This window comes from Cyclopterus lumpus, chromosome 22 (assembly GCF_009769545.1).
Source record: "Cyclopterus lumpus isolate fCycLum1 chromosome 22, fCycLum1.pri, whole genome shotgun sequence".
Lineage (NCBI taxonomy): Eukaryota > Metazoa > Chordata > Actinopteri > Perciformes > Cyclopteridae > Cyclopterus > Cyclopterus lumpus.
The window spans coordinates 822,630-894,718 of NC_046987.1; the positions used below are offsets into that span (position 1 = coordinate 822,630).

A 72,089-nucleotide genomic window follows, 5' to 3' on the forward strand; every position below is an offset into this window, starting at 1 on the left:
TTGTATAGCCCAATATCACAAATTACAAATTTGCCTCAGAGGGCTTTACAAGTGTACATACTGATAAGACAACACACTGTCCATTATATGGAAATGCAGTGGTCGCTATCCTGGCGGTCGAGATCTACCAGGGTATTATTACTATTTTAAAGTATTTTGTAGTATTTTGTTTTTTTTCTCAGATTTTTGAATGATGAGCTTGTCATAATTCACATCCACAAAAGTAAATCAATTCGGACGCCAAATGATAACTATGATAAATGCTAACTTTTTTTGCATCAAAACACTGACAATCTGAATAACATTATTATAATTGTTGTTATAATTAAAAATACATGCGTTAGCCCTATGGTGAATGTGTTCAACTACAAATTGGTTTAGTTTTACGAAGATTATATTTGATTGTTTGATCCGTAAACATAAAGGCCGTATGCACAGGGAGCCCTGGCCGATGGCCGGACAGATATGATCTTTTCAACGATTATTAAATATCAAACATGAAGCCAGTTAAGCACTATTGCTCACACCACAAAGGCAGAAAGGACGCTCACTGGCCGCTTTTCAATAAATGCTTTTCTTAACAGCTAAAGCTTAGAAATTGTAAACTCGTATTTCTATTGTTGTATCAAACTTTATTGGATCATAAGGAGTGCGCGCGCACCGCTTCATCGGTCCCGTTCAGTGTGCGCGCATAGACTGACATGTCACAGGACCACTTGACACCTCGCGCTCACGGAGCAGCAGCGATGCTCCTCTGTGGGCTGGCGGAGTGACGCGCCAGTAGGATGAGATAAAGAGGCAGCGGCAGTCGAGAGCGAGGAACAGCGGAGCGGAGACGCGTCCCGACACCACACTGCACCCGCACCCGCCGTGCCCGCTCAGCTCAGCCTCCTCTCTGAGCTTCACATCGCGGAGGAACATGCTGCCGCTCCGTCCGGCTCATTCACCGTAAAGCTCCGCGGCTTCCACGACCTGAAGCTCCGGCAGGACCTCCGAGTGTAGAGGGAGAATTTAAAGAAGAGCTATTATTGGTAAGTCTTCCCTTTCTTTTTACAAAACCCATCACATATCAGTTTGCCTGAGTTTTATTAATTTAAAAATGGTGTCCACACTTTCATATTTATGTCTCTATACTTTAGACGTAAACAACAGTGAGCAGGAGTTTTAGATTCGCAGAGAGGGTTGGGCAACAGGTGTAGGAGGCCCGTCATTCACTTCTTTAAAGTAATAATCAATATCAGCACACTGGTTTTCTTTACATATCAATGATAACAAAAGTGATTAAAGGGACGGTAGTGCTTAAAAAACAAACTGTTTTAATGTGTTGTCACAGCTGTATTTAAATAGATTGACTTATAACAGATAAATAGTTTTTCCTCAGAATATGTACTGGTGTGTACATATTCTGAGGAATGTCTAAATGTCTGAATGTAAAACATTTATTACTTTCCAAATAGCCTCCAGCTTTGATAATCAACAGCAGATTATGAGCTTAATATAATAAAATCCCTCAACAGACCTCTGACTGACAAAACTGTAGTTTGAATTGTGATCCCTATGAGTCGCACATCTTCACAATCAGCACAGACTGAAGAAAAGAGGCTCTAGAAACACTGCACTCCCGTCCTGAGGACCGGGATCAGATAAGGGGTCGGTGAGGCAGGTGTGACGTGCCTTCTTTTAGAGATCTGGTCCTAGTGGAGGCAGGCGAGGGGCCACCCATGGATCAGACTATTCATGTTTTTATGCGACTCAAAGCTCATTTTACACATGTATTGGTGTAAGTACTCGTTGAGCATTGATGCCCCTTTCAGAGTTTTAAAAGCGGACTAATGTATTAAATGTGTAAGCAGCATGTTGATGTAGTTGACGTAGTGAACTTTTGCTAATGTTAACCGGATCACTTTAATGAAAGAATGTATTAGAGGTTTACACACTCTTTTAAATGATACACAATGCAGTAAAAATGACAATATATTCCTCTAAAATGTAGCGAAGTACAAAGTAACATAACATGGAAAAAAAGATTGATTCTTTATTAAATGTACGAAAGCATTGCACCACTGCTGTGGCTCATTGAACACTCCAGTTTATGCATTTATATTTTTTAACATGGCAGCTAAGGAACTTATCAAATTATCAAAGAACATTTAACCTGTTCCTGTAGTTCCAGAGATCTACTTGTGTTTTTAGAATAAAAGAAAATGAATAAGTTGATTTTTTTACCTTGGGAGGCAGCCTAGAGATATGTCACATCTCAAGAGAGCCTGTGAGCCTCTGTTCTTATCAACGTCATGTAGGGATCGTTTAGTGAACTTACTGCATAATGAAGTGATGAGGCTGTGACGCAAATTTAGTCAAAAGTCCATGTATTGCCCAACAAATGACTGGAATCTGCTCCTAAAACACCCACTCTGTTTATGTTTTCATTTAGCACAATAACTTCATCAGGGCACAAAAATATATATAAATCCCAAATAAAAAACTGAGGACGTGGCCTGTTTATAGGATGTGTTTTCGATGCTTCGGACTTGGTCAGTTCTTTAAGAAAAGAAAAGTTCACATACGTTGATCATTTGTGGAAGGAGAGGTGTGTACTCCACCCAGCCTGATCGCGTTTACATGGAGGTGTGAAGCAGCGTCTCCACAACGAGGCTCTCTGAGGTGCTGTATCTCACAGTCTTGACCAAAGCAGAGGGCCACATGGCTGTTGGGCTATAGAGGCCCCTGGTATGCAGACATCAAAGGGTTAAAGGTGAAGAGCCGCTCAGCAGCACAGCACTTATCTCCTCTAATGACCTCCTAAGTATAAGTCAATTACTTCTGCGTCATGATCAGAAAGGAACAGACCACAGGGGGCTGTTTGAGCTCCACTGCTCCTCATTACAACCACTTCACTGCAGCTTCCCCGGCCTCAGGTCTGAGGTCAAGGCATTTCTAATTTATTTACTACATTTATTCAATCTATCTCTGTAGAGAGCTGCAAAATGTAAACGCCCCCCTCTCTGTCTGTATTGTAACATTCTGAATCTGTCACCTAAACTGCAGGGCAACGTAATAACTTAAAGTATCTTAAAGCAATAAAACACTCACCTGGCTGACTTCAATACACTTTATTGTATTAGTTTAAATATTTGTTAATTCAATTCCATTTATTTTCTATAGCCCAAAATCACAAATTATCCTCAGAGGGCTTTACAATCTGTACACATACGACATCATCTGTCCAGGGACAGCGCTCTGCTCTACGACAAAGCTGCTGATGAAATAAGAAAGTTATTCTTAAATCCAGATTATCTTGAGAGAAACCAGGTTCTCTTCCACACACTGCCTTCCACTATTTCATAAATTAACTAGAGATTTATGATTAAAAATATTTATCATCAGCAAAATTGGTATTACAATTTCTAGGTATTTATATCTATATCATTTTAATTACTTATTACTTGAAATACTTATCAATAGGAAAACTGTTTTTCCCTGCGCAAGGTTTCCCTGAATAGTTCAAATAATAATAAAAGCATTCCATATTATCATTTGTCTCCTAAGTTCAGGACAATATGTTAACAGCTTTGGAAATTCTGCGAGTACATAGACAAGAAAATATATTTCATTAAAGTGACTTCGAAGTAAAATGACTAATTTGGAGAATTGGGCCTTGTCACAGGGTCATTATGATTAAGCAATATTTCTGAGTCACGTATACCCTGGGTTTTACTACAACTACCACAGTACCACATATTCTTTGACTATCTAATGATAATAATAATAACTTTATTTATATAGCACTTTTTAAAAACAAGTTACAAAGTGCTCTACAAAGAGATAAAAAGATAAATAAAATATCGTAATCCATAGAAAGAGTTCATACATAAATAATGACAAGCAAGAAGTGAATTACTGAAACACAGTAATAACAAGAAGATTATTAACTCTTCTTGTTATTACAAAAGAAAGCAATGAAAGCAATTCAGAAGAGAAATCAGAGCTCGTCCGCCTGATCTTCTCCTGCAGGTGTTTCTCGTGTTGTCTTAATCTTTCATAAGGCTTCATCTGAAAAAACACTCTAGTAGTGACCAGTTGTTGACAAAGTAAAAGCACTTAAAGTAAATCTATTACAAACACCAGAGTAAAAAAAGGATTTGATCAAATATATTAATATTATTATTAAGAGAACTAAAAGGTGGGGATTCTGTTGTGTATTATGTGCTTTGGATAATCAAATAAAAGTAGCTGTCATATACCTTTAAAGGAGGAAAAAGTGCCCTCTAAAATGTAGTGGAGTAAATGTATTTAGTAGTTTAAAACGGGAATGTAATGTAACTCATAACTGTATTTAAGTACAGTACAAGCATCATGTATTTTGCCCTGAAATTAAACTCGAGCCTCAAATTTGCACTTAAATGCAGCAGCTGAGTGTGGATCAATAACCAGGTGGCCTGTGTGACTCCTGTCCATCGCACACAGATACCTTATTGTCTATTGTTATTCCTGCTAATCAAACCTGATTTAACAGTTCACAGGTATTTCATTCAGACAAACCGCTCCGGGCAGGTTTCTGGATCCAGGAATGCTGCCAATTGTGTTGGGTTCACTTTTGCAGGCACACACCACTAACATACCGCCATTGTTTGACACCTAAAGCAAAGTTCACATTACACGACTGTCAAAGGCCTCAGCTAAACAACTTACTATCTTATGATCAGGAGTCTGTTAGTCGTGGTGGTTTTCACCCCCCCCGACTGAGTGGTGACAGGGACACTACGAGATCCTTCATCGGCGATCCCAGAAAACACGCGGGAAATGTCACGGGCGTAGCCATGCTTGCTGATGATGTCGTCAGCACACGGCTCACCTGACAGCCTGTTTCCACACGTCCTAACTGTTTCCACTATGTAGATGAGTCACTGCGTTATGTGTTATGTTTATTCAAGCAAACCTCTAGCACCCTCGGCACAACAACAACAACAACAACTTAAGTCTGTATTGCAAATGCAACCCAGAGCTCGGACAGGCCGGCTCCCGGTGCGGGGACCCCTCTGCAGGTTTTCCACTCAGCCTGTTTCTTACGCTCTCTCTAGTTCTAGCACCCTGACAAATCCAGATATTTAGCCCGATAGTTATCTGTAATGCGACTTTGAACAGTTCACACAAAGCACTGGAGCCAATGCAGATTGGTGCAATTCAAAACAAATGTAAAGGACTATACAGGAGATTAGGAGAGATGTCAAATAGTATATATATTTTCATCCAATCCACTAATTTTATACCAAATAAATACATAGATATAACTGCAGTGTTTAGAATATACTTAGTGAGGCATTATTTTGTATTTTCAGCATTTCAAGATGTAGGTTTTACCTTTTGGGTATACATAATGGAGGAGGTTGGGTTAGTTGCTGAGTGTGTAATGCCTCTAAATTTCATGCAGGTACTAGTAGTATACATCCTGTTATAGAGCTGCAACAAATGTTCGATTTGGTAAGTGAGAATTTAGCATCGGACTTGGACAAGGCTGATGTGTGCTTGCAACCAACAGCAAAGGCTGCATGCATAAGCTGTTCGTATCTTCAAGCTGGACTTGATGTGTGTGTTGTTGGTAGGTAGGGGTGGGAATTGGGTACAAACTTTTTTAAATAATTGAATTGTGACATTAAAAGTAATTGGTCTTTGCATGAATTCAATCAGAGCACAACATACATGTACAAATGATCATTTGTAGTTTTAGGGGTAGATGCATTCCAGAACTATTTCTTAACAAACACAGTCCAGTCCTTAAGCCACCTTGACTATAGCTCCATACTTTACACACAGAGATTGATATCCATCTTCTCATCTCAAGGAAACGAATGAGCATGTTTTCCAAATAATTTATTCTATTTAACAAACCTGTACTGATCTTCCTCTTAAAGAGTTGAAGCACTTAGTTTCCACAGCTGATCAAATATAATAACATGTGTGTGTGTGCATGTACCTGTGTGCGTGTGTATATGTGTGTATGTATGTGTGTGTGCCTGTATCTGTGTGCATGTGTGTGTGCGTGAGTGTTTTGCAGACCTCCTGGTCATCTTAATTGCTCTCTTCATTGAATTGACTTCAGAAAGTATGACAAATAATTCAATGTGACTTGGCTGAAAGTTTGCATCATTTCATCTGCTCATGTTTTCTGTCTCTATCAGAAGACCTGTTGGATTCCGTGTCGCAGCCATGGGCAGCAAGACTCTGCCAGCACCAGTCCCTCTCCACCCGTCCCTCCAGCTTGCTAACTACGCCCTCCTCCAGAGCTCCACAGGCCTCCAGCTGCCAGCAGATCATTTCCACAGTATCTACAGCTTCAGTGCCCTACACGCCATCCACCTCCACCAGTGGACACTCGGCTACCCACCTTTTTCCCTGCCCCGCTGCACCATCTCTAAACTGCCTGCCCAGTTCTCCTCCATGGCCTCCCTCCCCATGTTCCCTCACCTCCTGCAGTCCAAGCATGAATCAGCGGGACTGCTGCAGAGCTCCAAGAACAAGCCCCGCTTTGACTTTGCCAACCTGGCAGCTGCAGCCACTCAGGAGGATCATCTGAAGGCAGAAGACCTGAGCATGACGGGTGCCGCCGCCGCAGCAGCAGCACAGGCTTCAGCTCACCATCCGACAGCCAGCCTTGCATGCCTCCTGGATGTTACCAAACTCTCCTCACCGGAGCGCAAGTCCAGCAGAGGCCGACTGCCCTCAAAGACCAAGAAAGAATTTGTCTGCAAATTCTGTGGCCGCCATTTTACCAAATCCTACAACCTTTTGATCCACGAGAGGACACATACGGACGAGAGGCCATATACCTGTGATATCTGCCACAAGGCCTTCAGAAGACAGGACCATCTCCGGGACCACAGGTGAGAAACGTGCCCACTTCATGCAGCAGTGGTCTAGTTGTGGCAACCTTTCTCTCAAGCTCTATTCTTCAGTCTTCATACAACAACTTATTGGACATTGTACCCTTTTTATAATTACCCCCTCTAAATGTCACCGCTTCAAATTTAGGCAAAATCTGCAAATCTGTGTGTTAATTCTCCAGTTGGTCAGCTACTCAGTCTGGGTATACACCCTTTTGCCTTTAGACGTGTTCGTGACGATAACTAATCATATTGATGCATACCGAAGCCTTTAGCCTTTAGACTGAATGTACTGTATCTTACATGTTTGCCTCCTGTTCTACCTAACACAACTAACTAAGTGCTAAGTGTTGGTACTGAGTAATACTGTAAGAATCAGCTAAGACTTGATGTGCCGGTTCCATATACCGCTTAGTGCTGGCTCAAATCAGGCACTGAGCTTTGTTCATGAGGTCGACTAATTGATCTTTTAAAACATGTAACACTGTGTCTACACAGGGGCGTAGTGTGAGTAGTTTCAGTGCTCTATCTGGGTCCGCACAGGATGTGTTCAGGCACTGATTAGAGTGTAGTTCATCCAACTTTTGCCAGCACTCAGAACATAATATATAGTCACTACAGTTTCACACGTAAAACAGAAGGAAATGGACTTGAAGTGTAAAATAGTAGTACAAAATAGTTTATATTGTTAAATGCTAATTGTGAAAAGAATACAATGAATCTACCAAATAGACTTCAACAACTTGCATACCTAGATTGTCAAGAAAAAATTAATGATGTGTCATCAATCAAAATGGTGTTGTCAAGTAAGCTGACATTGAGGGTAATGACTTTGGATCAGGGTAATTTCCATTCGGCAGAGCAGGTTTTAAAAATATTATACATTGTATCTTGTCATTATGCATTTGCTCAAATATCATTAATTAACAATTAGATGATTTGACAAGATTTCTTCAAAGAAAGGCTGTGAAGTCCATGAAATGTTGTGACTGTAAAAGAGGACACAGGATGTTGAATGTTGTCAAATAACTGCACAGTCAAATGTTCTGTGGTGGCTTACTGCCGCTGAGCTAATAAGTTCGATACACATAGAAAAATAACAGACCCAAAATCAAATCAGTGACTCAATGCCTGATTCATTGTAATTAATTTACTTGGTGCTGACATTAGTGGAACACTGACATCATGTTACCATATGTGCAATTGTAGCTTTTTTATACTGACTTCAGGAAGTGTTTCCTACGATTTAAGAATGACCAAATTAAGAATTTGAATACAATTTGGCCCACAAAATTGTCACGATAGTCACACTGTAGTTCGTTCCTTTGAGTTCGTCTGGCATTGATGAAGGAGTCTGTGTTGAGCGATGATGCCAATTCGATGGGAATAGTTCTTACAGCTAAACATGTGAAAATAACACCAGTGTGTCGCAAATCTCCTTCCATGCTTCACTCTGATGGATTCAAAATAGTGGACATCGACACTGTGAAGGGAGTTTCATCAGGATAGAGTAAGCCTCATCAATTTCAAAGAAGTTTCTCTGTTGACTTAATGTAGCAACTACTATCAAAAGTAGACTGTTAACTGTGATGTGTTAAACAAATCCATCCAGAAGTCCAAATGTGTTGTATGCTGTTAGTTAAACAAAGAGTTACAAGCAATAACTGTAGTGGAATAGGACCTAAAGTAGGAACAGAAAGAAAATGGTAAATAAAGTGAAACCACACACCTGCATATTACCTGAAGTGATTGAAACCAAAAAGAACATGAGCAGCCTAAAGAAATATTAAGATAAATAACAAAGGCTAAATACACATTTTGGCAATGTTACTCTAAGATTTCAGGAAATGGTGGTGTCCCACTCGACTGTCTGACTGACACATAACCCTATTTGGGACTCTCTTTAGAGTTTAGAGTTGTGGCCTTTTAGATCAGGCATTACTCCCACCATTGTGTGGCTTCCTGTCCACACAAATGTTACTTCACTGCCTCCATTAAAGTGCAATTTACATCGGCTTTCCCAAGCTTTCCAGTAGGAAAATATTAACTCGCTGCTCTGTGTCCACCCTGCAGGTACATCCATTCCAAAGAAAAGCCCTTCAAATGTCAGGAGTGTGGGAAGGGCTTCTGTCAGTCCAGGACTCTGGCTGTCCACAAAACATTACACATGCAGGTCAAGGAACTGAAGCCAGCCAAGATCAAGTGATCACTCTGCCAGCAGGGAAGGGACGGGGACACTGGAAAAATATGACCAAAGACAACAGTCGGAGAACAACCAAAGACGTATTCATCTCAGCTGTTTCTGTGGGAATACTCATCAACCATTTCACCAGCCAGTTCTTAATGGAATAATGCAGAAACACTGTATGCCTTACTGGATAAGTGTATGCTTAGTTATCAAAGCTTGACTTTTCAATGGATGTGTAAAATGTGAAATGGAAAAAAAAACACGTGTGGCTGCTCAGTGAAATGATTTGCTCAGAAGCTTATAATCCCAAAACTTTTTTTTTTTTAAAGGGACACAACTGTTATGCAATTAATTTTTTTTATAACTATTGAGAATAATCAAGCCATGTTAATACATTTTTCTCCTTTTCAATATCACACCCTAATGTTATTTTTGTACAGATGCATTATATAAAAAATGTATTTTTGCACTTTAACCTGATAATTGATTATTTACATATATCACTGGATTTCTTAAACCTATTTTCAAAACAAATAATTTCAAAATAAAATATTTTACTGTAAGTGGTTGGCTGTTTATCTCAGATTGTCTGAGTGAAATGTTGCTATATGAGGTAAGAATTTAGGTAGGGTGGTATGTAAATCAGTGCAACACCCATTGTTTTCAGTTTATTTTCTACAGCCCAGAATCACAAATGACAATTTCTTTTACAATCTGTACACATACGATCAGGATCAGGAACAACTCCCCAAAAAACCTTTCACAGGGAAAAAACACTCAAAGCACTTTAACACCACATGACATCATTCACCCATTCATATACTGATGGGCAGTAACTAACATTCATACGCCGTAGTGTCTTGCCCAAGGACACATCAACATTCAAATAAATTCAATCACATTTTCAATTCAGACTTTAATGACGTACAAACAGGACCCTATTTTGATCAGCTCTTTTTTACACATGTTTTCTGATAGATAAAGCAGGAGAAGCTGTACACAATTCAGTTTATTTTGTATAGCCTAAAATCACAAATTACAAATTAGCCTCAGAGGGCTTTACAATCTGTACACATACGACATCCCTGTCCCAGGACCTCACATCGGATCAGGAAAAACTCCCCAAAAAAACAGAAAAGAGATTAAGAAATCAGATTAAAATAAATGCAGAGAGACAGTTTGCACGTTCTCCTCATGTCAGCGTGGGTTACCTCCGGGTTCTCCGACTTCCTCCCAAAGGCCAAAGACATGCAGGCTAACAACAGGTTAATTGGACTCTAATTGGACTCTTCGTGAATGTGAGCCCGAATGGTTGTCTTTCTCTATATGAGCACAAAATAAGAATGCAATTTACAGTGTATACACATGCAACACCATGTACTTTTTCTAAAAGCAAAAGGTGTACATGTTTCGGTATGCCCTGAGTAACATTTTATTAACCAACAACAAAAGAATAAAGCATTTCCAAGCACCATTTAATAACTTCTAGAAGTAGACCAAAACAGATGACTGTATGTGGCAGGGGCCAAATGACATGTCACAAGTAGGATCAACATTTCCATAGATTCTAGCTATCCTGACTTTGGTTGGATGTACACGGGGAAGTATTTCACACTGGATCAGCATGTGAGAGAGATGAGGCCTGACAAAGTGACAGATTTTTAGGTATCTGATGAAATTAGTATATTTTGTAGAGAGCTGTTGAAAATATGAAAATTAGAACAATTTATATGGCTGTGAATAAGAGCTACCGGTATTAGTGAGGCAGGTCTAGTTGAAGAAGCCAACACAGTCATCCACATATGACCAATTTCAACAAATATACTAATATACAAATACTAATATAGGGACTTTCTTGTTCCAAACTAATTCTGAGACGAAACTATCAATTTAATGAAAAAAAGAGTTGGGGTTCTGGTTAGACCCTTATTGGTAATAAATAACATTTTAGGAGAGAGTTAAAGATAGGGCTGTGCCAAACCTAAACTCCACCCGATCAAAGGCCTTTTCCGCATCATTCAAAATCAGGCCTTCTGCTGTATTTGAGGAGGATTATAACACATTGAGGAAACATCTTACATTAAAAAAGGCCTGCTTGTTTTAGATGAACCCCTTCTGATCCGCTGAGATGATATTGGGTTACGGTTAGGACCAAATCCAAAAACATAGACAATAATCTGGATAGAAGCTTTAGGTCTACTGACAGCAATAGTTTAATAATATCTAAATGGAAGCTTGGTGGACTTACAGACTAGGTTGTCGAAGTGAACAGCTTTGACTGATCTTTTTTAACTTGAGAGTGCACGTATATTCTGAAATGAGAGTAAAAATATAAATAAAAAGGTGTGTGTATGTGTGTGTGTATGCATGCAGGAAGAAGGCTGCTTGTCCAGGGGAAGTAGGAGAGCTGAGCGGATGGTTGGCCTGTTGCTCACCATTTCTCTCACAGCCAGGAACTCATCAGTCTGTCATTGGCTCCCTGAGAAGCCAGGGACACACACACGCAGCTGAAGATGGCAGGGGATGGTGTACGTGACATAAGGCTTGTTTCGATTTAAGCAGAAGGGACTTCTGCTCCATGGCCTTCTGTTCTCAGGCTGCTGGCAACATTACAGACCTTAACTATAGTACTGAGACAGTAGGGATCAAAGAGCACTGCTACCGGACACTGGTAGGACAAACATGTAGCTTTGTCTCAGCCTACAGACTCCCAAGGTTCCTGATGGGCACCAGTTGTAGCGACCGCCCTCCGACCGCCCTCCGCCGCGTGCCCTTCGGGTACCCAACTCGACACCCTCCATCACTGGAGGGTGGCGGGGGTCATGGTAAAGGTTGTTTGTGGATTATTTCTGTAGTTTTTTTTACACTAAACCATAATCCATTCTGTTTCAGTTTCCACTCTTCATTTACAGGTTTATGGTATTATGGTATGTCTTCTTTATTGTATTATTGTGTTAAAGAAAAAGCTATTTTTCATTATTCTGTCGCTTCAAAATGTTGCCAATTTAGTTCCCATCATGCTTTGAGCAATGTAAACAATGTTACTATGCATTATAACCAAGAAAGGATAGGTTCAAATTTTATAAAGTCTGTTTTAAGATCTGGCTAATCGAATCCATGGATGGAATTTCTGGACCCTACATGCAAACTATTGTTGTGATTTAAGTTCTACTATTGCAGTGCCCGTTTGGGGCATGGTCGTTTGGGACGTGGTTGTTTGGGGCATGTGGTTGTTTGGAATGGGGCCTTGCTTGGCCCTGGAATGCCGCTTGCAGTGGTCTCAAGAACCGCTCATCACTTGTTGACTCCAGGGAAGTCAACAAGTGAATAAGATGTTGGTTGTAATGTCAGTATATAGCATCCAGCAGCAAAAGTGGAGTGCAGTCAATTAACCGCAGCCTGCAAAGTCCCACTGCGAACAACATAATCTCTCAAATCAGATTCGGCATTCTCATCTAGAATCCAAAGATTTTGGCATCAGAAGCATTCTGCTTTCCATCTGTAGTCCAAGTAGTATTGACCAATAACAAAATCTTAGACTTTGGTTATATGTTGGTAAACAGTTCTAGTGGTGATCAAAAGGGGTGGAACTCATTGGCCAAAAGGAAATCTCAAATGTAGCTTTGGTTTGGTTTAAAATTAGCTTGTAAAATGGCTACCTGTAGAACAATCCGGTCATACACGTCGTCTCTCAACTCCAACTATTACATTATTAGTATATTATTAGTATATATTACTAATCGGACTGTAAACAATGAACAGGGCACAGAAAAGGGCGTCTTGGCCTTAATATCTGCTGGCAACACCAGACTCCCAGAAATATAGCCTTTTTTACCCCAGAGGCTTATCCATCATCAGATAGATAGCCAATGGGTTCCGACATTGCAAACAACATGCTCTTCTCCGCAGAGCCCTGAGGCACAGAGCACCATGGTTTGTGTATTCAAAGTGTATTAATATTAAACGTATCGCATGTCCTTGGGAAGTAGATTGTATTATCAGTTCTTGAGATATGTACGGAACAAAACACCGAAAAACAGGCAACGTTTCCTTGCTTTAGATTTAGTTATCAGAAATTACAAATGCTGGGTGGCTGAAGCCACAGTAGGTGAAACTGCAGTATATGATGTAAAGCACTTACTGCTCATTACGGCCATGATGTTACCTCCATGTCCTCTGGACCTAGGGGAAATGTCATTCACTGCTACTGTCCTAACTGAATGATTTAGGAAGGGCTGGCAGAGGGCATGAAGGGGGTATGGTGATGCTTCACTCAGTAGACCTTGCTCTGGACCACTGACACGTTTATGGTTTCCGACTGGCAGGGTGAGTCAGAGGGTGGCAGGATGGACGTACAGTGAACTGATCCCCCCAGACTTCCTCCATAGAGGAAGGAAAAGGGGAGGAAAAGCCCCCACTCCCTCCTTTCCAACAATTATAGAGTAGGATCAGAGCTAAACAGGAAGGTGAAAGCAAGTCTTGATGAAAATCACTTCCACGTGGTTGATGGCCTCTTCACCCTACAACAGGGTTACACAGACATAATGCCATAGAGAGGATGACGACAGCTACCACTGCTGAGGTCTATCAACATTGAATAGGTGATATTGATAATGATACAGCCTGCACCAACATTACGTGGGTCACATTGGTTGCAAAGGTCTTAGCATGTAACTGTTGTCCAGGTATCAGTGGGGATGGTAATGTCAGTTGTCCATTTGGCAGTCAGTCAACACACACAATGGAATTTTGTATGGATATTTTGGTCTTCCGACAATGCTTCCAAATATTTTGTAGCTCCTCCGATCTTTTAGCTCCATCAGGTCAAAACTTCTGAAATAAAACCTACATTTTAGTTTTACACAATATAATTACATTCATGACATTTGACCTCTGCATTAACCCATCCAAAGCATTAGGAGCAGTTCGACCACCAACCACTAAGTTATCTCCAAAACTAACACATACATGTTCTACATATATTACTCATTTCGGGAGGATCATTCTAAAAAAGTTTGGTGACCTCCCCCCCCCCCAACCTTTTCTCTAGTGCAGAGTCAGGCCAATGCTTCTCCTGATAGACAATTTGCTGGCAACATTCCATTTCGGACTACCAATGAGTCACCGTTAGAACAATATCTATATTATAAACAGGCCAATGGTCCCAGGTTCACTGTGTGTGTGGTCTGTAGTAATTTGATTATTAACAGATGTGTGCATATGTACCAAACTACTACTAAAATCTGAAATCGAAAGGGTTTTAAAAAGGTCTTATGTAAACATTACCGGTAGTATAATGAGTCACTGGACAAAGTCAAGTTTGTCCAGTGGGTGACCTTAGAGTAGAGGCCATATGGTCATTTAAATTGATTTATATTGTTTGATCGATGAATGTATGCAGCAGGTTCAGTGGCAAATAGATATCTTAACATCAGAGTTTCTGATATCCATCCATCCATCCATCCATCCATCCATTTTCAATACCGCTTATCCTCATTAGGGTCGCGGGGGCGCTGGAGCCTATCCCAGCTGACATAGGGCGAAGGCAGGGGACACCCTGGACAGGCCGCCAGTCCATCGAGGGCACATGTAGGGACATACAACCATTCACTCTCACATTCACACCTATGGGCAATTTAGAGATCAATTAACCTGCAGCATGTCTTTGGACTGTGGGAGGAAGCCGGAGAGCCCGGAGAGAACCCACGCTGCCACGGGGAGAACATGCAAACTCCACACAGAAGGACCGCTCCGACCGGGAATTGAACCCGCGGCCCTCTTGCTGTGAGGCGACAGTGCTAGCCACTACACCACCGTGCAGCCCAGTTTCTGATATATGTATGTAAATTGGATATTTGATATTTGAGAGTAATGTGCAATGGAGAGACGAGAATTCATCGATAAGGAGAGAGAGAAGAGGAGAGCAGCGTAGTGTATCCAAAACACTCCCCCTGCAGCCTATAAGCCTATAGCAGCATATCTAGCATAAACTATAAGCACTATTAAAGAGGAAAGTCTTAAATCTACTCTTCGGTGACTGTGTCTGCCCCCCGGACTGAAAGTGTAAACTGGTTCCATAAAATAGGAGCTTGATAACTGAAGGCTCTGGCTCCCATCCTACTTTTTAGGACTCTGGGAACCACAAGTAGCCCCGCATTTAGTGCGCGCAGCTCTCTAGTGGGGCAATATGGTACTAGAAGCTCCTTAAGATATGATGGTGCATCACCAATCAAGGCTTTGTAGGTGAGGAGAAGAATTTTAAATGCGATTCTTGATTTTACAGGGAGCCAGTGCAGAGCAGCTAATACAGGAGTAATGTGATCTACTTTCTTAGTTGTTGTGAGTACACGAGCTGCAGCATTCTGGATCAACTGGAGGGACTTAAGAGACTTATTAGAGCAGCCTGATTATAAGGAATTGCAGTAACCTTGTCTAGAAGTAACAGACACGTTACTGTTGCCATACCCTGCCCTTTCCCAGCAGTTTCAGTCCAAGCCTTGGCAGAAGCATCCAATGGCGTGGAATCGGACGACTCCGAGCCACAACCTGGGCCAAGTGAGGATGACGCTGATGGTCCTCGGCAAAGGCCGCCCCTTTTAAGCCCCATGGCACCAATTGGGTGCCGATTTACACATTATAGTTAGACTGTGTAAAACCTTACAATAAACATGAGCAAATATATTGATGTTATAGATCAAATTAAACGAGAACTTGGGCTACAAGAATCAGTACACAACTCAAACACCAACTGAAAGAATTATTAAAATATCATAATCAGCATTTTGTCAGGAGTCAGCCCAGCACGTTTCCGGGAACTAGCAACCCGTAGCTCGTTGCTATCAGAACAAGCCAGATAGCAAAAAGCAAGAGAACTCCACGTAGATTCTAAATATCTTTTCAGAATCCCTCTTTACCAAAGCATCACCGAGATATGAGCCAAAGAACACAGCAACATGAATCGATTTAGCGCTTATAGTCACACATGTTGCTTATCTTTAGCTTTTTATTTTTCTTAATAATAATAATAATAATAATAATAATAATGCATTCTATTTGTAAGGCACTCTTCATCCAAGAATCTCAGAGTGCCACAGAGCCAGTACATGGTTAAAACTAACAATAATAAAAAAAGGAAAAAAAGGAATAGTTCTTCTAATAATAACAAATACTGCTATATTTGGATGCATTGAACACCATAAGTATTATACAAGTGAAATATATGTTTGGTACATGAGAAAATTCAAATTGCCCAAATGCCCATTTCGCCTAATTTATCTGTACTAAATCCTCTCTAACTTTGTTCTGCTTTACTTTTTGAAATTCAAACTTTGCAGAGATACTGGTCCCATAGTGTGCTATGATCTCTGTGGTTTTTAACCTTTCCTTGCATCCTTCCGAGAGATAATCATCCTGAAAGAGCTTTTTTTTCTAGGCGAACCTGGAAATTAATCTTTGCTTACTCTTAACCAGTAACAAATATAATAAGAATTACACATCTGAACAAAAGCACACATGGTTTGCCTTTATTATAACACCACTATTATTCAAATAGCCTTTGTGGTTGCAGAGATACACCCTTTTTAGTTTGGGTATGTTATTTCGAGCAGAAACCTAGAAAATAGCTTGGGGTTTAAAAGGTTAAAGGTCAGTATGGAACAGCGCAGTTACAGGACCCCAGCCTGGTAAAAAGTCCAGGTCCTAGAGGGAACGTTGGTGGGAACCAGATTGTACAGACTGTAAAGCCCTCTGAGGAAAATTTGTAATTTGTGATATTGGGCTATACAAAATAAACTGAATTGAATTGAATTGAACCCAGGTGACTCCTTCCTACCCTAACTTTTCAGTGAAAAATGGCCTCTTGTATCAGGTTCCAAGAAGTAAGGAACAAATCATTGAGCAACTACTTGTGCCCCGACCTCACCGCCCCACAGTTCTGCAGTTTGCCCACACTCACTGCAGAGGTTCTTTTGGCCAAGAGTCTACAAAGAGGTAGAGAACTACTGCTGCAGTTGCCCGGATTGCCAGATCACCGTGCCAAAACCGACTTATCCCGTTGCCGATCATAGAAATCCCCTTTGAAATGGGGGGCATGGATATCGTGGGTCCACTGCCCAAGAGTGCCCGCGGACACCAATATATCTTGGTCATAGTAGTGTAACACCTAGACCATCTGGGTAGTTTTTGTTGACACTGTCTGTTTCTGTTGTGTTTTCTGTCACTCACCTTGTCTCTCGTTTTAGACTCCTCCCTCCCTGTGTGTCGCCCTCGTGTGTGATTGCAGGCCCCGCCTTCAATGTTTCCATCTGTGTCTCGTTCCCCTGAGTATTTAGTCTGTGTCTACTCTTTGTCCAGTGCCAGTTTGTCTCTTAACGTTCATGAGCTTACTAGCAATTTACCCCTGTGTGCCTTCCCGTGCTTTGACCTGTTTCTGTCCACCTCTGACCCTTTGCCTGCCGATTCGGATACTTCTGCCTGCCTGGCTGTCTGATTTCCCATGTACAGAAACCTTCAGGAGAGAACAGCGTTACAGAGTTACAACACATTCGATGAATATGAGTAGTAGGCATGGACCACGATCCAGATTTCCACCTTTCACAGGAAAAAAGGGAAGAAACCTTCAGGAGAGCAACAGAGGAGGATCCCTCTCCCCGGATGGACAGAAAAAAATGTAACTTGTACAGCATGAACAGCGTTACAGAGTTACAACAGATTCAATGACAATGACAAATGTATGAATAAAGGACCACGATCCAGACCTCCACAATCCATGAAACAGAAGGATTTTATAATGCTTTGCATGTCCTAACAGTACTTGAAATTGTCTTGAATGACTTATTGTATTATTGTTTCTGCATGGTAAGAGAGACATAACTTTGTAATTATAATCTTGTCTTTAATTGTAATCTTTTTTAGGTTGACTTTGTAACATCGGTTGTGCAGTTTTGGATGGGTTTGAGGTGAGAGGTCCAGGGGGAGGGAATAGCTATGTAGGAGACTGTCACCCCAAGTCTCTTGCTTGTAGTCAGGAGCTCTGCATCTGAGGACATGGTTTTGCAGTGTAAATGTTGGCCCAAAAGAAATGTGACACAAGAATCCTAACAAGAATCGGCAACTCTTAACGAGTGACCCACAAAAAAAGGACAATTTGTGTCGCTCAGCACAAAAACAAAAGACTGTATTTTGTGACTATTTCATAAACTGTCATGAGACGGTTGAAGGTGTTGAAAGCTGCATTGAGGTCGAGGACCTGAGTGTCCAGAGTCTTAGGAGAGGAGGAGGTTGTTTGTGACTTTGACAAAGGCTGTTTTTGTGCTGTGCTATATGTAAACTGGATTGTAATAATTCTTTGTTGGAGATGAAGTGAGGGGAGATTTGAGATGGGCCGGAAATTACTTTGAAGATGGTGACAGCAGCCAGTTTGAGCGTTTGGGGGAGTGAACCAGAGCTGAAGGAGTTGATGATGTGAGTGTGGAGATAGCTGAGAGAAAGTCCCTAGCAAGATTGGATGGGATCTAGAATACAAGAGGAACTTGTCATTCTGGACAGCATCATTGGGGACAGAGGGGGGAACTGAGACAGGGGCTGAATGTTAAACAGAGGTGGAGGAAGGTGGGTGGAAGAGCAGGTGGGGGAAGTGTCAGTACAAGAAAGGTTACAAGGAGGAGCGCTGACAACAAATTATCCATCAACACTAAAAATTCTAAACTTTGAATCTTGTACTTCACGAAGACCCACGGTGGCACAAAGCCCTACCCCCATTTGTACTCAGAGTGGAATGCACTGCAGAGGGTGGTGAAAACTGTCCAACACATCATTTGTTCTCCACCTCCTTCTATTGAAGTGGTGGCTGGAGAGGGCGCAGCATTCTCAGGAACACCTCTCACCCCCTTTTACTTTAGTGCAGGGTAACTTACCCTACCCTGCACTATACATACTGCAACAGCTGCAGGTTAATACTTCATATATCTTAGCATAATTATTCATAGCTCACTGTTCATATTGTATAAATGTAACATTTATATCCACCCCTTATTTATTCCATAAATTAAATACATTACTTTGCACTGAACTTCTTTTTTCTCTTTCTGTTAAGATATTAAACTGTACTTGTATGTGTCATGACAATATCATTTAATATAATATAATCTTTCAGGTTGGGGTCCAATGGAAATAGAGCTCCCACAGGCTAATGGATGTCATTGGGTCATAGTTATGCCATGCATTTATAAAAAAAGATGACGCTAAACAGCAGAGATCTCTTGAAGGAAGCCACTACAGTCCTGGATGACCTTTGTGTCAGTGGTAATGTTCAAGCACATACACACGTGAAACAAGAACCTATTAACAAACAGTATGTGTGGCTTATTTGCTCTGCCGCTTGTTTATTGACTCTGACTTTCCTCCTGTGCAGCCCTGAGCTCACATTCCCATCGAGCCGGGACTCATCCTGTGCTGCAAGGCCAAAGGAGCCTTGCCCAGGTCCTCTTTTCTACAGTAGTCTGAACATTCACTGATCCCCGGGCAGGAGAGCGATCAGGGTGAGTGGTTCATGCACCATACATGCTGTAAGGGTAAGATACATTCTGGAGGTGGCTGAAAGCTTCCTGCAGCCAGAGACACAGTGCTGTGAGGTATGACAGAGGATGAAGCAGAGTTCAGCAACAAGAGTCCCACATTGAATTGTTTTCTCTAAAAACCTTGGAGACATTTGAGATAAGTTTTCACCCCAAGATGCATCACCATGTCTTCCCCGTGCTTCCCCCTCGTCAGCTCAGCGAGCAGTGGCTACACGAGGAACTCCACGACCCGAGGAGGTGGTGGGTGGTGAACAGTGGAGGCGAAGTAAAACGCAGGAAAAGCATCCCCAGAATCCTTTGGTCGCTGCCAAAGTTAACATACACCAAGGGATTCGGTATCAAAGTTTCCAATATTTGGCTCCACAAACACAATAGCCACTACGAAAACACAAGCCGAGGAGTTCCCTGCTGGCTATTCAAATAGAAAACGTTTAATTATGAACATTTGGGAAATCAAACTGCTATGCCTGAGTACTTTGCACAAGGCTCCCTCCTATGTTTAAAAGCAAAGCTCAAAGTCTTTCAGCAACATGCAAACTCCACTCAGTTTCACCATTGTCATGCTGCTCCATAGGGCAGCGTTTCCTCATTTCAACTTCATTTATGTAGTCAAGATGAAGGCAAGCCTGTTGGAAGAGCCATTGAGTATGATAGTGGGGTTACAGGCAGAATAAAAGTAACATTGGTATGATTTTATTTGATTCATTATGTAATATGTAAATGGTAAAGTATGTTTTATCTTTCGCATCATCCACAAGGCTCCTGATTGCTGTTGCCTGAGGCTGGCTTGGCTAATCAGTGAAGTTTAAATGCTAAAGTGGAGTCAGTTGACAGGGGAACAGAAACATGCTCACGTACTATGGCAAACAGCACAGAATTGACAGTTTGTTGAACTGGTTGAATATTTATTTACATTTTGTCAGCTATTGGAAGTCGATTTGTTGGTGTACAATCTTTAATGTCTCTTCACTCACAAAACATTCAGTCTGATTATTTTCATCAGCTCTACGTCCTCAGCCAGTGTGTTACATGTTTCTGTTATGCCAGGTGCACCGTGTAACTGCTTTTCCTTTCTACTGACACTTAATGTATACACTGTATTAAGCACTGATTTGCTGTGACACAAAAAAGAAGGCCTTGCATATTTTTAGGCATCCCTGTAATGATTTAAGACAGGGTTAATAAATCGTATGGGTGGATATGGAATGTTAAGTATTTAGCATAAAAGGTCTCCACAAACGTAACAATCAATACATGTAACGATTAAAGTCCTTTTGTAACTCTGCTTAATTATTCTTTAGAGGAAGTCTTTCTGTATGCATTTTCTCCAGCAGCTCATGGCTGAGTGTGTAAATTGCACCTTGTATGTAACTTATACCACACAGGGCGATCTCTCTGAGGAAGCCAGGGTATTTGGTAACTTTTTATAAAAGGTACTTCAAGAATAATCCTCCAAACATATCGGTAAAAAAACATTTTGCTCCACGATGAAATTATTTTATACTCATTTCCCGGGTTGCTATTTTTATTAACTAATCCAAACAAAGAAATAAGAAAATCAGTCAATACACTAAGTGTACAATGTTATGCTTAACAGAGAAGTTACCCGATTTGGAAAACCCTGATTTATATTTATTTAAAATCTTTAGATTCTCTTTGTTTGTTTGTTTGTTTTCAGGTTCACAAACAAATTTCAGAAATTAAAACCCAAACTATCTTGCAAGGCAGTTCTAACATATTAAAACATTTTAAATAGAATTTGTTTTGTAAATTGGGTAAACTGAAATAATTGATGTAGCAAAGGTCCGTTGGACCAAACTACTTTAATCAAAACTTACCACTCTTATATGCAAGAGTTAAACAATTAGTCCTGTGATAAAAGCTCTCGTTCTTCTTTCGTCTTGAGCTCTTACCATCCTTTCTTACGCGTTCCTTTGATACAGCATATGTGCTTATGTCCGGGGGTGGCAATGTCATCCTGCCATGCAAACACCTCTTGCATAGCAGCCACAGGTGGCTTTTGCTGCCCTGCAGCTCCAAACCCTCTACAGCCAAACACAACAGCAGTCAGGCCCAAGAGGCCTATGTCAAATAGCCTGTGTAGTGAGTGCACAGAGGTCTGATGGATAATTTTCTTCTTTTCATCTGAAGCTCTTGGTGTTGTGAGTCCTACACAAGCACATTCCTTTCTCCTTGCAGCTGAACAATTCATTATCATTTTGATATTTGGATGTAGTGATGGTTTTCCATGAAAGACAATTAGTTATTACATTAACTTTGTTCAACCCTTTTCTGCTAAGAACATGTGTGACAGATGTGGTCTGGGGCAGTGGTTCTCAACTGGTCTGGCATCAGCTTGAATGACAAGCCCCAAAGATGATGCAGTTTTAACCTGAGATAGTAGAGAATATCACAGTATGCCAACACAAAAAATAGTTATGAATATTCCATTTTACAGTCAATTAAAAACCCCAAAGTGCATCTTAAGGACACAAGGTAATACAACAACAATTCAGTAAATTCAGCTTTAAAAAAAATACTCAACAGTGCTTTCATGCACAAACATGAAATGAAAAAAAACTCCAACAACTGAGAAGTAGTTTGCCTTTCAAGCCGTCGCGGGCCACAAAATGATGTGGCGGCCCGGATTCGGCTTTGAGTTTGACACCTGCGATCTATGGCCTCTACCGCAGAATATAAAAAAATCAGACTTTTAATTTACTATTCCCTACGTTCTGCCTCTTAAACGCAGACTGACCAATCATAGCGTATTAAGGCAGCTCTGACCAGAGTCCGAAAACTAGCCGGCTATGCTCCAAAGACTTTCTTCATTTTTCAGGCTGATTTTGTGTATTCACTGTAAGAACACTGAACAAACATTACTGGTTACAATTGACTTCAACTGAATGGGATCTCGTGATGGTAAACAAGAAATACACAATGTGGCTTGTTTTTTCCTTGACCCTGTGATCGGCACATCTTAGTGATGTCTGCACTTGTGCATATAAAATGTTCTTACCTTTCTGCATCTAATGGCTTTCTGTTGATTATAACTGACCTGCTTAAATGTTTATCATGGATAAAAGAGTACCATCTCAATGTATGCTAGCCAGTGGTGAATAATGGTCCAAACCATCTTGGACATGGGTAGAAGAAAAAATTTGGATCCCAGGTATCTTCAAAGCTTCATATGCAATCCAAAGTAATATAATGAGAACGGCTGGGATTGAGTAAATGTGTTTTGCCTCTTTGGTGGCTTTTTTCTAGATTCAACCACCATACTGAGGGTCATCATAGTGAAAATGGTACCAGTGTGTGAACCAACAATCGCGGCGCGTGCACAACGCAAGGCTCTGCGTCTCTCCAGACTTTGTAAGTTAGTATTTATATGCCTATTAGTCTCAAGTCTGTTCACACAGTACAGTCTTGCATTAACTTCATACAGCCGAAAAGAACTTCTGGATATTCGTCTCCGCAATTTGGACAATTATATCGGCAATCTCCAGCTCATTCCTGAGATCACCAAGACACTGGAGACTACCAATCCAGCTCCACTGGCTGGAAGGGCTCACAGGCAGCGCCGAGTTTGTAAACAGAGGCGGGGGAAGAGAGGAGGGCTAAGGGCTAGGCTAAGGCTAACTCTGTATCGGCTGTCGCTACCCAGCATCTTCCTCGCCAATGTACCCTCCCTGGCGAACAAAATGGATGAACTACTGCCAAATACGCACCACTCATTAAACGTGAGAAACCATCAGTGAGAGCAGTCAAAGTGTGACCAGAGGAAGCAGACTCTACACTACAGCACCTGTTTCAACACACGGACTGGAGTATGTTTGCCACCCAGGCCACCTTGGACTCCCACACGGACATTGACTCTTTTGCCTCCTCTGTTCTTGACTACATCAGTACCAACATTGATAGCGTCACCGCCGTCAGACACATCAAGACGTTCCTAAATCAGAAGCCATGGATAAGCAGTGAGGTCCACCTACTACTGAAGGCCCGCAACACCGCCTTCAGATCAGATGATCTGCAAGCTTACAGCTCATCCAGAGACAACTTGAAGAGGGGCATCAAGAGGGCCAAGCGCAGCCACAAGCTAAGGGTTGAGGAGTACTTCTACAACAACTCCGACCCTCGACGCATGTGGCAAGGCATCCAGGCCATTACGGATTACAAACCCTCCAACACCACCCACCCAACCGGCGACACCTCTCTTCCTGATGAGCTGAACAACTTCTATGCTCGCTTCAACAGGGATAATCACAACTGTGCTCCCTGCAGACCACCAGCCCCTCACACTCTCCTTCACAGATGTGTGGATTGATGAGTACTTGACAGTGGAATTTTCCATCAGTTTTATTAATTTACTAATGTGTTCCTGCACTGTATTGTACAGGGTTGAGTTGTTCCATACTTGTTGACTTGTACACTGAGCAAACAGCCCATATTCTGTGGCATATGAATATATCTCGATCTTGGGACTTTGATCTACAGTGTATCAGCCCCCACCCTCAGTCCCACCCCCCACCGGGCCAAACATAGAAATTCACTCCATCCACAACTTCCAATGAAGTGCAGTCAGTAAGATATGCTGAGCTCTTTTCATGTCCGCCTGAAAACACAGGGCAGCTCCGCCTCAGAGCATGAAAGGAAACTGAGTTGGATGACAGGATTTGTACGTAAAATTCACTTCAAATACCTCAAAACATTTAGATGTTGTGTTTACAGCTTGCGACTTTGACAGGCATGTAACATGACTATAGCTAGCTTCATGGAATATGATGATTTTCTTTAGGAGCCTGATGCCAACTTCAAACTTAGCCAAGTCAAAATGTCAGTGTGTGTGGAGATTAACACCCCCAACAAAGAAGTTCTTTACAGACATCAGTTCCCTAAAAATATAAATCAATAACTGTTTGTAAGTTATAGTTCTTAGTCAGAACTAACCACTGTAGTTTCACACGAAATACCACAATTTATCTCAACATAATCATATATATTCCTCTCATTCTAAACTAAACCAAATATAGATCCATTCATGAACAAAATTAAATAATATGTTTTCTTTTTAAAGAACACCAGTTCATTTTAAAGCTATGGTTGCCCACTAAAACATTTGAAAGTTATCTGTAGTTATGAAAAACACACACACCTACTGATGGATTCACACATAGCTGGTGCAACCCTGTGCTGAGAAAGTGTTTTTTAAGTGAGAGGTAGTTGAGGAAGGAGATAGTATCTTGGCACTGGAACTATTATTGCATGTCTGCAGGTGTTTGATATAGTAATTGGATTATTGCAGGAGCAAAAAGAGTAATGTCTTACCTTCACAGACTGTGAAGCTCCGTGGACAGACATGTTTGTTTCATACAAATGGGCGAGGAAATCATGATGATAAGCTTTATCTTTTCTACAATTCACCCACACAGCAGCTTCCATAACTCCATAAGAGTTTTTGTTTCTTTAAATATGACAGTTAGAAAGAAAAGCTCCAGCCCTGTGCCTCCAGAGTAGGAGTTTATCTAAAAGCAGAAGCAAAACAAAAGCAGCGCGGATGAGGGATTGCGATAGGGCCTCCTCAAGGTTTGATCCCTCTCCAAGAGCAACTTATGTACCCTTAGCCAAACAACCCCCCTCATGTTCTTGTATGTTCCTTACTCCTTCCACCCAGAGTGTCTATGAAATCAGCACTTTGTGGGGCTCTTTAGACAAAACAATTGTCATGGTGATGTTATAAAAGGCAATATGGCAGTGTAATGGTAATGTCAGCTTAGGTATGTTGAAAGAAGTCTATTTTGTTGCGATAGGAGAGGCTGAAAGTTATGTATTCTTTTTTATTTTACGGTTTTGTTGTTTTTAACTAACCAACGAACACTTAGGAAATCAATAAGGACCTACCCACCAGGCTTCGGAAAAAATACTGCAGTTTTCAGTTAGTAAATAGTTAGTTTTTATATGCAGGACATATTTTGTTCTTGAAAAACAGACTAAAATATATATATATATATATTGATGCTTGATCTGTAGTATGAAGTTATTTCTCAGTCCCACTGACTACCAAATGGTCTAAGTAGAGTAACAGACAATACTTCTACTCTACTTCTAAAAAACGATATTACAGAATGTGGTTTTAGACATTTATTCACAGTATCTACTATTTTGTTCATATATTCCACCACCTTTGTGAACCTAAGCCTTTGGTAAACCAATTTCAGGCACCAAAACAATTCATCCACATGAGTAAAGGTATGTTTTCACAAGAGATTTGAAGAAATGTACTAAATCAGACTTCAACTTTTTAGCTTTAAGGCCAAATTACCTCATTACCCTGTGCCTAAAGACAATGGTGCTTCATTATATGCTGAGATTGTTCTGAAATGTTTGATGTATAACACATGGGTATGTATCAAATGCAAGTTCCTTTAAAAAGGTGAATTTAAGAAATTATGTAAAATCGAGAAAAAGACCTTAGTGTAGCATCCCCGGCTGAATTATAGTCTGGAGTCTTTAACTGATGGTTCATAAGTGTTTATTGAACTCACCGTAAGAACTATGAAAAAACGGAAATAGCAGTTGGTTAGCTTGAGCTCTGACCAAAAATACAAAACGTAGCAATCTAAAACAATATTTTCTCAAAAGGTAACTTGAACAGGTATTACCTTGTGCCCATATCGGCCAGGTGCTAAAACTAACACATCCGTAACCTTCTTACTTGTTTTTACACCGTGAAAGACATCAAAAAGGGAACAAACTATTACAATATTTTACACTTTCAGAGGTCCTTTACACTTAGACCCCAGAGTAGGCTTTGTAGGTGAGGAGAATACCAGTAATTTTAAATGTTATTCTTGATTATACAGGGAGCCAGTGCAGAGAATTAATGTGATCTCTTTTTATTTTTTCACAATCATGGTCACTATGCGGGTGAGGCAGATGTCATATATTTCCTGCAGGGAGGGGAGTGGGGCACCAATGATCCTTTTCAGCTGTGTTCACTATGCGCTGCAGGGCTTTCCTGTTGAAGTCAGTGCAGCTTCCGCCCCACACAGTGATGCAGTTGGTCAGGATGCTCTCAATGGTGCCTCGGTAAAATGTGCACATGATGGGTGGGGTGTTCTTGCCTCTGGGCTTTCTTCGCCAGTGATGTTGTGTTGGTTGTCCACGAGAGGTCCTCACTGATGTGCACGCCCAGGAATTTGGTGCTGCTCACTCTCTATATCAGCACCATTGGGGCGACTGTAGCTCAGTGATGAGCAGGGTCGTCCTTCAAATAGAGGATCGGCAGTTCGATCCCCGGCTCCGCTAGTCCATGTCCATGTGTCCTTGGGCAAGATACTTAACCCCCACATTGCTCCTGTAGCTGTGCCTACGGTGTATGAATGTGTGTGAATGTTAGTTACTGCTGATGTGCAGGTGGAAACTTAGCTCCTCCCATCAGTGTGTGAATGCATGTAGTGTTAAAGCGCTTTGATTGGTCGGAAGACTAGAAAAGCGGTATACAAGTACAGGTCCATTTACTATTCAGTGTTGAGTGTGGCCTCTCCAGAAATCAACAACAATCGATTTGGTCTTGCAGATAGGGACATAAGGAGAGGGATTTTTTGCTGATGCCAGGGAGCAAGGAGTTACAGTAATCTAATCAACTTGTTTTGGTAAATGGATGGTAAATGGCCATGCACTTATATAATGCTCCTCTGGTACTCTGACTACTCAAAGTGTTAAACACTACATGTCAACATTGACCCAGACCATGGCAGCTGCCACCCACACATCAGTATCAGAGATTTTCCTTTAATAGAGAAAGGAAGATAATATCTCCATATAGCAGGACAACCCCACTATCCCTGCTATTTTGTCTGGGCTTATTTAAGACAAACAATGACCTGGTGGGCAAGTTTTGAGTAGGGGAGCATAATAATGTGGTGTCTGTCAAGATTATTTGAACATTAGGAGATCTAGATAATTTGAAAGAAAAAAACTATTGCATGAAACGATTTTTTAACAAGTGATCTTATTTTTAGAAGACCAATTGTTGGGACAGAGTTGACAGGTTTGCGAGGGATGTGATTACATTGGATGTAGGACTACCTGTATTTATGAATGTCTGCAACTTCCTCTTTGCACAGAGGTTTGTCTTACCACAAATGGTTGTTATCTTGTTCATTTGAGAATCATCAACACTGACAATGAGGTTTCTGCTGGATCGTCAGCATAGCCAGGTATTGTTTATAAAAAAGAAATGTGGTAGGACACAGCCTTTGAAGCCACTGATTAAAACTGAATTGACGGCTAAAACCTTTACACCCTTTTCTCAATGGTGGACTAGGCCCATTGGACAGCAGGTTTCTATTATCATGTTGGAGTTTAATTGATTCTCGATATCTTTCGAAGACTGGATGGGCAGTTGGGCAGAGCTAAATAATTGTTCAACCAAAGACACATCATGAGGAGTTGCAAGTAATGAACAATTAAGTCTCCCACCAGCAGAAACTTTGGATCTGAAAAATAGCATTGATACACAGCAAGATGTGGGGGCGAGTCCCTGACATTGATGCAGGAGGGTGTACATTTTTAGACAGAACCAGACAGGAATGCCAGGCCATTCGGGAAGGTGACAGCCGGGAGACAGACAGAGTCCACTTTATCCAGGCATTGAAGAATAGTGGAAGCCTCCATACCTCCAGGTATGGAGGTCTCGAAGGACTCGAGACCTGGAGATGATGACCTCCTTGGATTTTGAGGTGGAAAAGACTGGATATTGCGGGAAGCATGGGGCTAGCTGTGGGCTTCCTTCTCGGGGGTGATGTTTGAATATGCACAGGAGAGCATTACCTACCATTATCTGGTCCCCAAGTGGAGCAAAGAAGTTACACTGCATTACAATTATGCTATTAATAGTGGGTTACACAGACATATGTATGTCTGTGTATGTGTGGGTAAATATGTCAGTGAGTATATATTTATATATACTCTTCGGGTGAATCGATTTGTTTTATTTCGTTTAGTGAAACTTCATGTTTCCTTTGTGGGGTTTGATTGGTACAAAAAATACTCAAACAATAATAATTACTATTGCCAGACTTTGACTTATCCATGCACCCCAGCTTTAAATCAAACTGTTTATGTTTCACATGGGTCATGTGGTTTCTACATGCTAACTTGAGACTATTACCAGATTTGTATTCATTTATTGAAGTATAACATTTATGGAAGTAACATTTATGTTGAAAACAGACCATGTATGTCCTGAAGTGTAAGCTCCAGTCTTTTGTTTTGATTAATTAAGTGTTCATTCCTCAATGGAATCATTTTAGACATTTGAGACAAAGAAACCTGTTTTTAAGAAAGCCCTTCTGGTAAGGGGAAATAACAGATAGCATTTTAAGAGATTACAATTGCGGGGTCGTTTGAGTTGTAGGGCTTGTACATACTGTAGCGTCACGGGTTGTCCCTAGGGCAAGCTAGGGTGGGGCAGTGCACGAGAGGCTGGAAAAGAGACACACACAGATGTTTATAAAGTAAAAAGGGTGGGTTTATTCTTCCAGCACCAGCACCTCAGAGGGCTCCATTAAATCCAAACAATCAAAAAAAGGTCAGTCCATCAACTCAAAGCATCCCGGAGGAGAAATGGGTTCCGTTAACCAAAACTAAACAAAACACTGTCTCTCAAGTTCCCGTTACCAGGTCCACTTCGTGGTAACTGGTGTTTTCCTGCTCCACAGAGGCATCCACTCTTCCTCCGCTCTTCCAGCTCCTCTCCCCTGTTGTGCTCTCCCATCTGCCTTGTATCCAGTCTCGCAGCCCTGCCTCAATTAGGTGGCTTAAGCACCGACAGCTGTGTGAGTGGTGAGGCAGTCTAGGAGATGTAGTGCCGCCCATGGCGGCCATTTTGTGGTGTGGCCACTGATCCTGCCCCTCCACTACCTGTCCCCTGGTGATGCCACAATACGTATATTAAAACCATTTTAAATAAAAAAAGCATGTATGTTTCCAAGCACATGCCAGCAGCTTAGCTAATATTTCGTTGCAATGTTAAGCAATGAAATTGGGTGATAGAATCCACAGCAGAGGGGGTCTTTATTCCTTTTCAGTATTAATAAAAATGCGGTCCTGCGATCAGGCGGTGTCCAATACATGGGTGAACATGTTGATCAGGAGAGGGGCTATCTTAACCTAAACTTCCTGTAAAACTTGACAGGAAATCCATCTGGTCCAGGACTCTCGGAACACTGCATTGCAGCCATGGCTCGTAAAATCTCTTTGATTGGGATGGGCTCCTCAAATTGAAGCTTGAAAGCTGTGTCAAGCGTGCCATGGCCATGGCACCCTGCTGATGCGCCCCGACCCCACCTCCTCTCTACCTACTTCTGTTTCAAGGATTGTGGAGGTCTGGATCGTGGTCTATGCCTACTACGAATTATTCATACATTCTGTCATATTCATTGAATGTGTTTATGTAACTCTGTAACTCTGTTCATTTTGTACACATGACATCTATTGCTTCCGTCTATCCGGGGAGAGGGATCCTCCTCTGTTGCTCTCCTTAAGGTTTCTTCCCTTTTTTCCCTGTGAAAGGTTATTTTTGGGGAGTTTTTCCTGATCCGATGTGAGGTCCTGGGACAGGGATGTTGTATGTGTAGAGATTGTAAAGCCCTCTGAGGCTAATTTGTAATGTGTGATATTGGGCTATATAAAATAAACTGAATTTAATTGAACCTTCCAGCAAGAGCTGTTCTCCGATGTGAAAATAGTGAACGCTGGCGATAAAGGGTCATGGTGGGCTCTTATTTCTGTGTTTCTGTTGAGGAGACTTGTGGGTGCGGTCCAAAAGGGGCGCTTCATCCAGCTTCAGCATGTTCTGCAGAAGTTGAGAAATTAACTCAGGCAGGGGGGGGGGGGGGGGGGGCACCACCCACCAGGCAAATGTTGCGTTTTGACCTTCTCTCTAGGTCACAATTGTCAAACTCAAGGCCCGGGGGCCAAATCGTCCCGCACGTCATTTTATGTGGCCCGTGAGAGCTTGAAAGGCATACGATTGTCTTAAAATTAAAGTCTATGCTGTATTACAGTGTACAGTGACCATAAACTAGATCTCCCACAAAGTCGATTGTGTGACCCATGAAATTATAGGAGTGTTTCCTTATCGGCATTTAACTAAAGCGGTTTTCTAACATGTAATTGTTGAAAAAAAATCGATAAATAACTCCAACATGACCAGAAAGAGAAACATGTATACAGAGGGAAGGCAATTTAATGAAAGTGAACTGGGAAAGTGAATACATGTGCTTCAAAGAGAAAAAACGATGTCTTCTGTGTCATGTTGGTGATAAAAGAATACAATGGAGCCAAGTATGCTAAATTTAACTTCCTAGAAAAACAACAAAAACTGTCCAAGAATTAAAAGGCAGACTGCAATCACGGCAGAATTTATTTACAAAAACTACAGCCAAAAAGTATGCATGAGAGTATGCATGAAAGCTAGCTTCATTGTGGCTGAAGAAATCGCCCAATATTCCAAGTGTTTTTCAGAGGGGTCATGCTAAAGGTACAGTATGTGAGCAGGTGTGCCCGACCAGATACAGAATTTTAAAAATGTCAGTTGGGAGTCACATTTTTTTCATTTTTAGTTGCTCTCTAGCGCCCCCTCAAATTTTGACCGGCGACGCCCCGATTGACTTGAAATTTTTCACACATGTCCATATCCACCTGCTCTACAAAAAAAACTCTCAGACCCCTAAGGTCCGCCTACTTTCCGCCATTTCGAATTTTGTGAAAAACACAAAATGTACTTTCTTAACTACATGCTTGGTCCAAAAAAAAAAAAAAATGATATCAATCAAATCATTGAAGCCAGATGACTTAGAATATGTCAACCGTTTTTTTATATCTCATTGTGGTAAGGATCTATCGCCCAATGAATATCTTAGGGGCGTGTCTTGTTTTTCAATGCTCATATTGTCAAACTGGTGGGTCAGTGGGATAAACACCTGTCTTGGGTGTGGGAGTTGTGTGTTCAAATCCAGGCCAGGGCAAATTTTGTCATCACTTTTTTTTTTTTACCCTTAATTTACATGACGGGGTCTCGACTTCACGTAGAGACACGTGATGCATGAATTTGTTCACATTCTCAAAGCGCTCCTACTGGCCAAAACAAATAAGCCTAAAAATGCATCAGATTCACATGTAATTTACACAACATGGCCTACACTTCACGTAGAGACACGTGATGCATGTATTTGTTCACATTCTCAAAGTGCCACCCACTGGCTCAACTAGACTTGCTCGAATCTGCCCCAAACTTGTTGTGCTTATTACAAGTCACGGCCTGAGGATATCGACAAGCCTAATTTCAGTCATAGTCAAAGCACCACCCACTGGCTCAACTGGACTTGCTCTGATCTGCCCAAACTAGTCGTGGTTGTTACAAGTCGCGGCCTGAGGATATCGACAAGTTTATTTTCACTCGCGGTCGACGTGTCGCTTACTGGCGAAAGAATATCGGGGTTACGCGACAGACGGTAAAACAAATGACCGGCGGCCCCGCGTTCTGGGACGAGCGGGTCGCCGTCCCGCCGGCGCCCCCCGACCGGCGCGGGCGAGCGAGGAGCCGTTCATTGCTGCTCGCAGCTTTAATACACATTGTTGTTAAGCAGAATCCATGTTGCTGTTATTCGTGTTCTCCATCAGCCCAGTGTCTGTGTGTTTTTATTACGAACCAACGCCATCTGCAAATGTCCACATTCCCTTTTTCCAGTCTTGTTTGTAGTAGCAATTCAATTCAATGTATATCCCAAAATCACCTCGGAGGGCTTCACAATCTGTACACATATGACATCCCTGTCCCAGGACCTCACATCGGATTCAAAAAAACTGAAAAATAACCTTTCACTGGGAAAAAGGGAAGAAACCTTCAGGAGAGCAACAGAGGAAAATGCCATTGAATTGGAAATCTGCCTTTATTCTCCCAATGTTTAAAGGTGGAGACCCACCGATTTTAAATAACTATAGGCCAATATCTATTTCATCTGTACTTGCTAAAATCCTTGAAGCTATTGTGAGCAAACAACTGAAGGAGTTCTTATACACCAATGCCATTTTATCAACCAATCAGTCAGGCTTCAGGAAGAAACATAGCACTACTACAGCTGCACTGAAAGTGGTAAATGACATTATTGTTGGTCTTGACAAGAAGCAAAATTTTGCATCACTGTTTCTTGATCTGTCAAAAGCATTTGACACCGTTGATCATGATGTTTTAAGGCTGAGGCTCAGCTTAGGGTTCTTGGAACAAGCGGTCGCTTGGTTCACAAGCTACCTTAAGAATAGTTCTCAGTGCATCAGGTATGCGGGTCTATCCTCTGATATGGCAACAGTCTGTAAAGGTGTGCCACAAGGTTCCTTATTAGGTCCACTTTTATTTACTGTTTATATAAATAATCTGGACCAAAATGTGGTGGATGCTAACTGTCACTTTTATGCTGATATATTGCTGTGCGTCAACTCTTATGCAGGCAATTGATCTCTTGCAAAAAGCATTGTTGTTCAAAATACCCTATTTCAACGGAAACTTGAAGTATGGTGGACACAGCTTACCATGCTTCACTGCGGTTCATTACCAATTGTAAAGCTCTGACTCACCACTGTGAGTTATACTCGTGTAGGATGGCCTGCTTTGGCCACCCGTAGGCACTGTCATTGGTACACCTTCATTTATAAGGCAATCCTTGGTCTAATCCCAAAGTACCTGTGTGTCTTCATCATGAAGAAAAGTGTGGGACAATACTCTTTGCGTTCTCAGGACTTCCTGATGCTCACCGTTCCAAATACCAGAACGGAAATGGGAAAAATGGCTTTGGTGTACTCTGCACCCTCATCCTGGAATATGTTGCAGAATACTTTGAAACTCAAAGAACTGATACCATATAAAATGAAAGAAATGGAGGCAGTTTCCCAAAAATGGCACTGTCTCTTAACATTTAGTTTCTTTCAACTTGTCTTGTTCTGTGTTTTGTGTTTGTTGCCTGCCTTAGGTCACCCTCGAAAAATAGATTTTTAATCTCAATGGGATTCACCTGGTTAAATAAAGGTTTAAAAAAGAGGAGGATCCCTCTCCCCGGACAGAAGCAATAGAAGTCCAGTTCTTCAGCAGAGGAGAAAGCATTTTCTTGTCACCAGCAAAACCTGATCAGCACCATGCAGACTGCGGATAAATCCAGCACAGACCCGAATACCCTTCAGTTTCTATCTCATCTGCGTTCCCTGCAGCCGTCTCTTTGTGGCAGCGTTTTTGTGCGCTCCAAAGTCATTTCACTTAAAGACATGAATCAAATATAAGATAAAGACATTAATCAGCATGTAGCACCTGGAACGTCTTCTCCATTAGATACATATCGTCAGGCTGCTTTGTCAACAGTTTTAGGTCTTGTCCAAACTGTTACATTGTTTCATTCTCTTTCCCGTGTTCAACGGGAGAAATATTACCGTACATTCTGTTGTAGCAGCGGGCCTCAATTAACCTACCTCTACTAAAATTATAGATTTAAGGCTCATGTGACGCATGGATACTAGAGATACACACAGTCGAGACATATTTATTTCCTCTGTTTCCTAGGATATTAGAATATCCAGCCTTTGCAGTGTTACTAAAACTCCATGACCTCACAACCTACAATTGCACGTCCTGTACCATTAAAAATCTCTACAGGCTTACTGAGGTGAAACTTCATTTTCATGGTTGATTTACAGATGCTCTGGTCAGTAGTGACCTAGTAATTGCAGCACTTGTGGTCCTGTTTACTCATTCATGGTAAATTACAGATTATAATCACTTAACCTAAAGTTTCTGTCATGCTCCTTGTTATACCTCATCTCTTAGCAGTTTATGCCATCAATTATTCGTGATCTTGATGGTTCAGCATTTGCGAAGAAACAAATGGGTACAGGTTTACACACAAACATGTTTACTACTGCTCACACACTACACTGTAAGTCTGCCATCATTGCACTACCTCTATGATTTTTCTTTTCAAGAACTCTGACTTTTGTATGTCTTTTAAGCCTTGATCCAATGAATTGTATGACTCTGAAGAACGCTCTGACAGTGTCTTCTCTGAGAGATTAATGATGATGGACTTCGGTAATGGAGAAAATAGAGAATTTGAGAGATACTATATAGTACTGCCTACTTTACCAACTCTACACACTCTGTCGGCGTTATTGTTGGTTTAAAAAATAATAATGTTGTCAGACAAAGCCTCAGTATTAGAATAGTCTTATTTCACACAACGCCACGCTTTACGCACTGGTCTTCACACAATGCTATTGCTATAGTTTAATTACCCAACAGTGTTAGAATTAGTCATGTCCACAAACATGTTAAATGGGATGGCTCACTGAGAGCTGGGTTGTTTTTCATTACAAAGCTCTAAGAGTGTGTAGTGGTGACAGACAATTCCTCTTGAACAATGCCCAACATATTCACTCCTAAACCCTTCTGATCCTCTAACCACCGTTCCGCTGGGAAAAACACAAACATCAGCATTGTCTGTGATCAGGTCTTTCTTCAGGAATATTCTCGCACTGGAGGACGTTCCTATCTATTGCATTAATTGCATCTTGTATATGTTGCATGAATATTTGATAGTTTCTTGTGATATTTTGGTTGTGTGCAAACTGTATAAAGGCACTGTATTCCTGCACAAATGGAAGAACAGTATTCTTTGCATCAGCTCCAAATTAATTTGACAACACATGCACTGGCTCCTTGTAAACTCAAGAATCACATTTACAATTCTTCTCACCTACAAAGATGCTATGATATGGTGACGCACCGTCATATCTTAAGGTGCTTGTAGTACCATATTACCCCACTAGAGCTGCGCTCACTAAATGTGGGGCAATTTGTGGTTCCTAGAGTCCTAAAAAGTAGGATGGGAACCAGAGCCTTCGGTTATCAGTTAGCTTCTCTTCTATGGAACCAGCTTCCACTTTCAGTCTGGGGGGCAGGCACTGTCACCACATTTAAGAGTAGACTTAAAACTTTCCTCTTTGATAGCACTTATAGTTAGGGCTGGCTAGGGTTTGCCTGATATCCACTGCTGCTATTATTATTATTATTATTGTTGTGGTTGTCTCCATCTACTACTATTGTTTTCTGTGAGCCTATAAATACAGAATGGCTTGAAGACGACGTAATTGCCATTTAATTGCAAATTTAATTCCCAATTTTTATTATAATGTAGGAGCGCAGGAATGAACACAGTCGACAAGCTTCTCTTTTTGGCTGCGTACCTCTGTGGCCGTATATTCACACATTCACAAACATTTATTTCAAAACACTGACATCTCGTCACCCTTAACACCCAAATGCCATTGCCATAGTTACAATACCGCTCTTAAAAGGACACTGTTACTTATATTGTGTTCAGCGGTCTGCACTTTCTACAGCACCATATTATGGACCCAGGAAGAGGTAAACAATATGGCATTGCCAGTGGAACACACTCTACCCTCGAAATAATGTCTACTTGTGTGTGCAGTGTCCAATAGTCGCGGAAATGCAGGGCTACGTCAACCAGTGTCCCACCAGTATGTGTTTATATAGAATCCCAACTAGTATGAGTTATTTTAATACATACAATTCAATTCAGTTTATTTTGTATAGCCCAATATCACAAATTTGCCTCAGAGGGCTTTACAATCTGTACACATACATGACATCCCTGTCCCAGGACCTCACATCGGATCAGGAAAAACTCCCCCAAAATAACCTTTCACAGGGAAAAATGGTTAGAAACCTTCAGGAGAGCAACAGAGGAGGATCCCTCTCCCCAGATGGACAGAAGCAATAGATGTCATGTGTACAGACGAACAGAATTACAGAGTTACATAAACACATTACATGAATATGACAATGTATAAATGGACCTCCAATCCATGAAACAGAAGAAAGTAGAGAGGAGGTGGGGCGGGGCGATCAGCAGGGCCAACGCGGGAGGCCGGTTCACCAGGCATCAGACACAGCCAGGTCCAATGGACCCTATGAGACGTGAAGTCACAAAGACTCCGGGGAGGAAGCAGAGTTAATAAGGTGCAATGGAGTGATGTAAATTCATCCATAAGTAGAGAGAGAAGGGGAGATAGGTCCTCAGTGTATCCTAAAACATCCCACAGCAGCCTATAAGCCTATAGCAGTATATCTAGGGGCTTGACCAGGGCAAACCTGATTCAGCCCTAACTATAAGCACTATTAAAGAGGAAAGTCTTAAGTCTATTCTTAAATGAGGTGACTGTGTCTGCCTCCGGGACAGAAAGTGGAAGCAATTCAGTTTATTTTATATAGCCCAATATCACAAATTACTAATTTGCCTCCTAGTGCTTTACAATCTGTACACATACGACATCCCTGTCCCAGGACCTCACATCGGATCATGAAAAATTCCCTAAAAATAACCTTTCACAGGGAAAAAAGGGAGAAACCCTTCAGGAGAGCAACAGAGGAGGATCCCTCTCCCCGGATGGACAGATGCAATAGATGTCACATGTTCAGAATGAACAGCATAAGTTACATAAACACATTACATGAATATGACAATGTATGAATGGAACTCCAATCCATGAAACAGAAGGAGGTAGAGAGGGAAGTCTTAAGTCTATTCTTAAATGAGGTGACTGTGTCTGCCTCCCGGACTGAAAGTGGAAGCTGGTTCCATAAAAGAGGAGCTTGATAACTGAAGGCTCTTGCTCCCATCCTACTTTTTAGGACTCTAGGAACCACAAGTAGCCCCGCATTTAGTGAGCGCAGCTCTCTAGTGGGGCAATATGGTACTACAAGCTCCTTAAGATATGATGGTGCATCACCAATCAAGGCTTTGTAGGTGAGGAGAAGAATTTTAAATGTGATTCTTGATTTTACAGGGAGCCAGTGCAGAGCAGCTAATACAGGATCAATGTGATCTCTTTTCTTAGTTGTTGTGAGTATACAAGCTGCAGCATTCTGGATTAACTGGAGTGACTTAAGAGACTTATTAGAGCAGCCTGATAATAAGGAGTTGCAGTAATCTAGTCTGGAAGTAAAAAACGCGTGAACCAGCTTTTCTGCATCTTTTTGAGACAAGATGAAAAAATGCAGTCCTTGAGATTTGTTTTACGTGGGAGTTAAAGGACAAGTCCCGGTCAAAGATAATGCCGAGATTCTTTACAGTGGTGTTGGATACCAGGGCAATGCCATCTACAGAAACCACATCACCAGATAATTGATCTCTGAGGTGTTCAGGGCCGAGTAAAATAACTTCACTTTTTTTTAACATCAGGAAGTTGCAGGTCATACATGTTGTTATGTCTTCAAGACATGTTTGAATTTTAGCGAGCTGGTTGGTCTCCTCTGGTTTGATCGATAGATATAATTGAGTATCATCTATCATACACAGTGTCATAGCTTTAATGTGAAATATTAGAAGGCAGATGTGGGGTCCACTAGCTGGCGGTGTAAAGTGATTAATGGTGAGGTTTGTTTCTGACTGACAGCAGTGACTATATTCCTGACCCAGCTCCTGCTGAATCATTAGGATTTGCTGACATTGTGGTTTGCTGTGTGGCTTGGATGAAGGGCTCATTACATCTGTAATGCAAACTGGAGAAAGCCTCGAAACCCCCACAGAGGCTTCCTGAAATAACAATTTGCAAGCTTTACTGTATGTATCTGAAATTTACTATGGGTGTTTAAGGTCCCTAGAGGATACTTCTTACATTTTCAGTTTGGCAAATGACAAAGCGGTAACACAAGTTATAGCATAGGCCCATGGGAAGAATTGAAGAATTGAATAAAAAAATATTAAAGGTCCATGCCGTCATAATTACCATAGGCACTGGACACACACAACAGTATATATTATACCACATTTTGAATGTCTGGTTGTGGTTGTGTTTGGTAGTCGTGGCTTTTAACAGCAGCGATATTGGGAGAATTTGGTCCTAAAATTCTGATTCTGCCCGAACTTTAATACAGGCTGCATGTCTTTTCCACTTGTTGGTGACTGTGGCTCAGTGGTGAGCAGGGTCATCTTTCAATCTGAGGATCGGCGGTTTGATCCCCCGGCATGTCACTGTGACAAAATGAGCAGGGTCGTCTTTTAATCAGAGGATGGGCGGTTCGATCCCCGGCTTTGCTAGCCCATGTCAATGTGTCCTTGGGTTAGACACTTAACCCTCCCCCGTAGATAGAACAGACTATCGAGTCACATCACTCCAGGTGGTGCCTGAGGTGCAATGTGGCTTTCGTACAAACCGGAGCACAGTGGACATGATCTTCTATCTGCGACAACTCCAAGAAAAGTGCATCGAACAGAACCGACCTCTGTACATGGTCTTTGTCGACTTCACAAAGGCATTTGATACAGTGGGGAGGATCGGGCTGTGGCAGTTGCTGAGGAAATATGGATGCCCGGAGAAGTTCACAACCATGATAGAAGGACTACATACTGGAATGGTGGCCAATGTGAGAGATGGAGGGGAGGTCTCGGATGCCTTTGGTGTCAAGCAGGGATGCGTACTGGCTCCTACACTCTTCTCCATCTTCCTATCAGCGATGCTCGAAGAGGCTTTTAGAGACAGTGGGGATGGAGTATATATTCAATCACGCCAGAGTGCTGACCTCTTCAATGTCGCACACTTCAGAGCGAAAACTAAGACAACCAAGATACTGGTGAGAGAGCTACTCTTCGCAGACGACTGTGCACTGGTTGCTCACTCAGCAGAAGAGATGCAGAAGATTGTAGACGTGTTCGCCGCTGCATCGGTACAGTTTGGCCTAAAGATCAACATCAAAAAGACTGAATTGCTGTTCCAGTCGAACTCTGAAACATCCAGGCAGGAAGATATTATGGTCGTTGGCACCACTCTGAACTCTGTACAAGAATTCACGTACCTCGGCAGCACAATAGTAGGAGATGGCCGAATAGAAACTGAGATACAAAAGAGGATGTCAAAGGCTAGCATAATAATGTTAGTTACTCTAGCCACTGTCATCAATTTGTGAATGGTTGAATGATGTCACGTAGTGTTAAAGCACTTTGAGTGGTCGGAGGACTAGAAAAGCACTGTACAAGAACAGTCCATTTACCATTACATGTCTAAACTAAATCCATTGTTTAAGATTTAATTCATAAATGCCGTCGATTGGGGTTTGTGTATCAATATTCATTCAATGTGGGCTGTAAATCCTCACTAAACAGTAATTTTTAACTCACGTATCACAACAACCTCTGTTGTAGAGAAACAATGGGAAACTGCACAGATGTGTTCAGTGAACAATGCTGATAAGATTTTTGGAGCATTATGGCAGAGCATTCTTCAGAGTTTTGGGAACTAATAAGGAGAGGTGCATTTGAGTGGTCTTGGATAAGCCTGCATCTGTATTTAGCTTGAGTGTGTGCCATCTGTGCCTAATCTAAAAAATATTGAGAAGAGACTTTGGAGACAGTGAGAGAAATAATTAGTTGCTTATGAAAACAAGGACTTGCCAAATACCATATAACAAGAGCCCCTGCTAAATGGAGCGTCATAATGTAGGAATGTCCAACAGGAACCCTATCAGACCAAGGTTCCTTCACTTTTTCAGAGCCAGCCCACATCAGACTCATAAACAAACTATTTGGTGGATTTGGAGTTACAGCTCCTCATTTTTGGCAGCTGCTCCTGTTTTGCTTTATTTGCCTTGTAAACCAAAACACTTTAAACCCAATACACATTGCATTTCAAAGTTCTCTCTACATATTAAAATGCAGCAGGCAACTTATTATTAAACCACTACTGCTTTGTCATCAGAAGAACCCTACAGTGATTGTGTTAAATGAATTAAGAGGTATGGGTGAAGTGACACTAATGTGTATAGATATGAAGCTCAAGCAGAAGTGCAGTAAGGAAGACACTCTTTACACGCGAGGCTCTGCGTCTCCAGACTTTTCAAAATAGTAGTTATCTGCCTAATTGTCTTAAGCCTGTTCACGCAGTACAGTCTTGCATACACTTCATACAGCCGACAAGAACCTCTGGACATTCGTTGCCACAACTTGGACACTTATATTGTCAATCTCCAGCTCCGCCGGCTGGAAGGGCTCGCAGGCGTTGTCACGACCGTAAACAAAAGGTGGGGGAAGAGAGGAAGACCAAGCTAAAGCTAACTCCGCATCAGCTGTCTCTACCCAGCATTTTTCTCGCCAATGTGCAGTCTCTGGCAAACAAAATGGATAAGCTGCGGCTGTGGATCATCACTCAAGGATTAGGGACTGCAACATCATGATCTTCACAGAAACATGGCTCAGCAGTGGCGTTCCCGATAGCACCATTGAGCTAATGGAAAGCTACTAGCTCAGGCCAGGTAGGAGAGCAGACGACTCCATTAAGACCAGAGGCGAGGGACTGTGCATTAATATAAACAAAGCTTGGTGCACGGACAGTGCTCTAATCAAGAGTCACTGCTCTGCAAACCAGGAATATCTTATGGTTAAGTGTAGACCTTTTTATCTGCCAAGAGAGTTTACATCAGCTATTGTGACTGCAGCATATATCCCCCTGGATGTTCATGCTTGCAATGAAGGAACTGCATGCTGCCATTAGCAAACAACAGACCAAACACCGAATTCATTTCAATTCAGTTTATTTAGTATAACCCAAAATCACAAAATTGCCTCAGAGGGCTTTACAATCTGTACACATACATGACATCCCTGTCCCAGGACCTCACATCGGATCAGGAAAAACTCCCCCCCCCCCCAAAAAAAAATTGAAAAAAAAAAATTCACGGGGGATAAAGGGAATACACCTTAAGGAAAGCAACAGAGGAGGATCCTCTGAAAATGTGATTCTTAATTTTACAGAGAGCCAGTGCAAAGCAGCTAATACAGGAGTAATGTGATCTCTTTTCTTAGTTTTTGTGAGTACACGAGCTGCAGCATTCTGGATTAACTGGAGGGATTTAAGAGACTTATTAGAGCAAGCTGATAATAAGGAATTGCAGTAATTTAGTCTAGAAGTAGCCTAATAAATGTGTGAACCAGTTTTGCTGCATCTTTTTGAGACAAGATATGCCTGATTTTTTGAAATGTTAGGTAGATGAAAAAATGCAGTCCTTGAGATTTGCTTCACGTGGGGGTTAAAGGGCAAGTCCCGATCAAAGATAACGTCGAGATTCTTTACAGTGGTGTTGGATGTGTTGAGTTGTAGTGGATTTTATATACACTTGCATATGTAAATGAGAGTCTGTTTTAAATTAATACATAAAGATAAGATAATTAATGAGGGAGATTATGAGGAATATTCTGAAGAATGTGTATTAAGAAAACATGCGTATGATCACTGTATTATTAACGGTAATGTGGATTGTAAGATCTTTTATGGTTGTCCTAATAATAGGATGACTCAAGTATGAATGAAATGTATTGGTTCTGGTGACAGTAGGTTTCTCTAGAGAGATCGTTAAAACCAGCTGTTTCTGAGCGGAAGAAGCTTTTATTCTGAAGTGCCCGGAAAGCTGAAATATGAAACAGCTGACGACTTCTCAGGTGTGAACCTCAGGTCTTATTCGCTGGTCAGCGTAGCATGCTGTGTCTCTGAAATGTTTTTGCATGAATATGTGTTCAGGGCCGAGTTAACATCAGGAAGTTGCAGGTCATACATGTTTTTATGACATGCTTGAAGTTTAGCGAGCTGGTTGGTCTCTTCTGGTTTGATCGATAGATATAATTAAGTATCATCTGCATAACAATGAGAGTTTATAGAGTGTTTCCTGATAATATTGCCCAAAGGAAGCATATTTAAGTTAAATAAAATTGGTCCAAGCATTGGTCCAAGCACAGAACTTGTGGAACTCCGTGATTAACGTTGGTGGTCATCGAGGCTTCATCATTTACAAATTGAGATCGATCTGATAAATAGGATTTAAACCAGCTTAGTGTGGTACCTGAAATGCCAATCGACTGATCCAGTCTCTGTAATAGGATGTCATGATCAATGGTGTTGAACGCAGTACTAAGGTCTAATAATAACACTACGGAGATGAGTCCTAATGCAATTAGGAGGTAATTTGTAATGTTTACCAGTGCTGTCTCTGTGCTGTGGTGTTTTCTAAATCCTGACTGAAACTCCTCAAATAAACTATTCTGATGTAGAAATCACACAGCTTGTTTGTGAATACTTTCTTAAGGATCTTAGAGAGGAAGAGAAGGTTAGAGATCGGTCTGTAGTTAGCCAAGACCTCTGGATTAAGAGTGGGCTTTTTCAGGAGAGGTTTAATTACAGCTACTTTGAAGGAATGTGGTACATGCCCTGTTAGCAAAGACACATTAACAATATCCAACAGAGAGGTGCCAATTAAAGGCAAAATGTCTTAGACAGTAGACGGTTTAAAAGCAGAAAATATTGACAATTGGTCTAGGTTAATGGGCGAAAAGCCATCGAAATATACACCAGGGCGTTTCCAAGGCTGCTCCTCTTGATGACAGATCGGCATTGGTTGAGGGCAAGAGATCATCAATCTTGCCTCTAATAGTTAGAATCTTTTCATTAAAGAAGCTCATGAAGTCATTACTACTGAGGTCTATTGGAATACACAGCTCCACAGAGCTGTGACTCTCTGTCAACCCGGTTACAGTGCTAAAGAGAAACCTGGGGTTGTTCTTATTTTTCTATATTACTGATGAGTAATAGGCTGCTCTGACATTACGGAGGGCCTTCTTATATGTGATTTTTACAAATTGGTGGAACGCCATATGCTTTCAAGCTTTCGTGATGTTTGCTTTAGTTTGCGGGTCTGAGGGTTATACCAGGGAGCAAACCTCCTTTGCCTCACCGGCTTCTTCTTCAGAGGGCTATCGAGTCTAGTGTCATTCTCAGTGAGCCTGTAGCACTATTGACAAGATGATCAATCTGGGACGGACTAAAGTTAGGACAGGAGTCCTCTGTCACATTGAGACGTGGTATTGAATCAAATGCAGAAGGAATCGCTTCTTTAAATTTAGCTACAGCACTGTCAGTTAGACATCTGGTGTAGAAACTTTTGACTAACGGTGTATACTCCGGGAGTATAAACTCAAAAGTTATTAGGTAATGGTCTTACAGAAGAGGGTTCTGTGGGAAGACCTCCAAATGCTCAATGTCAATGCCATATGCAAGAACAAGGTCGAGGGTGTGGCCAAAGCAGTGAGTGGCTCTGACAGAAGCCAATCGAGTCCAACAATGAGATAAATGCAGCGCTAAGGCAATCATTATCAACATCCACATGAATATTAAAATCTCCTACAATAATAACCTTATCAGTTTTAAAGACTAAACTTGATATAAACTCTCAGATATAAACTCTGAATATGGACCTGGTGGCCGGTACAGTATAACAAATAGAATTGGCAGTAATGTTTTCCAGGTTGGATGTGAAAGACTAAGAACAAGGCTTTCAAATGAGTTGTAGTTTAGTTTAGGTTTAGGATTCATTAATAGGCTTGAGTCAAAGATGGCTGCTACTCCACCTCCTCGTCCGGTGCCTCGGGGAATGTGAGTATTAATATGACTTGGAGGAGTTGATTCATTTAGGCTGACATATTCTTCATGACTCAGCCATGTTTCATCCATCCATCCATCCATTTTCAATACCGCTTATCCTCATTAGGGTCGCGGGGGTGCTGGAGCCTATCCCAGCTGACATAGGGCGAAGGCAGGGGACACCCTGGACAGGCCGCCAGTCCATCGAGGGCACATGTAGGGACATACAACCATTCACTCTCACATTCACACCTAATTAACCTGCAGCATGTCTTTGGACTGTGGGAGGAAGCCGGAGAGCCCGGAGAGAACCCACGCTGCCACGGGGAGAACATGCAAACTCCACACAGAAGGACCGCTCCGACCGGGAATCGAACCCGCAGCCCTCTTGCTGTGAGGCGACAGTGCTAGCCACTACACCACCGTGCAGCCCCATGTTTCAGTAAGACAAAATAAATCAATGTGATTGTCTGATATTAAATAATTTACTAATACAGCTTTCGATGACAGAGATCTAATATTTAGGAGTCCATATTTAATTATCCTGTTTTGTTGCACTGCTAAAATAGTGGTGTTAACCTTTATGAGGTTATTTTCTATGACTCCTCTTCTGGTTACTTTTGATCTAATTAATTGAAGTGGCCGTGCACACAGAAAAAAAATGGTTCTTTAAAATGTGTTGTGGTTCTACGAAGAACCATCACCTACCGAAGAACCATTTTAACTATCGGAAGGTTCTACATACTTGTCATATGATTCTTTTCGATATTAAAGGGTTCTTCATTCAGTTATTGGACAGAGGGGGATGGTATCAATTAGGAAGAAAACCTACCTTGCCATGAGCTGGAGGTGTGGTAGTTCGCTGCATGCTTATATATTTGATTTATTTGTATATAATTATTATTTTTTATATAAAAAAAGAATATATATATATATATATATATGATACATTAAAAATATGATAATCCTGTATTAGTCCCACAGAGGGGAAATGTGCAGGATTACAGCAGCATAAAGTGCAGACAGAGCAAAATCAAAACAAATAAAAAACAGTATTATAAATGATAAAACAGTATGTGCCCAGAACATTCTAGGGGGAAAGCCCTAGATGACAACTCCAACACCAATCATGATCATGAAGTATGTGTCCACCGCGCCTACTTCCAACATTTGTGCGGGAGAGGGGGCGTGGCTTTACTCCGTACAAACGATTATCGTTTCCGCCATCCACCATGGAAGAAATAACTACTATTTCTGCTTTATACTGGAAACGAGCTAACTAATCAGAGAAGACTGGACTTTTTGACAGGGAGGTGCTTAAATAGAGTTGTGATTTTTATTGAATGATTTGTCATTTACAGGCCAGTTGGTGAATGTGGCTATACTCCTCCTGCCATCGATCTTCAAGGAAAATGCATCACAGTTGTTTACAAAAGATAAGGTTAGTCATTTGTGGGGGGCTCCTTTAATTTGTTTATTTAAAAAAGTCAAAAAATCCTGATTCTGGATTTTAATATATGAAATAAAATTTAAAAAAACATTTAAGTTCAATTTCAAATATATGACATTAATTCAATTAAGTCATTTAATATTGTCAACAAACTATAATTTTATGTGCAACTAATCAAAGCAGAAAGTTTTGATTTGTAAACATTATAAACTTACTGAATACAGCTTTAAATCTCAAATGTTTTGTTTCAGGAGCCACTAAGCATAACACCCACAATTGTCTTGAGCAGCAGCGATGGCAAGCCCTTGAGTCACAGCACAGAAGTCAGTGTGACAATGGATGGACATAAACTGCTGGTGGACAATGGAGAGGCAGATATTTCCTTGGCTATGGGTGTTGTGCTGGCCCTCTATCATGTCTATGATGTTGCATATCCTCGTCAGCTCATTTTTGGAGGCATTTATCCTAAAGCTGGACAAACGGGTACCTGTAGCTGTGCAGAAAGTGGCAAATGCGTTCAACTTTTCTTAAGATGGCACTATTGGTTCAGTTGCTGAAGTTGACATGCTTGTTTTGAGTAGTATTTAGATGGCATCTAAATGCAATGCTGCATTGTTATAGTAATTTTTACAATAAAGTGAAGTGCTTCTTCAAAGAACCAGAAATGGATTCTTTGTTCTTTGTGGAACCAAAAATGGTTATTTTATGACATCATTCTGAAGAACCATTTTTGGTTCCGGGTAGCACCTTCATTTTTCTGTGTGTGGGACAGACACAGTCTCTATAGAGTTGTGGGTGGGTAACTGTTCAAATGGAAGTGCAGAGAAGGGTGTAAGACTACAACTCTGCTTCTGCTTCCTGATCTGAACTCTTGGTTGTCATGGATTAAGTTCGTTAATTAACTTGGTCATATTTGCAAAAATGATACCCACTCCATCCAAAGTGGGATGAATGCCATCTCTCCTCATCAGATCAGGTTTTCCCCAGAAAGTCTGCCAGTTATCTACGAAGCCCACATTGTTTGCTGGGCACCACCTCGACAACCAGCGGTGGAATGATAACATGTCATCATTGATCAAATTGGGGAGAGGGCCAGAGAAAATTAAGGAGTCCGACCTCCGACCGCCGCAGTCGGGAGTCATTACCGCCGCCGTGTATTACAATCTTACTGTATTTACGTTTATCTTTAGCCAGCAGTTTTTAACAAGATTCGATGTCGCCCGTTCTGGCCCCCGCAGTGCATTTAACTGTGGTCCCAGGGTTCGCTAACTTCACGTTCCTATGGATCTGCCGATAACCAGAGTTGGTTTTTCTGCGGGTGTGTCGCTGAGTGGGGAAAAACAGTTAGAAACGTGAAGAGGTTGGTGGTGCTCAGTGGGATTCTGTTTAGACTTATTATTCCCTCGAAAAGTTACCCATCCTTTCGGCTAGGGAACAGCTAGCAGAAGCTACATCTGGTTGGCCCGCACTGGCTATGGGTGGCGGCAGGCTAACTAATGTAATTAATGTCTGAGCTTTGATGGTGCACAGCCGTGCATCTAACCCACTTAGAACTGCTTCCAACCTAGCAAATGAACTACACTTATTGCATGTACCGTTATCATTAAGGGAGGCAGAGGAATAGCTATACATGTGACACACTGAGCAAGAGTGAGCGTGAGAGGGAGCGGAAGAGAAGGAAGCCATCGCTAGCTGCTAAGCTGGCAACCGGAAGTGATGCAATATGCTTATCGGTAGAGAGAGATGATGCGTTAAGGCAGCCTTTATTGTTGCGGGTGACTTCAACCACTCTTTACTCCCCAAATTTTACCAACATGTCTACTCTTTTGCCTCCTCTGTTCTGGACTACACCGGTCTCAACACACGGACTGGAGTATCTTTGCCATTCAGGCCCGCTTGGACTCCCACACGGACATAGACTCTTTTGCCTCCTCTGTTCTGGACTACATCAGCACCAAAATCAATAGTGTTACCTTCCTCAAACACATTACAACGTTACCAAATCAGAAGCTGTGGATGAGCAGAGAGGTCCGCTTACTACTGACGGCACGCGACACCGCCTTCAGATCAGGTGATGCGCAAGCTTACAGCTCATCCAGAGACAACCTGAAGAGGGGCATCAAGAGAGCCAAGGAGATCCATTCGCTAAAGACTGAGGAATACTTTAACAACAACTCCAACCCTGATGCATGCGGCAAGGCATCCAGGCCATTACGGATTACAAACCCCCCAACCACCGAAACCTCCCTCCCTGATGAGCTGAACATCTTTTATGTTCGTTTTGACAGGGACAACCAGAAGGCCTGCTCTCTATACCTTAAACTTGGTCTTTACCTCATGAACATTTTATAAGCAGGGTTCATACACATTTTGACCAATGGATTTCCATGACTTTTTCATGACAAAAAATGTTGTGAAATCTCGGTGTATACATGAAAATGTAGTATTTAAACTAACAATGAGAATTCCAAAGCATACAGTATACCTTAAATTAAATAAAATGTATTCTTATAATCAAACTATCTATTTGGACTATAAATGGTGGTTCAGGCTTTCGTCAATCAGAATGACATCAGCCCTTTGCTTCAAGACTCTTTGAAGTGAGGAGCGAGCCCGACCCCGATAGCTTATGGCAAAAGCTATCGGGGAACATTCGTTGAAATAGCAGGCTGGCATCTTCGGATGATTTAAAAGAATAATACGAATTGGCAACGTTTAGTGCTCACATTACCTCCACAGTTAAGACACTTTTCTTCATCGGTTATCAACCCCTGCTTGTTACCGAAAAGAGAGACGTGCTGCTCGGAGTAGCAGTTGCCCTTGCTGTGGTGCGATAGCCGGTGATGGGGGTGCTGTAGCTTTGCTAGCTGTAGCTTTTCTAGCAGCAGTGCTCTGTCTGCTTCCGTTAGCATGGCTCGTTCATGCCGGCACTCCCATGTTTGAAATGTAAAATCTTTTGCCACCACACACACAACATTGTGTTCGTCTGGGTCTTTGTATGTTGTAACCCATGACATGTACTTTTCCATATGTAGCCAATCATGGTTAAATCTACACTTCCCTGGCATAGTGGATTATCCCGACCGCTTCCCTGAGCTACTGTTTTTTATGGACACCGAACTGAATTCAATTCAATTCAAATTCAAGAATGTCTTAAAGACATACAAACATGGATGACCTGCAACTTCCTGATGTTAAACTAAGACAAAACTGAAGTTATTTTACTCGGCCCTGAACACCTCAGAGATCAATTATCTGGTGATGTGGTTTCTGTAGATGGCATTTCCCTGGCATCCAACACCACTGTAAAGAATCTCGGCGTTATCTTTGACCGAGACTTGTCCTTTAACTCCCACGTTAAGCAAATCTCAAGGACTGCATTTTTTCATCTACGTAACATTTCAAAAATCATCTTGTCCTAAAAAGATGCAGAAAAGCTGGTTCACGCGTTTGTTACTTACAGACTAGATTACTGCAACTCCATATTATCAGGCTGCTCTAATAAGTCTCTTAAGTCCCTCCAGTTGATCCAGAATGGTGCAGCTCGTGTACTCACAACAACTAAGAAAAGAGATCACATTACTCCTGTATTAGCTGCACTGCACTGGCTCCCTGTAAAATCAAGAATCACATTTAAAATTCTTCTCCTCACCTACAAAGCCTTGATTGGTAATGCACCATCATATCTTAAGGAGCTTGTAGTACCATACCACTAGAGCGCTGCGCTCACTAAATGCGGGGCTACTTGTGGTTCCTAGAGTCCTAAAAAGTAGGATGGGAGCAAGAGCCTTCAGTTATCAAGCTCCTCTTTTATGGAACCAGCTTGCACTTTCAGTCCGGGAGGCAGACACAGTCATCTTATTTAAGAATAGACTTAAGACTTTCCTGTTTGATAGTGCTTATAGTTAGGGCTGAATCAGGTTTGCCCTGGTCGAGCCCCTTGATATGCTGCTATAGGCTTATAGGCTGCTGGGGGATGTTTTAGGATACAGTGAGCACCTATCTCCTCTTTTCTCTCTCCTTATGGATGAATTTATATCTCTCCGGAGTCGTTGTGACTTCACGTCTCATAGGGTCCATTGGACCTGGAGGTGTCTGATGCCTGGTGAACCGGCCTCCCGCGTTGGCCCTGCTGATGCGCCCCGCCCCGCCCCCCCCTCCTCTTTACCTCCTTCTGTTTCATGGATTGGAGTTCCATTCATACATTGTCATATTCATGTAATGTGTTTATGTAACTTTGTAATGCTGTTCATTCTGTACACATGACATCGATTGCATCTGTCCATCCGGGGAGAGGGATCCTCCTCTTTTTTCCCTGTAAAAAGGTTATTTTTGGGGAGTTTTTCCTGATTCGATGTGAGGCCCTGAGACAGGGATGTCGTATGTGTACAGATTGTAAAGCCCTCTGAGACAAATTTGTCATATATCCAATCATATACGATCGGATCATGAAAAACCTTTCACAGGAAAAAAAATTTCGGGAGAGCAACAGATGAGGATCCCTCTCTCCAGATGGACAGAAGGAATAGATGTCATGTGTACAGATGAACAGTGTTACAGAGTTACAACACATTCAATGAATATGACAGAAATGTATGAATAATTAGTAGTAGACATGGACCTCGAGGTCATCACAATGCAGCTCAATGAGCTCCAGCTGCAGCGGAGCATCATCAGGGTCCATAGAAAGGGGAGAAGAGAAAAGATGTCCTTTTCAATGGCTGCAAAATCCCAAAAGCGTTTGGTAAATTCTGCAGAAAGAGATGTGATAGCTGTTGCATACCTCTGCATTTGCGCACCAATGTTGTCCTGTGGAAAACTGTTAATGAGCTCTTTTAAAGCTGGGAAATGTGCGGTGTAGTGCGGTGCAGCTTGGTTCCAATGGCCTTGATGTGTGCATATAGCTGGCTCACCACTGTGTCTTGTCCTTGAAGATTAACATTCAGCGAATTCAGATGCTTCGTTATGTCAACCAAAAAAGCTAAATCTGCCAGCCATAAAGGATCTGACAGTTCTTGCATTGGTTGCCCCTTTTCATCCAAAATAGAATTGATTGCCTTTACCGTCGGTTTCATAACATTATGAAATTTAAAATGTTTTGCGCAGAGAGTCTGCTGGTGAATATATACAGTGGAGTTTAATAGCGTTACCTCTTTCTCCGCTAACTTTATTGCAGATCAGTGTGGACAATCCACTTCATTCACCAGTCATGGCAGGCGCACCATCGGTAGTAAAACCCACAAACTTTACTCCATGGTAGTTTCATATCATCAACAGCTGCACAAACAGCAACGAATAAATCCCTTCCTATTGTTTGGCCTTGGCTTTGGAGGTCAAGCAGCTCCTCTGTTACGTTAATGTTGTCACCAAATGAAAAGTCACTCCCCTGTCCCCCAATTGTGTCTGAATAAGTCCTCAATTCTCCGTGCCACAACTTTCCTCTATTTACTTGCACTAGCCATGGTAGAAATGTAATGTAATGTAATGTCAAAATGACCGGAGAAGGGTTTGTGGCAAGGTTGCACAGCCAGATGAGATTAGAGTGGTGCTGCAACCATGCGGTGAAAAAAGGAATTGTATTTTAAAGTTTTATGGTTTGTTTAACAGTGATAGCGGGCCATAAATATACATTATAAGACCGAAGATGCGGGCTGTATGAAATCTGATCGCAGGCCGTCATTTGCCTATGGGCAACTTTGATCTACACGGATGCAGGCCATCTATAGGTTTTGGGGGGTTACTGGCCTCTCTTTTTCAGTTGGATTCCATCAGTTGCCTGTATTAAGTGGGGTCATTAGCGTCATCTGAGGACGCCTTACACTCTATGGTAAGTCATGCATATAACTGTCCATTTCACATCTTAGCTTGAATTATTGGCGTGTCATAGTAATTTGAGGTATAGCTGTATCTCATTCAGACTAAGGTTCCTGATCCGCTAACTCAAAGCTCTCTCACCGGGATTGTGGATCAATTCTTAGTGCAAATGTGATCTGCCTTAATGAGAACTTTTCTCAGTTCCTGCTTTTACGTTACACCTGGCTTAAACGTGTTCTCCTAGCATGCTCTGGTTTTATGTTGCCTGGCTTAACATGAAGTTTCTATTTCCCTGGTTGATGTTCCCTGACTTAACGCAATAGTTTCTTGGTTTACGTTGCCTGGCTTAACGTGATATTGGTTGCCTGGCTTAACGTGATATAATGGCTTCCCCCCTCAGACCACAAGTGGACTGGAGACACCATCTGGAGGAACACTGGAACCCCATTCCCCATGCTTCTCGCTCCTTCGAAGACTTTCAGTCTTAATCCCAGCCTGTTTAGACGTTGAGAAACCCTGCCCTGTCCACCATTTGAATTTATTATTATTAATACATCCTTATTGTTACAAACTTTAACCCTGACTAGTGTGTGCTGCTTTTGGGTCCACGTTTTGTTTAACCAGAACACAACTATCACTACCCCGTGCTTATCCTGATTCAGGATGGAGTCCAATTGCCAAAGACGCTAGCATGGCTAGGTGATGCACTATATCCCCTTCGAATCATAACATTCCACTTGCGCAACTCCGACATACATTCATATTTGCATTACTGACAGTTATGATCCATGTCGTTTCTTTTATACCGTTTATCACTTTTACCCACCTGAAAGCACAGGAATACATTCAGATCCAGATTTCCACAATCCATGTAAATAGAAAGAGGTAGAGGAAGGGCATCAGCAGGGCCATGGCAGGAGGCAGGAGGCCGGCCCACCAAGCAGGAGACATCGCGAAAGAGGCCGGACCAATGAGGCCAGGCTTTTGAGGCAGGCGGCACAAAGAAGGACATTGGGAAGGAGGACAGGCCCAGACCACGGGCTGGTCCGGCCCAGACCATGGGCTGGATGCAGGGGCAAGGAGGCAGGAGCCAGGACCAATGGACCCTATGAGGCATGAAGTCACAAAGACTCCGGGGAAGAAGTAGAGACATACATTCGTCCATAAGGAGAGAGAGGAGCTCAGTTAGCATCACTGCATAAGCACATGGCTGATTCCTACGGTCTTATTTATGAATTATTTGCGTCTGTATGTTTTGAAATTCTGATTGTGACGAAATAACCCAGAATATGATTATGGTTCCTCTTGAACACTGTAATTAATTTATTAGGCTTTATGTTTCAGGTTAAACTTAAATTATATAACTATACAGTATATCAAACCCGACACTCATGAACAATCAGCCTCACGTGACTGAATGCAAAGGACATAATGTAAAAAGTTTTTCTGTCCATGTTTTTCTGTCTCCAAGACATGCTTGAAGTTTAGTGAGCTGGTTGGTTTCGTCTTACTTGTACATAGTGATTATTTTAACCCAAAAGACAATCACTCTCAAAAAAACTCAAACATTTGAGACAATTCTTGCTACAGAGCATTTTCTTACAAACTGATTTTACCTAAATGGAAGTATGGAATTTAAATGTGGGCAGGAATGGAAGTCAGTGGTGTTTTTCTCAACAGAATCCACAGTTGCAATTCCTATGTAGGCATTGATGATCATTTACACAACAAAGACATGTTCTTATGTTTCTCTATTGCAGTGCCAATGAGTCAACAATTTGTTGGTTTAATAAGGACTGGAGCTGCAGTCAGGTGTTGGGTGTTTGTGACAGTAAGAAGGAATGTTATGCATGGCAGAATCCTTAACAGCTTCCAGCTGCCAATTTTCTAACAATGCTTTCTTGTCACAGACATGCTTTTGGAAAACACCTCATTTTTTGGGCGCATTTTAGGATCACTTTCAGTTGCCTGAGTTGGACAATATGGCTTTTGTCTGTCTTTCTTTCTCTGTTTCTTCATCTCCCAGATACAGACAATAGATAATACAGACTGACAGGTATGGTGTATGTATGTCAGAGTTGTCAGTACCTTGCTGTAAATATCATTTGTAGAGCAAATATAAAGTGCTTTAGTAAGTGAACCATGTGGTAGTAATTATTACCAGAGTATAACAATGATGATTAAATACCTAATAATGATGTCAGTTGTAACATAGCATGTCCATGGTCAAAGTTGTTTGAGCCTGCTGGATGTCCAGCTCATAATTGAATCTTCATTTTGTTTGAAACAATTAGAACAACAGAATCCAGCCAGTGTGTTCTGGCAAAAGGTAATCTAAAAAAAAAAGAATCTGAGAAAGTGAAAAGTAATGAGGAAGTCATACATGTTACAGTAAAACAGTAGATAAGGAAACACAGGATGACTTGTGAAGAGATAGCTCCTTCCTGTCTGTACCAAGAAAACAACACCGCCCTTTCCATCTTATACAGTGTAATAAAAATTTGAAGCATACATTCCTCTGTTCCAGGCTTCATTCACACTTTGAAAACTAGTATTTTTCAAGTGATAATACATATTTAAAAGAAAATATTTTTAAGAAGTGTGACATTTTTTGTTATTCATCACCAGGAAAGTTTAGCAAATTATACAATTACGCCTCCTAATGCGGTTACCAAACAGTGGATGAATAGTTTTGAGCGTTACAATACCCACATTTGCTGTTCATTCTGTACACATGACATCTATTGCTTCTGTCCTCCTCTGTTGCTCTCCTGAAGGTGTCTTCCCTTTTTCCCCGTGAAAGTTTTTTTTCTATTTTTTGGGGAGTTTTTCCTGATCCAATGTGAGGTCCTGGGACAGGGATGTCGTATGTGTACAGTTTGTCAAGCTCTCTGAGGCTAATTTGTAATTTGTGATTTTGGTCTACACAAAATAAACTGAATTGAATTTACTTGATTCACTATCAAAATTTGACCAATTCAAGTTAGCACGGGGCTAAACCGTTGGGCTTTGTTTGGGCGTAGTTCCAGAGCCTTCTGCGGACACGCCCCAGTTTGTTGTTTCCCAAATTGGCGATATCTTTTATCATTTAAATTTGTCTGGGTGCTTAATAACAATTTGTTCTGTGGTGTGAACATTTCAGAAGACATTTATTTTTGCTATACTCAAATTTGAAGTTTACTTTCTATGTTCATCCATGCTGTGAGTGTGTCTTCAGAGATGACTAACCAGGTAAGGCCTCTGGTGTGAACAGCAGCTCTCCACGTTGTACGTGGGAGGACCCAACAAGTTCAGTCATGCATTTCCGTCAGAATAAGAAGCTGGATGAAAAACAGGTTCTTAACACTGCAGCGCTCTGTCATGGACACATACAGGTATTATTTTAAGACTTACCATGGACCAACTCCCCAAATTCCTTCTTTGCTCATATGTTTGTGTGTCCCTTGTCAGACAGTTGCACATTTGCAGGTAGTCAATTTTCTCTCATTCGGAGAGCCTGCAGCATTACCTCCTTGATCCCATATGCCACTTTCAGCTGCACAAGTATGCAGCAGGATACAGACTCTAACATATCGAATGCTTTAAAAAAAAAAAAATTCACTGGAATAAAGTAATGTAATTAAAAATACCAAAATTGTGCAATCCACATTTTCATTAATTTAAACCTGTAAAATATACTTACTATCAAAAATGTTATGTCACCAGATTGTGATTTGGTTTGTTTTCTTTTCAAATGAAATGATTTACTGAGACATCAATTCGTAGTGGCTATAGCTCATGGGGAGAGTTTTTGTCCTGCAACTGGAAGGTAGCAGGTTTGATCACTGGTCTCATCATAGTTCTCATGTCGAATTGTCCTTGAGCAACACACTGATGTATAGGTTTAGAATTATTTGGAATCTGGAAATAGTTATTATATATCACTCACATATAAAGAACTATAATATTAACATATGTGATGTTGTGAAGTAGAAGTGTATACTAGCAAAGAAGTGCTTCAAATTGTGTGGCCCAATAACCTGGGAGCTCTTTTTTCGGGGGCAATAGCTCCTGGTAGAGTCCCAGGGTAGGGGCCACACAGAGAGCAATCTAATGACCTTATATGAATCATCCAGAAAAGAGTTGAAGCACCTTACCAGAAAAGGCAAGCTGAGGAGTCCTCCTTCTGGAACTAGACCTGGAAGGGGAGCTCATCGGCAAGCGTCTGGTGGCCCATTCAATAACCGTAACAACAATATTATATATTTCAAACCATAATTAACATTTGCAGATATTTTTGAAAGTGAGAGTTTTGTATTTTAAACTGTGTAAATCTTGTGTGATGATGATGTAAATAAGTGTCGATCTAAATGTTAAATAAAACCGTGGGAATGTGTGGAAAGTAAAGGGCTATAAAAATTAGATTTTTGCTTTAGCATATACATATACTAAGTGGTTATTCCTGTCAGAAGCAAGGCTGTACAAGAGGAAATAGCAAGCATAACAAACAATAAGAAAGTAAATGTTTAACATTGTCCTGTTGTACACCAAAGAGTAAAATGACAAGCAGCAAAGGGCACCGGGCTGGACCTGAATCACCACAGTAAGGACCCAGTCACAATGGCAACAATGTGCCCCAACACACAATGAGTGTGTTTGAGAAACACCACAGAGCATCATTAAGAACAGCAATGAGTCTACTTATGGATGAATTTACATCTCTCCATTGCACATTACTAACTCTGCTTCCTCCCCGGAGTCTTTGTGACTTCACGTCTCATAGGGTCCATTGGACCTGGCTGTGTCTGATGCCTGGTGAGCCGGCCTCCTGCCATAGCCCTGCTGATGCGCCCCCCCCCCTCTACCTCCTTCTGTTTCATGGATTGTGGAGGTCTGGATCGTGGTCCATGCCTACTACTAATTATTCATAATTTCTGTCATATTCATTAAATGTGGTGTAACTCTGTAACGCTGTTCATCTGTACACATGACATCTATTGCTTCTGTCCATCCGTGGAGAGGGATCCTCCTCTGTTGCTCTCCTGAAGGTTTCTTCCCTTTTTTCCCTGTGAAAGAGTTTTTTCTATTTCTTGGGAGTTTTTCCTGAATTTCGTAATTTGTGATATTGGGCTATATAAAATAAACTGAATTGAATATGCAATTGGATAATAACCAGTAATTATGTAACTCAACCTCACACAAGTTGTGAATTTTACTTGAATCCTACCTCTAAAGCTATCCTTTTTGACATGCAGAAAGTGTTAAAGAAAAAACTGAGGGGAAATTCTTCAAATCCAGGAAATTCAAAATGGCCATCATCGCCCTCTTGAAAATAATGATTAAATATGTGAAAGGGATACAATCAGAGATTGTGTTTATGTTACTTGTATTTTAAATAATTCAACTTTGAGTTCCCAGAGTTCTACGCCGGTCGGCGTTCACTAAAGTTAAAGTGGAATCGGTGTGTACATGCGCCAAAACATATGTGCACATGTCGGACTCCGGAAATTTCTCTGGCCCTCTGCCCAATTTGATCAATGATGACATGTATAGCCTGATGACATGTATAGCCGCTGGTTGTCAAGGTGGTGCCCAGAAAACATGTGGGCTTCGTAAATAAATGGCAGACTTTATGGGGAAAACCTGATCTGATGAGGAAAGATGGAATCCATCCCACTTTGGATGAAGCGGGTCACATTTCCTATTTATCAGATCGATCTCAATTTGTATTTGTAAACGATGAAGCCTCGATGACCACCAACGTTAATCACAGAGTTCCACAAGGTTCTGTGCTTGGACCAATTTTATTTACCTTATATATGCTTCCTTTGGGCAACATTATCAGGAAACACTCCATAAACTTTCATTGCTATGCAGATGATACTCATCAATATCTATCGATCAAACCAGAGGAGACCAACCAGCTCGCTAAAATTCAAGAGTGTCTTAAAAACATAAAAACATGGATGACCTACAACTTCCTGATGTTAAACTCAGACAAAACTGAAGTTATTTTACTCGGCCCTGAACACCTCAGAGATCAATTATCAATTATTATTATCAGGGCCATCTTGTCTCATAAAGATGCAGAAAAGCTGGTTCACGGGTTTGTTACTTACAGACTAGATTACTGCAACTCCTTATTATCAGGCTGCTATAATAAGTCTCTTAGGTCCCTCCAGTTGATCAAGAATGCTGCAGCTCGTGTAAAACTAAGAAAATATTACAGCCAATTCTATTTGTTATACTGTACCGGCCACCGGGTCCGTATTCAGAATTTCTAAGTTATTATTGTAGGAGATTTTAATATTCATGGCTTTGGTAAGGGGGCGGAGGCAGGCACTCGCTTGTGTAGGTTGTTGTTGTGATGACGTGCAGCGATGCGCTCGGCTGACCAGAGGGAGGGGATGGAAAGAGTGGAGCGATCAGACCAGGAGTAAACTAACTTTCTGCAGGAGGCTCTGTGGATGTAATGGGGCCAACAGCAGTCCACGTGTTTTGATGGCTGAGATGAACGGAGGAGCAGAAAAGTTGTTGAGTTTGAGGAGTTGCGAGGTGGAGTATTGCAGAACCATGCCAGCCGGGGTCTTTTGTCGGTAGCCACGGACTTGATCACCGGAGTTGGAGAAGTGACAGGCACGTCAGGATAATCCAGCAGGTGATCAGAGCAGGACAGTTAAGAGGCTATCAGGCAACCCGCCTCAGAGCAGTAGCATGGAGCATGGACAGGAGTATCCAGCTGGCCAGCTAGTTGTCCAGGGAGTAGACAGGTGTAACAAACAGGTGAAGAATGAAATCCAAGACAAAGCATTGCAGTAGAATTAAAAACAGAGAAGAATGCTATGTATGGTGATTACAACTTAACTACACTGTTAAGTAGATACAAATAACTAAAATGTATGTTAAATTGTAAATACGGTAGAAAAATCTGACAAACTGTGCAAGACTGAGTGACGTTAGACTCGCCAGTGTCCCCCTCTGAGCGTCATCATCCCTCTACATTAAGCAATACTCATGGATGCAAACCAACTTCCTTAAACTCAATTGTGATAGATTTGACATGATCATCATCGGTCCCAAATCCCTCAACAAAACCAGTCACAACTTCTGCCTCACCATCGACAACTCTACTCTGTCCCCCCCCGACACATGTCCACAACTTCGAATTATTATTAGTATTATTCTCTTAGCGTCATTAGGATGTCTCAGCATCACAAGCAAGTGCATTCAGGTCTGCACCCAACTGTCCTGACACTCCCATCAAATGAAATTCAGGTCTTGGCAGTTACCTCGGGGAGCTGTGATGTGTTAGAAAATAGGGCTCGAATGGGCTAACTTGGAGAACAACATGTTGCTAAAACAAATGTCTTAACATTTACCTTTGCTCTATCATTAAATATTTAGATGTATTTTGACATCAACATCATGATACAACTCAATGCGTCTTCGTATCTGCAGCTATTTTGTATATGGTTGTATAAACAATAACAGTACGTCAGCCGTGTGAAGTATTTGCCTGCAGGGTGGATCAGACAGACAGCACAAAACTCCTTTGTTTCATTTGGAAGAACAGAAGTTGTATTGTGGTTAAGCTGTTTCGCTGTGAAGGAATGTTCTGTTGAAAGAAGCCAATCGAAGACACACACACACACACCTGTTTTCATTGCAGACAGAATCATTGGTGTCATTATGACGGCTGCTAATTTATTTGGATGCTCTGGGATGAAGATTTATGATTTATTTATGGCAATAGAAATGTTCTCACTGAAAGACAGAAAGAGTCTTGTTGAGAAATTCTCTCTTGTGATGTTCTGCCGTTCATTAAGTACTGTGAAGAAAGAAAGAAAAACAGAACTAATTTCCATTGTAGCTAGAATAGGTTTAAGGTGGAGGGGAGTTTGTTTGATACACAATCATTTCGAAACACATAACATATTCAGGAAGTAATCAAACGTGAAAATGTTTCTAAATTCAATTTAAATATACCCCAACATATCCAGTATGATTTCAAGACATTAGCATGACCAGATATACATACAAGATGTATGCCACTCAAGCTAACGTTTATATTGGACATACAACAGTAGTAGTTGAATACAATATTGTGATGTGAAATGAACTCCCATGGACTGTTACCAGCTTCTTTTGGTGTTAATCCATTATTCACTGTGTTCACACTGAACTGATTGTCCAGACACTTGCTGTCACTTTCCCTCTCACTGATCCCTTGTAAGCTCTTAGTGATGCATGCCTGCTGCTCAGTGATCCTGTTGATGCAGAAGGTTAACACAGGCATTTGATCTTGTCTCTGGTCCTAACTGTGATGAAGATTAATATTGATCCTGTCATATATACAGTTAATGGAAATGAACATTTTCCCATTTTATGGTTTTCCCCCATTGAAAGCATAATGAACTGACCTCACCCATGGCACACGTCACCACAATGTTACCAAGAATATAGTAATTTCCTGTTTCTAGACCAAAACATTTAAGTGAGAATGCAAGTTGATTGAACAAAATATTTTTATTTAAACTTTATTTAGCCAGGCGAACAGATTAAGAACAAATTCTTATTTTCAACTGTGGCCTGATAAGAGGCGAAACCTCTTGAGGGAAAAGGAGAGGAAAATAACTAAATAAATAACAGCGTTAAAAAGTGCCAAGGAGCGGAGAAACCAACATGCTAACAGCCTGAGAAACAGCTGCATTTGTCTTTCAGCAAGTCCGTGATCTTGCTTTAAAGGCCAACTTGGAGACGTAGGACTCACAAAGATGGCCAGGTTAGTGCAGTGGTGTTTCTGAAGGGAGCATTTGTTACAAACCGGATTGCAGAGTTGTAGAGAACATCAAGCTCTTGTAGCGAACTCTTGCATGCTGATCTATAGATGACATCCCCATAATCAAACATGGGAAGGATGGTCATTTGTACAAGTTTTTTTTAGCAGAGGCGGTGAAAGCAGAGCGCATTCTGTAGAGGAACCCAATTTTATATTTGATTTTGGACAGCAGTTTATCAATGTGGATGGAGAAGGAGAGAGTATTGTCTAGCCAGATTCCTAAATATTTATATTCAGTAACATGGACCATGTGGGGTTCCTCTAGACTCTAGAGGAGAACCCCATCAAGGTAGAAAATGCTAGGGGGTTAATTAAGGGTGCATATCCCTTCTTACCAAACCACATGACTTTGGTCTTAGAGGCATTTAATTGTAGATGCAGACTAGAGAAAGCCTGTTGGATTTTATTGAAACTGTGCTGAAGCTTTTGACGGACTACGTCTGGAGAGGGGCCAATAGAGTAGAGGATTGTGTCATCTGCGTACAGATGGATGGATGAATCCACTACAGAACTTGCTATATTATTGATATAGATGGAGAAAAGAGTAGGGCCAAGAATTGATCCCTGAGGGACACCTTTGGTGACCGGGAGAGGCTGCGAGAGAAGTTGCTCTGCTCTCACACATTGCACTCTGTCTGTAATGGTAGTTAGAGAACCAAGACAAGGAGGGTCCCCATGACTCCAATACGACTGAGCCTGTCAATGAGAACAGAGTGATGTACTGTATCAAAGGCTTTGGCTAGATCTATAAAAATTGCAGCACAAAATATGTTTGAGTCCAAGGCAGAAATGATGTCATTAAGGACCTTAAGGGTTGCTGTTATACACCCATAGCCAGTTCTGAAGCCCGATTGAGCACTAGACAGAATATTGTAGGCTTCCAGGTAGTCGGTTAACTGACTACCCACAAGTCTTTCCAACACCATTAGACAGACATGGCAGAATATAAATGGGCCTATAGCAATTTGGATCAGCCTGATCTCCCCCCCTTAAAAAGAGGACGCACTACAGCTGATTTCCAGGCAACAGGGATTTCAGCCGTGTTTAAGGACAGGTTGAAAATAGCTGTGATTGGAGCCGCAATGATGGGGGCTGCAGTTTTTATAAGGAAGGGGTCCAGCTCATCGGACCCTTGCTGTTTTTTAGGGTTCAATCTAAGCAGCTCATCCAAGACCTCACGTTCCGAGAACCGCTATTTAAACTATGTCTATGAAACAAGCTCATACTAGGAAAAATGAGAGAAACGAAAATGCAATTGTCCTTCGTGATACTTCCAAAACCACAATCCCATCTTCTCTCCATTTGGTGCTTCTACAAGAGTAAATGTTAGTACGACGCTGAATGCACACAGGACATTTCTACTTTCATTTTATTTCATGATTATTTGCGTTGGTGTTTGGTGATAGTCTGTTTTCAAATTCATTCATCCAATTATTATTAGAACATCTCTTAATTTCAAGAAATGGTTGTATTTGCCCAAATGTTTTTAGGAGGAAGGGAAATTGTGTTAATATATCTCACACCAAGATACCTTGGACATTTAGAATGTGTTTATTGCTGAAAGATGATAGACAATAGACTAACCAGAACCACTTTTATGGCACAGATTAAGAAAGGAAATAACAGATTATCTTGCTAATAATGAAGGCAGTTATGATTATTTGTTACCCACACCCACACAAACACAGATCCATTCATTTCAACTAGATGGTAAATCAGAAAACATAAAATCTAAAACTTAAGAGTCACAATTGAGTTGGTTCTGTCATTTGTCCAATAAGGTCAAACTGCAGTGGCGAGTTTTAAACAGCTACAGCGTCCATTCAGTAAAGTTAATTGTCGATCACTGAAAAGACCTTCCATGAATGTTGGTCTCATGTGTATCCTCACTCATGACTCCTCATAGATTCATCTTCGATTGGAACAGAATAATATAATTTGAAAGTGCCTTCATGATGGCAGACTGGAACAATTTCTGGGCTCAAACGAGGAGAGAGGAAAGGTCCAACAAGGAAACTCTGTTGAACAGAAGAAAGGCTGAAGAGTGAGTCCTGCTACAATGGCTCTCAGGCTTAAAGACACACACAAATTAAAATGGTTTAATTTGTGGCTTATGCATGTATGCCATAAACAAGAAATGTCACCAATTGCTGTAAATTGCTTCAGTGTCGTTTCTTAACCTAAGTTGCATTCTTTCTTTATTTCCTGGTTTATGTCCACAAACTCTTTAGTTCAAGAGACTGGACCGCAGCTCGTGTTTGAATTTTGTGGTGCTCAGGAGTGTGAGAGGTTTTATTTGATAATTAATTGTGAAATGGCAATGTTTTTTCTCTCATGCTGCTGCTGCACTGAGCAGACTCAGAGGGAGACCAACTTGGGAACAAAGCTACCGACAAGCTGAGCTAACTGGAGTGGCATGGAGATGCCTCTGCCGAGCCGCCATGCAGGGAGCAAACTTCCCAAGGAGCATTCACAAGACCAATACCCCAGCCCCCGTTCAATTTACTTCATCCCTCCAGGTAAAAAATTAATTTCAATTAAAAGTTCCATTCCTGTCCAGCGACTGCCCGCATGTAGCCGAGCACCCATGTACACTGTACCTATGACTCACATTCAACCTAACCCACTCATGAATGAACACTTTTAACAGGACACATTTAAAGTCTACGAGAAGAAGGGTTTTATACTAAGAAAATACATTTTAGTATCCTTTTAAACCTATTTTACATGAACTGAATAGCATCAAGCAGAGTTAAATAAACATACTTCAATCCTTTCAGTAAATCTTAAACATTTACAAATTTACAACCTGCTCTCACTTCCAGGCGGTTTTAAACTTAAAATTACAAGGTTTTCGGAGCACGTAAAAGACTTTGAGAGAGATTGGGTATTTTTGACAATGCACTCCATCCCACTCACACACTGTAAACTATATATTCATTTGATTCCCGCCAGGGCTGCCACTCTCACCATGACGCATTTGGTTCCTGGGAGCCTTGTTGCATACCTCAAGCCCTTGTCTAAACAGGAAAAGAGGTTTGAATCAGTAGTCCCTTTGTAGTGGATAAGTTTGGCGGGCAGCCAGCCAACTCGTCTTGGTGTAACAGCTCTGCAATGAGCAGGGAGGAGGAGGAGGAGCTGCTAAGATTCAACTTGAGGATTCTGATCTAATGACAGACTGCTTCACTGGCTTTGTTTACATGTGCTGAGGATTCTGTTCTCAATCCGTTTTCTCATGTAACCTGGATCTAGCTTGACTTGTGGAATCAGGGGCACAGTAGAGCAAACTGTGTGAAGAAGCATTGTGTTTATATTCCACTCAGTAAACATGTACATAGATCCACTCAGTAAATTACTCAACAATTCTGATGACTAGAGGCCACTGCCAACAATCCAGCAGCTGTCAAACGATGCATACCGACAACCAATCACCGCTCCGCGGCCATGGTATCAATGTGCACATATTACAGGATGTGAAGACTTTGAAGCTGCAGGAAAGTTAAGGGGAAAAGACAGCCGTCTTTTTAAGTGTCTCCTATGTGATTAAATAAACAGATATGATTTAGATAAGGAAACAAGCACAAATCTGAACATGCAAACCAGAATCCAAAGTGCGGTGTTAATACATCAGTAAAGCAACAGAAGATCAACAGCCTGTGCACTTAGGCGGTTTAGTTACAACAAAAACAGTTGATTGCTAATGATCATATAAATGCAGAAACACTGGAGGTCAACCAAGTGTGGAAGCAGAGTGTATAGAAGATAATTCCTCTGTTCACGTAAACTTTGTTGCTGAAGGGATGAGAGGCCTGTTTTAGATCTGACACACAGCTCCTGGCAAGGGATGACACTTGTGGAACTTCCGGCAGGTTCCTTCTCCAAAACCCTTTTGTTTTGACAAGGAATTCTTTTTGTGAACCACTGTTTGAAATGTGGGACTTCGCACACAGTGAGTCTGAACGCCTGCACCCCTTTGCTGCTGACAAAAGGCACCGGAGGTATCTTGCAGTTTTCAGTTGGTTACTTATGTTGAAATTATTGTGTGAAAGTGACACTAACATTAAGATGCAGATGCACAGGCTTATCAGGGCTGTAGTGCCTTGTAAATAAACTGAAGAAAATATGTATATGCCAGTGAGCAGGGTCAGACTTTGATAAAAGACACAAAGAGAAGAAATGTACTTCAGCAGGAGACCATTTTGTCCATCGGTGAATGCTGCCACCATTTCCACAATAAGACTATACAACAACAAAACAGTTAGAACATGTCTTTCATGCCATACTCAGTCAAAAAAAAATGTTGTTGGGTGCAGTTAAAAAATACATGATGTGGTGTTCTTATTTTTTACAGTATATCACAGCTCATAAATCCACGGCAAACCATAGAGGCAGCTGTTCCTATATAGAGCCTGCAGCCTTCTAAAGATCCATTGCTGGAAGGGCAAATTGTCAGTGTTGCCCTAAGCAAGCTGCAACAGGTTATTTTTAGCTCACAACACAATGAGTCTAAAATCCACATAATCAGGACAAATGATAAAGCCGAAAGAAAGTGGTCTGGTGTTAATGCTCAATATTCCCAACACAGTGGGAAGGACATTCTTCAGATACTCTACAGCAGGGGTGTCAAACTCATTTTCACCGAGGGCCACATCAGCCTCATGGCTGCCCTCAAAGGGCCGGTTGTAACTGTACAACAATGTAACTACTCCCGAGCATATTGTTAAGAAACTGGCTTTGCATTTAATTATTGTTAATTCGAGTGTAAAAATATTGTACATGCATTTATATAAATGTAAAAATATATATATAAGCAAATATTATATTAAATAAATATTGCCCTTTTACAGTCAATTATAAACCAAAAGTGCATCTTAAGGACACAAGGTAATACAACATGCATAACAATTCAGTAACTTCAGTCTTTAAAGAAATACTCAACAGTGTTTTATTCACACACATGAAATAAAAAGGTCTAGTGAGTAGTTTTAAAAAGCCTCAAAAGATCTAGCTTGGCTCACTCTGAATCTATGACAACCAACGCTGCACTATTAGTATGGGGTCAGAAAATGCAGAGGCTAACAAATGCAAACACAAAGATTCACAAATGTGCACAGAACAATTTACAAATATGCACTGAAGGATTTACAAATAAATTAAACTCACAAATGCACACAGAACGATTCACAAATACATTACAATGCACACATAAATAAATTATGATTTATATAAATATAAAAGAAAAATCACAAATATATTTCTGCATTTCTATGTGGATTTGTATGTATTTGTCAATTGCATTGCATTTGTTTGTGGATTGCTCCACATGTGTGTGTGGGTTTTCTGTAGCTAATCAGATGTCAGGATGGTGAACCCCTTCACAGCCCTGTATACAGGGAGAAAAACAAGGGGATGGGTATATTTAGACTAGTTGTGCAGATACGTTATTGGGATTGTTAACAGATACGTTATTGGGATTGTTAACAACTCAACTAACATGTTATAAAATGATAACTTGAATTGATTTAATTTATTACATAATTGGGCTTATTAACACAAGAAAGTATGGCTGTTTCCTGTGTTTTGTTTGGACGGCAAAAATACCATTGTTGAGCTAGCAGGCTAGCTGCCATTTGCTAAACTGTTTCTTCTTGCTCGGCACCAGTGTAAGACGTGTACGTCTCATGCTTGGTTTCGTAGTATCGTCGTACATTCTAATCTTTCATCACGGCAACAGCTTCATTGCAATTCAAAACAGACACACACCTTGACTTCTTTGAAAAAATATAAATGTTCCCACCGTGTCTGAAATGTTTTACACTCACTTGCTATCTTTCGTTTCTTTGGTTCTGCCCCATTTCGTCATCCGTGGCAAAACCTTTTCTTTGATTCCTTTTGTTTTGCGGATAATGTTGTTAAAGCCAGTAGTCCACCTAGTGGTGACCCGAAGAACTACAATACACTCAAGTGCAAGTTTCATGTGTGGGCCATATTCCAATATATTTTGGAATATATTGAATTTGCTGCGGGCCAATAAAAAATGGGCCGTAGTTGGCCCGCGGGCCGTACTTTGGACACCCTTGATGTATACCAATGGGTTATGGCTTTCTTTGTTTGGGAACATGCTCAGAGGTCTGATTGATAGATTTATCGACACAAAATTCTATTTTGATGGAATTCATATTAATGGTTAATAAAATTAAATGAGTTTTAAAGTTACCTCAGAACATTTCTAATGGCATAATTGAGCCCAAATAGACAGTCTAAAGATTCCGCCTTAACTACAACTTCTGTGTTCAATCTTCATTAACATATGCTTATTAACATATATACTGATGCTAATACATCTGTAGAACAAATGTTACCTTTCCAATGATACCAAGATTATTCATATATACCTTGTTGGTAAGTCAGGTGGTCTGCAGGTTGGAGTTTACTCAACAGGTTGTTCAGCTTTCTGAAACATTTTAATGCCCATGATGTTCTTTCTAACATAACATTATGTATTATAATCAGTTTTAAAGTTTAGACAATTTCAGTGACTATTTTTTAAAGCTTTCAGAATCAGCTTTATACCATGTAAGTGTGAAGATACTGGGGATTTGATTCTGTCTTTTGTTACTCTCAATGAACTTACACTAAATAGACATAACAGCTAAAAACAAGCACAACAAAGCTGATGTGTATGTTGGACGTCCACTTGAGGTCCTGGGAGATGGTGGATTCCAGAGACTGAAAAGCTTGTGATCCATCTTGACCATTTACCACTGGTGTTTCAGGAGGTTTGTGATCCATTGACAGCTGGAGGCTGGGACATTGAGCTGGTGAGTTTGGAGCAGAGGATTTCTGGGATGATGGTGTTGAAACCAAGAGAGCTGTGATCTAGGGTAGTACAAAGAAGCATACCTCATGCATCCCTCTGCATTTCCACCCACAATGCCAATTTGTTCAGTGGTCTGCTGTCATGCTCATGGTTGGCTTTGCCACAATGACAGATGATGTGGTATTGCTGTTGGCAGGGTTCTATGCTTGTGATTGTTGTGAAGGAGCAGGCAAAGAGGAGACAAAGGTGCACTGCAAATTCAAGTGAATGACTCCCAGTGCATCTCACAGCTTATTCTACCCACTGTCAATGTCAGTGATGTATGGCCTTTGAAGAGCCCAACACACACCCTGGCTCCTTGATGTATTGACCTGATAAACCATGCTGAAGAAATCCCTTTTCAGTGTCATTCTTTGAGGGCCTTATTCTTAGTTGAGTCACTGGCACTCATAAGGGGAAGGCGTCAGCTGGGCGTGGACAGGCAAGCCACACTCACACACTCCCTTCGTGTTTGAGTTTCCGTGGCAGAGTCAACATCTCTGAATAGAGTTTACCAACCAGTACATACACTAAATGACTGCTTTGATCTGAGTTCAAAAGCAACAATTTAATATTTAGTAAGTTACACTGTTGTAATAGTGAGAATTCAAAGCTGCTCCTCTAAAACCCTAATGGATTATGGATTAATGGATTATGCTGCAGTTGGAGCACATTTTCATTTTTCTTGCTAATGGGCAATATTGCGTATACAAACACTTCTCAACATCTTTTATTTTATCAGATTTGAATATGCATGTACACATGCTTATGTACAGAAAGAGACATTTAAACGTGTCCGTATCTGTAGACGGTAACTTAGTCCTCATTCCTCTATGAACATTAGAACCAAAGGAGCTTGCATTTATACTACCAATTTTTATAACATTTTTTTAATGTTCCATTTTAAACATTTCTAAATTGACTCCATACCAATCTTCTAACTTCGGTAACACTAGATTTAGCCACCTTTTGGCCAAAAAGGCCTGCAATAATCTTTTATCTTGTTCAAGCTTTGTTTTTAAAAAGAGGAGGGAAACAGTCTCCATGTTCAGTCTTGAATACAAGTGGTTAATGTCCATCAAATATGTGTTCTTGTATTTTTCCATGGATTCTAAAAGGTCCATGGACCACAAAACAGGATAAGTAGAGCAATACAAACTCCCCCCAAAGCCTCCTCAGAAAGCCCAATAGCTGGCTCTTTTTCCCTACTTTTCTTAAATGTACAAGCGGTTTTTTTTGCATAGATGAGAGCTGATTTCAAATTAGACGGTAAGTAAAAACAATATTATTTTCATACAGATAATGTAGCATACTGTTACGTGTGTCGTTGCTGCGCTCTCTCTCTCTGGTGAGGGAGACACTAAGGGGACACACACAAAGCAGGGGAGTGATTGAGAGCAGGTGAAGGGAATGAACAATCAGGAGACCCTCATGGGGCTAATGGGGTGTTACACAACTGTGGCTCAGTGGTAGAGCAGGTTTATCCTTCAATCAGAGGATCGGCAGTTCAATCTCCGGCTCGCTAGTCCATGTTGATTCAATTCAATTCAGTTTATTTTGTATAGCCCAATATCACAAATTACAAATTTGCCTCAGAGGGCTTTACAATCTGTACACATACGACATTCCTGTCCCAGGACCTCACACCGGATCAGGAAAAACTCCCCAAAAATAACCTTTCACAGGAAAAAAAGGGAAAAACCTTCAGGAGAGCAACAGAGGAGGATCCCTCTCCCCGGATGGACAGATGAAATAAATGATTTTTTTTTTTAAATAAACGCATTCAATGAAAATGACAATTTATGAATCGATGAAACAGAAGGAGGTAGAGAGGAAGGGGGGCGGGCCGATCAGCAGGGTCCATGGCCATGCCGCATAAGCCGGGCCAAGGCAGGAGGCCGGCTCACCAGGCAGGAGGCACCAGACACAGCCAGGTCCAATGGACCCTACGAGACGTGAAGTGACAAAGACTCCCAGGATGAAGCAGCATCATTGGTTGTGTCAATCTCATAAAAATAGTAATTCTTCCCAAGTTCCAAACATATTCCAATCTTTATGAAAAAAATATTTTTTCCAACTAAATCAGACGTTCTCCTCATTTCTTTGGGCTAACAATCCCCCTCGCATCAAAAAAGCAATCTTACAACTTCCTAAAAAGTCAGGCGTATTAGCTTTACCCAATTCAATCCAATATTACTGGGCCTGCAACATTGAAAAGCTATGTCACTGGATGGACCATCCAGTCTTTAGAAACCATTTATTCTCACCCTCTTTGTCCGACCCTACTTTTTCGTACGTGGCGCAGTGAAGGTCTACGTAGTATTAAAGACTTTTATAAGGATGGGGACTTTATGGATTTTGCAGGACTGTCATCTAAATTTTATCTTCCTAAATTTGATTTTTTCCGCTTTCTACAGATTAGACACCTCAGTAATTCTGAATATTCCCACTTTTCTAATCACCCACCTGGATCTTTTGACTCCTTGCTCACTCTCGCCCCTATGCAAAAAGGCACCATTTCAATTAGCTATGGCTCCCTTAACCCGGACCAGACATCTCATCTGAAACGAACCTGGGAAAAAGAAATTGGTAAACCAATATCTGACAACCGATGGGTTCGAATTCTTGACCCACTCAATGCAAGGTTTTTGTTTTGGGTTCACTACAAAAGTCTGGCTAAAATATCCCCAAATATGAATGACAGCTGCATTAGTTACAAACAGTCACCTGCCAACTATACCCATATGTTTTGGTCGTCCCCAAATTTAAAAGATTTTTGGGATCAGATATTCAATACACTTGGAACAGTACTGGATGTAAAACTTGAGCCCGAACCCCTCACAGCACAATTTGGAATGCAACCATAGAAATACCCAATCTCCGGTCGACAGGACGACGGATCCTGGCCTTTACGAAACTTCTAGCTAGATGCCTCATACTTGCTGAGTATATTCTTTAAAGAGGTTTCTCTGCTTTATTACTACTGTATCTGCTGTATTTAGTTATACTAGAATGCTAGTCTGTACTGTCTTTGTACTGTCTTTGCGATTTGTTGCTTTTTTACACAAGTGTCTGAAAAGTCAACCAAACCAGCTAGGATTTCAGTATTTGCTCTGTAATCCAAATCTACTAGTGACTAAACTTTATTCTACTTTTTACCTTGAGGTAAACTGATCTTTGTCCTTAATCAGTTTGGCAAGAATTTCACATTCTAGCAAACTGAGACTTCACTGTTAGCAAGGATCACCTGCTTACCAGTATCGATCACTGAGTGGGCAATTCCTTCAACGACCTGTGGGCGGGCTCGACACAGCTGTAACCAATTACCGCCAACTCGGGTGTATACCAGGTTGGGGCTTGTAGCGTCAGCTGAAGCGTGAAGGAAGACTCCTCGCATGAAGACTCGGAGGATAAAGACCTAGGAGTCTTTCGTTGGAGTCTTTCGGTGGTGGCTGAGTATAAACATTTCCCTGTGATAATGTGTTTTCTCCTCATACCTGTGTGCACATCTGCTCGTAGATACTATAGACCGCGGACTCGGTCACACATGCACCAAAATCCTTCCTCTCTTATTTATCCCACCCGCTCTACACAGACCCAGCGCCTCGTCACTGGGGGCCTCTGGAACTGCCAGTCAGCTAACCGCAAGGCGGACTTCATCTCTGGTTTCGCTATCAAGCAATCGCTGGACTTCCTTGCTCTCACTGAGACCTGGATTACACCAGACAACTCATCAACCCCTGCTGCTCTCTCCTCGGCCTTCTCCTTCAGCCACACACCCAGACCCTCTGGTCGGGGTGGTGGCACAGGTCTACTCATCTCACCCAAATGGAGTTTTGCTCTCTACCCGCTTCCATTTACCCCACTGTCTTTTGAGTTTCATGCAGTGACGGTTACTCATCCGGTTCATCTAACCATTGTCGTTCTCTACCGTCCTCCTGGTTCCTTTGGAGACTTCTTGGAAGAACTAGACGTCCTCCTTTCAAACTTCCCAGAAAATGGACCCCCGCTCATCCTTCTGGGTGACTTTAACATCCAGACTGAGAAATCATGTGACCTGCTACTCTTACTGTCTTCCTTTGCTCTCTCTCTCAGTCCTTCCCCTCCTACTCACAAAGCTGGCAACCACCTTGACTATATTTTCACCAGAAACTGCTCTACAGCTAACCTCACTGTAACTCCACTTCATGTTTCTGACCATTTCTTCATCTCTTACTCTCTCCCACTCTTTGGAACTGACAACCCTCCCACAACGGACTCTGCACCTGTCCGTCGCAACATCCGTACCCTCTCACCCTCCTCTCTGGCCTCCTCTGTTCTGTCAGCCCTCCCCTCAACCGATTCCTTCGCACTTATGCAGCCTAACTTCGCCACTGACACTCTTCTCTCTACGCTGTCGTCCTCTCTTGATTCTCTCTGTCCTCTTACGACACGAAAGGTCCGCAAGTCCTCTCCGGCTCCGTGGCTGTCCGAACCGGTGCGCGCCGAGAGAGCCACAATGCGAGCAGCGGAAAGGAAATGGCGTAAATCCAAACACGCCAGTGACCTGCTTGCCTATCAATCTCTTCTCTCCTCCTTCTCTGCGTCCATCACTGCAGCCAAAAGTTTGTTCTATCAATCCAGAATCGAATCCTCTTCATCTAACCCTAAAAAGCTCTTCTCAATTTTTTCCAACCTCCTTGACCCCCCTGTTCCCCCCCCCCTCCCTCCACCCTTCTACCAAGCCACTTTGTTGACTACTTTACAAAAAAGATAGACGACATACGCTCTTCATTTACTAATCCATCTTCCTCAACTACACCTCCAGTAACTTCACCTTCTTCCCCCTTGTTTTCCTCTTTTATCCCCCTGTCTCCCAATCAAGTTCTTACCTTAGTAACCTCTGCCCGCCCAACCACCTGCCCCCTTGACCCCATCCCTTCTCACCTTCTCCAGTCCATTGCTCCTGACCTTCTTCCCTTTCTCACC

At 41.5% G+C, this 72,089-nt stretch overlaps 1 protein-coding gene across 1 annotated transcript; it reads left to right on the forward strand.

Annotated features, from left to right (window-relative positions):
• The first annotated feature begins 698 nt into the window (after positions 1-698).
• osr1 (odd-skipped related transcription factor 1) lies at positions 699-9,630 on the forward strand. The gene is made up of 3 exons (XM_034525124.1): positions 699-1,031; positions 6,180-6,881; positions 8,955-9,630. Exons 2-3 carry the CDS (start codon positions 6,208-6,210, stop codon positions 9,085-9,087), a joined length of 807 nt encoding a protein of 268 aa, XP_034381015.1. The 5' UTR covers positions 699-1,031; positions 6,180-6,207; the 3' UTR covers positions 9,088-9,630.
• The last annotated feature ends 62,459 nt before the right edge of the window (positions 9,631-72,089 follow it).

Bases quoted from the DNA above. Each gene is read 5' to 3' on its own strand.
- osr1 (XM_034525124.1), top strand. From the start codon at position 6,208: ATGGGCAGCAAGACTCTGCCAGCACCAGTCCCTCTCCACCCGTCCCTC. The intron at 6,882-8,954 runs GTGAGAAACGTG...TCCACCCTGCAG, and splicing joins GACCATCTCCGGGACCACAG to GTACATCCATTCCAAAGAAA.